The following is a 71,375-nucleotide window of genomic DNA, read 5'->3' on the forward strand; positions in this document are numbered from 1 at the left end:
TAAATACATTTCCAGTGCAACGGGGTCAGGGTTAAAGTGGGCTGCCTTCAATGCATTGTAACCGGAGCGCATTTTATATGCCCACTCTAACCTCGACAGTTTTACTTCCAGCGGTGCACAACAAACATCAATAAAATGTATTGGAAAAATATATTGTCCCCAGCCCTCCCCGCAGGTACACACCTTCAGATATCTACGCACTGGTCTCTCAATGAAACTAAGTTCCTGCAAATCTTCTATTTGACCGAACAAATTCTCCTGGTTGAAATCCATCATCTTTAACCTTTCCTTTTTATTATTAAACAGATCAAACAGCCAGAGTCCGAAGGCGGGAGGGATTGAGACGGGATCCGGTAGGGGTGCGGGGGGTTAGGGAGAGGGGAGAGGGGAAGGAAGGTCAGCGGTCCTCTGACAATCCCAGCATCATCTCCCGCTGTCTTGCCCGGCCCGGCCCGGCCCGACCACCGCCGCTACGTCTCTTCGAGAAGGGGAGGCAGTTGGAGATGCGCCGCGGCTCTCCCTCCCTCTCTCCGCCAACCGATAAACCCAAGCGGTGGAAACTCCTGGGCTGGACACGGGCTGAGCCTCTTCCTAATGGTCCTGTCACAGCGGAGCCTTCACTGTTTTATTATTAAATCCACCTCCCCCTCTCCGGTTAGGGTCCAGTCGAGAGGTGCGACCGCCTCCCTCTCCGACACACGACAACACTTCTCGTCTTCTTCTCCCCCCTCTTCCTCGCCGAAGCCTGAAGACGCAGCCTGGGCTCGGGAGTGCGAGCGGCCACCGGGCGTGCGCGGCACGGGGGCGGAGGGGGGAGGAGCCGCCGCCGTGCGGGGAGCCGTCCGTCACCCAGCACCAAAGCCGTCGCCTAGGAAACCGGCCGCTACGGCAAGCGGCGGCTGACAAACCGCCCACGCGCCTGCGCGGAATGCATTTGTCTCCTCTCCCAGCGGCCTCCCTCCCTTAGGCCTCCCTCCCTTGGGTCTGTCTCCTCTCCCAGCGGCCTCCCTCCCTTGGGTCTGTCTCCTCTCCCAGCGGCCTCCCTTAGGTCCGTCTCCTCTCCCAGCGGCCTCCCTTAGGTCCGTCTCCTCTCCCAGCGGCCTCCCTTAGGTCCGTCTCCTCTCCCAGCGGCCTCCCTTAGGTCCGTCTCCTCTCCCAGCGGCCTCCCTTAGGTCCGTCTCCTCTCCCAGCGGCCTCCCTTAGGTCCGTCTCCTCTCCCAGCGGCCTCCCTTAGGTCCGTCTCCTCTCCCAGCGACCTCCCTTAGGTCTGTCTCCTCTCCCAGCAGCCTCCCTATCTTAGGTCTGTCTCCTCTCCCAGCGGCCTCCCTTAGGTCTGTCTCCTCTCCCAGCAGCCTCCCTCCCTTAGGTCTGTCTCCTCTCCCAGCAGCCTCCCTCCCTTAGGTCTGTCTCCTCTCCCAGCAGCCTCCCTCCCTTAGGTCTGTCTCCTCTCCCAGCAGCCTCCCTCCCTTAGGTCTGTCTCCTCTCCCAGCAGCCTCCCTCCCTTAGCTCTGTCTCCTCTCCCAGCAGCCTCCCTCCCTTAGGTCTGTCTCCCCTCCCAGCAGCCTCCCTTAGGTCTGTCTCCTCTCCCAGCAGCCTCCCTCCCTTAGCTCTGTCTCCTCTCCCAGCAGCCTCCCTTTCTTAGGGAGCGCCTATGTCGCTTATTTTTTGTCAAAATCTCCTTTCGCTTCCGTTCCGGTGTAATTTTGATTTTCTTTTTTTGTCTCGCCCCTGTGGTGCTCTGAAACAAAAATCGCATTTGAAATCACAATTACTTGCGTCAGTGCGGTGCGTGGGATGGGATCTTATCGCGTGGGCGAGGCGAGGGGCTGCGATTCAGCGATGATATTGCCTGTGGACAGTGATCTTCCAGCATTAATAATGCAGCCTTCTGTTTACAATCAGGAGTCTCCGGCGGAAGGTACCCGATTGTAAACCAATGGCTGCATTATTCATGCTGTAAGATCACTATGGTAAATTTGCTACAGCCAAAGAGGGCGCTTCAGTTCTATAAGATTTGAATATTTTGGGGCGTTTATGAAAAAATATTTATTTATTTTTCTCCCCATAGCTCCTCCCCTCCCCGTCCCTCTGGTGAACTCTTTGCTGGGGTAAAGAGCCATGGACACTGCATGGCCTCTGGTAAACCACCCACGTGCTGATAGAAACATAGAAGATAGGAGCAGGAGTAGGCCATTCAGCCCCTCGAGCCTGCTCCGCCATTCAATGAGATCATGGCTAGGTGTCAGCCATGGCTCAGTGGTAGCACTCGTGTCTCTGAATCAGAAGGTCGTGAGTCAAGACTTGAGCACAAAATCTAGGCTGTTGCTCCAGTGCTGTACTGAGGGAGTGCTGCATTGTTGGTGCAGTCTTTCGGATGAGATGTTAAACCGAGGCCCAGTCTGCCCTCTCAGGTAGATTGTAACAGGTGTTCTCCCCATGTACCAGCCAATATTGATCTCTCAACCATCATCCCTAAAACAGATTATCTGGTCATTATCATATTGCTGTTTATGGGACCTTGTGCGCAAATTGGCTGCCACGTTTTCTACAATACAACAGTGACTACACTTAAAGTATTTAATTGGCTATAAAGTGCTTTACGGCGGCCTGAGATTGTGAAAGGCACTATATATCTTTCTTTCATTCTTCACCTGGAAGATTTCACAGGGAGAGTTGACAAGTTATTTAACTATGAAAGGGTGCATCATAGTTCAGTCCAATCCCGTTCTCATTTTATATTGACACAACTGCATTTTAAAACAGGTGTCCAAGGTGGGATCTCTTGTTGATTTCTCCTCTCCCAGCCCAGTGGTACTGAGACCAATTGTAGCAACTCGACTCGCATCGTTCCCACTCCCCAAGATGAGCTAACTGATCACAGACCAGGCATTGATCCTCGAGCCTTTCTGAGTCTGTTTGGCTCAGTACCACTCCAGGCAATGTATTTACCAATGAAAGTATCCGGTCTGAACAGGCATGGTTAATGGGGGCAAAACCTGGCGGTATACACAAAAGCAATACCTGCGATATCATGGAAAGAGTCAAATGACAATCAAAAAGGCCACAAGAACAAAGATTTGTACCACTTCCAAGGAAATCGAGTGTGGCAAAATAGAATGGTTGTCTTGGTAGGCTGATATATATTTTAATTTATATATTTTAATATATTTGAATATAGCTATGGTTTAAAATGTAGACTACTCCTTCACTAGGTACAAAAGGATGGACTGGAGACATTAGGTCTGCAGAAACCATACAGGACTGTAGATTATTAATTAGAAAGTACAGGATTCCTTTTTATGGGGCAGCATGATTGAAGTATTAATATAGTTTCAACAGACTAATATGTGCTAATGCAGTTGGTTGAAATGCAAGAAAGTTTATATAACTGCTACAAGCCATTATTCCATTGCTTATTAAGGTATGAAAACCTTTGAACACTTTGTTTCCTGGCTTTCTTCAAAGCAGATCAGAGGGATAAACGTCCCAGTCCTGGCTGCAAATTTTTAGTACTGGCTCAGAAGCATTGGACTCTGTAAATGTGGGCAATGGTAGATTAACCCCCTTGAGAACTGTTTCCAGTTCTCTTTAGAAACATAGAAAAATAGGAGCAGGAGGAGGCCATTCGGCCCTTCCAGCCTGCTCCGCCATTCAATAGGATCATGGCTGATCCTCCTCAATACCATATTCCCGCTCTCTCCCCATACCCCTTGATGCCTTTTGTGTCTAGAAATCTATCTATCTCCTTTAGTGTACTTAGAGTGGTTTTATTCCTACTTTTTTTGCTTCTGAGTCATTTTTTAATTGTTAGTAAATTTGGTTAGTACTTTACAAATTGATCTAATGTTATATTTTCTGGGGTCTGGCACAGGGACAGATGTTGATCCAATTGTGGCTTGCAAGTATAGAATCCATTTTCAGTTGGGATCAAAAATATGTAACAGATGTTGGATCACAAACTAACATGATATATCAGGAATAGATTCCCAATGAAAAAAACTGGACCCTGTAAAGTTGTACTAAAGTCACTTTTATTTTTGTATTTAAAGATATTTGAACCCTTAAATTATTCTTGGTTTTAAAGGCAGAATTACAGTAGGCTCCAAACAATATTGTAAAACCAGTGGAACTCCTATGCTGTTGTCCACAGTCCAGACAAATCAAATTTTCTTCAGAGTGCATTCTTAGGCAGTCCCTCGGAACCGAGGATGACTTGCTTCCACATTAAAAATGAGTTTGCAGGTGACTGATGAGTCCAATGCGGGACCTACCTGGGGCAGATGGTGGGTGGGTGGGGTGCTTGGGTTGATGTGCGCTCCTTGTGCTGCCTGCGCTTGGCTTCCGCTTGCTCCCGGCGAAGAGACTCAAGGTGTTCGGCGCCTTCCCGGATGCTTCTCCTCCACTTTGTGCGGTCTTGGGCCAGAGTGCATTAGTGATACGGTGATGTGCAGCTTCTCGAGCTTGTGAAGTTCCGTCTATCTTTTCAGTATACTCTTTTTGAGCAACCCGTAACAAAAAATACTGTAACTAATAAAACATTAAATGAAACTTAACAAATTAAATTGAAATTTGGTTGGCCGGGTGAAGTTGCGACTTATGGTAGAAGTATGTAGCTGCAGGCGGAACTTTGTGACAGGTCGCTTTAGAATGGGAAGATCCTATCCAGAAGCCACCTGGAGGCAGAACAGGATGATGATGCCCAAATAAAGAGTGTGCCATGCCATGTATGTAGCAAATGTAATTTGACAGAGAGCCGGGCGTACCAAATAAGGTGTTAAAATCAGAAATTTCTTAGGAGGAATCTTCTACAAAATCGATCGTCACCTTTGGCGTTTGTTTCCCCGCTCGGTAATTTCTAAACCGATCACTGCTGCTAACTTTAGCAGCTCCCCTCCCTCCAAATAAAAGGGGGAGCTTATGAACAACAGGCTTGTATTTATATAGCGCATTTAACGTAGTAAAACATCCCAAGGCGCTTCACAAGACAAAATAAACCACGACCCACTGTCCTTTGTCTAACGCCGTGTTTTGCCTGTCAGCTGCCGGGAGGGAGGCGGGTGTTGGAGCTGCGGGTCCAGCCTGCTGACCTGGGCGGGCCTGCAGATTCCTCCCTTGGGGGGGGGGGAGTCTGTTCCTGCCGTTCACTTTGTCAATAAAGTTTTTTTTTCTTCCCCTCTCTCTCCTCCAATAGGCGAGACAAATGCGGCACCTCGCAGTATCGCGGGCTGCGATTAGTCCTTCTCAGCGGCGGTTGGGCTGCAGGAGAGCGCGTGGTGAGCCGGGCGCGCTGGGACAGGTGAGCGAGGTGGAACGGGTCAGCGTGGGCCGCACCCGGGACCGCCGCTCCGGCCCGAGCCGGGAAGGGGTGAGGCGGGGGTCCGAGCCGTGCAGCCCCGGGAACAGTCTTGGGTTGAAATATTTGCGGGGCCCGGCCCTTCTAAGAACAGTGCCTTTTTTTTTTGCACCGACTGAAAGCGCTCAGCAGGCCAGCCAAGCCGGGTACCGTTGCATCGTACGAGAGCAAAATACTGCGGCTGCTGGAAATCCGAAATAACAACAGAAAACGCTGGAAAAACTCAGCAGGCCAGGCAACATCCGTGGAGAGAGAAACAGAGTTAACGTTTCAGGTCTGGGACCTTTCCTCAGACGAAGGGTTTCGACCTGAAACGTTAACTCTGTTTCTCTCTTCACGGATGTTGCCTGGCCTGCTGAGTTTTTCCAGCTTATACTGTTGCACATAGTAGTTATGTTACTGGACTAGTAATCCAGAGGCCTGGACGTGAATTCAAATCCCACCACAGCAGCTTGGGAATTTAATTTTAGTTAATAAATCCGGAATTAAAAAGCCAATGTCAGCAATGGTGACCAAGAAACTACCGGATTGTCGTAAAAACCTATCTGGTTCACTAATGCCCTTTAGGGAAGGAAATCTGCCGTCCTTACCTGGTCCGGCCTACATGTGACTCCAGAGCCACAGCAATGTGGTTGACTCTGAACTGCCCCTCTGAAATGGCCTAACAAGCCATTCGGTTGTATTCAAGAAGGCAACTCACCACTACCTTCTCTAGGGCTATTAGGGATGGGCAATAAATGCTGGCCTTGCCGGCGACGTCCACATCCCATGAATGAATTTTTAAAAAGCCACCTGCTGAGGGTCTCCTATCTAAGTTGTGCTCAGCTTGCATTTCTATAGCCTCTTTAACAGGAGCTTAATCAGACAAAAATTTGTTTTAACACTGAGTCAAAGAAAGAGACATTGGGACAGGTGAGCTTGGTCAAAGAGGTAAGTTTTAAGGAGCATCTGTGAGGCGGAGAGGTTGAGGGAATGAATTGCAGTGGTTGGGGCCTAGGCAGCTGAAGGCATTGCCGCCAGTGGTGGGGCGAAGGAAGTGGGGGATGTACAAAAGGCCGGAGTTGGGGGAAATGCAGAGATCTCGGAGGGTTGTAGGGCTGAAGGAGGTTACAGAGATGGGGATAAATTACTGAGATAATCTAACTCTGCATAAACCAGAGATCAGACCTACCTAACCTCTGAGTCAGACACATGCTGGATTGTGCATTTACACAGTGAGTCACTGGGGAGGTCACAGTAGAAATTGTTCTATATAAAAATATATAACTAGTGGGTCTCCTGTGTCACGACTCACATTAAATCAGAAGATTTGTTGTTTAATAAGGGCAGGAACATTGTTTTGTAAAATAGATTGTGGGTGTTTGTCCCTTTAAAGCTGGACAGTATAATTGCTCTGCATTCTTGAAGTTAATGCTGGGATCAGTTAAAGGTCAAACTACAGATCAGAAATTAAATGCTGGAAAACATTCAGCAGGTCAGGTAGCATATGTGGAGAGAGAAACAGTTGAACCCTGAACCCTGACTTGGTTTGACAGGTAAATTAAGAAGTTCGGGGATACTGTATTGTAGAACCCAAATATTCTTGGTGAGGGAGCTGAAACACGCAGGCTCAGATTTTCCAGGGCCTATGACCGTGCATGCAAAGTGTATGTGGTCATAAGTGCCCTGCAAGTTCCGGGTTTGAAAACTTGCGATCTGTCAAGTTTCAGCTTGACAGATCATTCTTATGCACAAGAAATGGACGTTCGCTGGTGCAGGGTTGGGCCCAGCAAATGCCCACGAAACTCTTACGCCTGGTAAAAGCAGGCATAAGGCTGCCTTTTACCAGCGTAAGGGTTTAAATAGATATAAAAATACATTTAAAAAAATCATTTAAACATTCAGAAACCTTTAAAAAAAATTAGTTTAGGTTATTTTTAAATGTTTAATTTAATTGTATTTTAATTTTTTAATATGTAATTTATTTTTATTTAAGTGCAGTGAAAGTGTTTTTAATGTGATTCCTATTATGCTTATGGAGATTCCGTACGTAAATGGAATCCCAATAAGCATAATGGGAATCCCCCTCTGATTGGTTGGGCCGGCCCACGTGATCTCAGGGATGCTTGTGCACCACATGCACCCCGGGATGCACGGGCCTTTACGCAGGCGTACGCTTGCAGGCTCAGGACCGCAAGAGTCCAAAGATACGAAGGCACCAGGTAGGTGCGTACTTTTCTTGCAGATCGGAAGCCTCCGACCGCAATTTCCAGCCTGCAGTATTTTAAGATAATTTTGCATCTGTATGAAAGAGAGCTGCATTCAGGAGGTAAAAAGTGTAAATTAGTGTAATTGTAAGAATCATGGACCCAGAAATTCGGGTCGGGGGCTTCCCGCGGGTGTAAGCCCCCGATCTGCACTTACCTTGCGTGCCGGCCGTTGAGCTGTGGGCCCCCGTGGAATTCCGATCCAGGGCCTGGTCCAGCCGCCGGCGCGCAGTGCTTGCGTATCCCAGGGGCGCAGTTAGTTCAATGCGTCCCCTGGGACCACGTGGGCCATGGGCAGCCAATCGGAGCAGGGAATGCTCCATTCATAAGTTTGACAGGAAGTGCTGTCAAGACTTATAAATACTAGTGCCCCAAAATAGCACTAAATCTTCAAGTACATTTTTTAAAAATCACATTTTTTAAATAAACTATAAACACGGCACCAGACCTCAGGCGCTAGGCAGGGGGAGGGACCGGAGAGAGGGACAGAGGGGAGTGGGGGAGGGGAGGGGGTGGGCGAGGGTAGGTGTGGGGGTGGGGGAGGGAGGGATAGGACATGACAGGGAGAGGGGGGACACACAGGGGCAGGGAGACCAAGCGCCCCAAAATTGCCCTCGCAACGCGGGGCTCCCCAGCTAGTAAACTATAAATTACATGAAATAACTATTTTAAACAATAATTTAAATTTTTGAAAAAATAATTTTATATTCTAACAGGGCTAAAAATAAACTTACCTTGCTTTAAAGTATTTAAAAATAGTAAACCTGTGGAAAAAATGTTTTAATTTTAATTAATTCACCACTTACCTTGTAGAAAGCAGGCCTTACGCCTGCTTTTTATATTTCTAAATTCTGCAGGCTTACCCTCCCGGAGAAACCTGTTTTTAAAAAAAAAACACCTAAGTTTGATACGCACGCACAGCCTCCCCCACTGAACCTCTTCGTTCAGAGGAACGGAAGTGCCGGTTTCTCGCGCATGCGCAGTGCATGCAGGAAACTGGCACTTCCATCGGGCCTACGGGTGAGTACCCCGTGCGTACTCACCCGTGGAGACACGAATTTCTGGGCCATTGTTTAAAAAGTTTGATGTTGCCTACATTTACACCTAGTTTGGAGCTGTTCAATTGTTTTTACTTTGTTTTAACTTGATTGTTCATGATCTGCTACATTGAGAAAGTGGAAGTCAGGTCCAACAGAACTAGGGTTGAGAGCTAATCAAATCCGATGACTGACCCAATCAGGTGTGGTAGAATAAATCTGCCCAAGTTAAAATAACATAGGTTGTATGACCGTGCATGCCAGATTATTTAATATATTAGTTAACGATAATTTTAAAAGATTTCAAACTAGTCTAATGTCAGGATTTGCAATGTCATGATTACTGTCTTTGTTCTTTATATTTTAACAAAAGTTATTTTATACTTTTGATGGTCCAAATGGCCTCCTCCTCTGCTGTACTATTCTATGATTCTATCTCAACCTGTTTGGCTGTTGAAAACGCAGCACCAAGGCCCAGAATTTGCAGTTGGGATGATGGCGAACTGGTAGCGTTCAGCATCATTCCACCTTTGAAACTGACCGCAACTTTGGGATTTGGCACAAACGCATGTGGAAATCCTGACATTGCGGCATGGCCAGAGGGGGCAGTATCGGAGCTTCAGGATTGCTTCGAACGCACTGATTGGGGCATGTTTGCCCACAATGACATCGAGGAATACGCATCCACAGTGCTATTCTACATCAACAGCTGCGTCGAGGTCGTCACGACCCACAAAAATATCAGGTCATACCCCAACCAGAAACCCTGGATGAACGGAGAGGTCCGCTCACTGTTGAAAGCACGCGACGCAGCATTTAAATCTGGCGACGCGGCGGCTTACAGAGCAGCGAGGACCAACCTAAAAAAGGGTATCAGGACTGCCAAATGGAAACAGACACTGCGGATAGAGGATCACTTCCGCAACAACTCGGACCCCCGGCGCATGTGGCAAGGCATCCAGTCCATCACTGACTACAAGGGCAAAAACACCAGTCCCCCGGTCAGCGACGCCTCCCTTCCGGAGGAGCTTAACAACTTCTACGCTCGCTTCAACAGGGACAACAAGGAGCCGGCTACCAAAGCCTTGCCACCCCCGGAAGACCAGGTGCTCACTCTGTCGACCTCCGACGTAAGGGGCGCTCTACGCAGAGTGAACACACAAAAGGCTGCTGGACCGGATAGCATCCCTGGACGGGTACTCAAGGAATGTGCTGATCAGCTGGCTGATGTCTTCACCGCCATTTTCAACCTGTCATTGGCTCAGGCAGTAGTCCCTACATGCTTCAAGACCGCCACCATCATTCCTGTGCCTAAACAAGCGGCTGTGACGTGTCTGAACGACTATCGACCTGTCGCACTCACACCCATCATAATGAAGTGTTTCGAGAGACTGGTCTTAGCCCACATCAAAGCCAGTGTTCCTGCCTCCCTTGACCAACACCAGTTTGCCTATCGGGCAAACAGATCAACGGAGGATGCAATCACAACTGCTCTACACTCGGCACTGAATCACCTAGATGGTAAGGAGACCTACATCAGAATGTTGTTTATAGACTACAGCTCAGCATTCAACACTATCGTCCCCAACAAGCTGGCCACCAAACTCCAAACTCTTGGCCTGAACACTTCCCTCTGCAACTGGACCCTGGACTTCCTAACAAACAGACCCCAGTCTGTCAAATTAGGTAACCACACCTTCCCCCCCCTTGACCCTGAACACGGGGGCCCCACAAGGATGTGTGCTGAGCCCCCTCCTCTACTCCCTCTTCACCCACGACTGTGTGGTTGTTAATGGTTCCAACACCATCATCAAGTTTGCAGATGACACCACAGTAGTAGGCCAGATCACCAACAACGATGAGTCAGCCTACAGGGAGGAGGTCCAGCATCTCGTGAAGTGGTGCGCCGACAACAACCTGGCCCTTAACACCAAGAAAACAAAGGAAATAATCGTGGACTTCAGGAAGTCCAAAGGCGGAAGTCATACCCCCATCCACATCAATGGGGCGGAGGTGGAAAGGGTGGCCAGCTTTAAGTTCCTCGGAGTCCACATCACGGAAGACCTCTCCTGGTCCCTCAACACCTCCTCTCTGGTGAAGAAGGCCCAGCAGCGCCTATATTTCTTGAGGAGGCTGAAGGGATGTAATCTGTCACCCCCGATCCTCTCTAACTTCTACCGCTGCACTATAGAGAGCATCCTGACAAACTGTATCACGGTATGGTACGGCAGCTGTAGCTCCCATGACCGGAAAGCCCTGCAGCAGGTAGTCAAAACTGCCCAACGCATTACCGGCACCCGGCTACCGACCATAGAACATATATATCCGAAACGCTGCCTACGGAGGGCACGGTCCATCATCAAAAACCCTACCCACCCCAGCCACAGTCTGTTCGCCCTCCTACCATCTGGAAGACGCTACAGATGCATTCGCACCCGTACGACCAGATTTAGGAACAGCTTCTTTCCCAGGGCTGTCATCCTACTGAACTCCACAAATAAACACTAAAGCCTGCACATCTGCCGATGCACTTTATTATGGTCATATTTATGCTAATATATATGTACAAATGTATGTTGAAATGTTTAAGTGTCCTAATCCAAATTGTACACTCTCGGGAGCCGCAAGCCTACATTTCGTTGTACTGCACTTGTGCACTAACAATGACAATAAAAGTTGATTTGATTTGATTTGAAAACAGGCTGCGTTGTGTCCTCCCCCACAGAGCCGGTAATCAGGGAAATTGACAAAAACTTCAGCTCTTCCGCAGTAAGTACACTGTTAAATTCCCCACTAAAAGTTAGACCCAAAGAGATTTGGTGTAACTGGGGTTTTGAGAGCGTTATTACTGCTAAACAAATGTTAAGGGCTTGGAAAACAAATTTTAATTTTGTGCAGTGTGAAATTTGTCCATTTTATTTAAAAAAATGAATTCGGGCCAGAATTTACGGTCTCCGTGACGGCGAATGCTGAGCATACGCCGTTGAAAGCCTTCTGAAAGGCCCCACCAGTTCCAAGTTTCTGCATGCACTGCGCATGCGGAAACCTGGAACTTGCGATCTGTCAAGGTACGTCTTGACAGATCATACGAACTGACTAGAAAATCACTTCCGCTGGCGCAGAACTGGGCTATTTGCCCAACTACTGCCCACGAGACTCTTACGGCTGGTAAAAGCAGGCATAGGGCCTGTTTTCACCGGCATAATGGTTATTATAAATCTTAAATTAAAAAATAAAAAATGTTACACAAGCACTTAAAATTTGTTTATGCAAATTTTGCCCCGGATTAAAATGTTTAAAATTAATTTTCAAAAATTAAATTTTTATTGTACTTGCTTAAATTTTATGAAGGGACTTTTAATTAAATTTGAAAATCAGAACATTTATATTTACAGTTGTTTGCATTGTTTAATTTGGGGATTCCAGTAGGGTTTATAGGGAATTCCATTTGAAAATGGAATCCTCCTTTCTCTTTGGAGGATCTGGCCCACGTGATCCCAGGGACGCTTCCAAACCGCCTCGTTCCTGGGATCCGTAGGCCTTTACACAGGCGTACGCCTGGAGGCCCGGGACCTGAACTCTTCATAGTTTTGGAGCCAGGAGGTAAGTTCATAGATCTTTCGCGGGTCAGAGGCGTACTCCGCAGGTACGCCTCCGACCGCAAATTCAGGGCAAAAGATTTTAAGAAACTTTTTTTTTTCAAAAGAATTTTTTAATTTATTTTTAAAGTTTGCCCATTTTTATTTCAGGTTTGCCTTTTTCCCATGTGAGAGCCCCAATCTTTGTTTAGCTCTAACGTTTTTAAAAATTAAGCATTTTAAGAGCTTGCTCACATCCTTGTTCGCTGTCTGAGAATTCTGCGTTTTGATTGGCTGCTTGGACAGCCTGTTGACGTCACTGCAGTTCAAACAAGGGGATCCCACTAACCTCCGTTGATTTGAATTGAAGGTCGGAAAACCCGAAGTTCTCGACACGGGGATCGTGAGATCCTAGTGCGAAGCGTACTTTGGGGCCAACAGCTGACCGCAAATTCCAGGCCAGCATTTGCAGTGTAACACGTTTATGAACTGACATTTCATTAACTTGGTTTTCATAATGTTGCTTGTGGGGTTTCTTTTTAGGGTCAAAATGAAAGAAAGAAAAAGAAAGAAGTTTTTTGCACCTTCGAAAGCCCAACAGAAGAGGATTAAAGTAACTGGACAATGGAAGCCAATGGCAATCGACCCAACTCTTTTCGGTGAGGAAGATTTGGGGGGGCTGATTTGTTTTGAAGAGCTTACAGATTATCAGTTGGTTAGTGCTAAATCGACCGAGAAGAAAGCAACAAAAAGAATGTCTGATATTTCGGAGGCGTCCGATTCTTCTCCAAAGAAACAGAAAATTAGTGAAGATGATTTACCAAAATTGACACAAGCAACGAAGAAAAAAAGAAAAAAGAAAGAGGTCAAAATTCAACATGTCGAGGCTGAAGATGTTATTAATTTCTCTGAGGATATGAATGAACTTGAATCTTTAGATAAAAATGAGACGGCAGAGGCAGAAACAAACATTACTGTGGTTCCAAAGAAAAAGAAGAAGAAAAAGTCCATGACGTCTCAGTCCTCCAGGCTAGCCATGAAAGTGAAAAACTGGACAACGCATCCTTCAGGTTCATCTGAGCAGACAGCTGATGTTTCTGCCTGGAAAGACTTGTTTGTCCCAGAGACGGTGCTCCGTGCCCTGAGTTCTCTTGGTTATGCTGCTCCTACTCCCATCCAAGTCTTGGTACTGCCACCTGCTATTAGAGACAAACTAGACATTCTTGGTGCTGCAGAAACAGGTTGGTGCTATAATATGTCGCAATATGTTGTCCAAGGGCTTATAATGGTCACTAGTAAACCACAGCTGTATCGGTGTCTGCAGGTTACTTGTATAACTGATGTACCAAAAGGTAGTTGTTTGGATATATCTTCATTTGTAACTTCCAGATCAATATGAGTTAGATGACCAGTTTGTTACCTTTTGAGGGACAAGAAAGAACTTGCTTTTAGATAGTGTCTTTCATGTCCTCAGGATGTCCCAATGGGCTTCACAGCCGATGGAGTACTTTTGAAGTGCAGTTATGTAGGGAACCGTGGCAGCCACTTTGCCCTCAGTAAGGTCTCACAAACAGTATAAGAGGTAAATGATCAGATAATCTGTTTTGGTCGTGTTGGTTTATGGATAAATATTGGCAGGACCCTGGATGAACCACCATGCTTTTGTCAAATAGTGCCATGGGATCATTTACATCCACCTGAACAGGCAGACAGGGCCTTAGTTTAATGTCTCATCCGAAAGTCGGCACCCTGAACAGTGCAGCACGCCCTCGGTGTTGCTGGATGTGTTAGCTTAGATCATGTGCTCTGCTCCTGCTGTGAAGTTTGAACTCTCAACCTACTGACTCATGTGAAAATGCCACCACTGAGTGAGTCAAACTGATATCCAACTGCATAATATAAAAGTAGCCTACCCTCCTCAAAACGTCGCTCATCCCACTCCCTCACTTTGAGCATTCAATTACTGCAAGCTATTGGCAAAACTTGTTTAGGGAATTTTATTTTTGAAGGCTTATCAGTCTTCCCATGAGGAAAGTTGGCAACTGCTTAGAAAAACCTTAAGAACTGTAATTTAGTAAAGTGAAAGGTGGTGGACATGAAGCACTTCCAGGTCAGTAATAATAACATGATTATATTTTAGCGTGAAGCCCTACTTGACATAGTAGAATTTTGCTGTGACTCTTAACAAATCTATACCTGAGCTGGGTGTTCTTCATTAAGTGCTGAGTTAGGGCCAGTTTCTTTCTCTTTGGAACCACGCCCACGAATAACCAACTGCGGGTGGTAAAGGTTTTACTTAAGTAAGTTTGGGAAAACAGTGGAGACTTCCTCCCATCTATCTGGGCTGGATTCAAACCCAGGTCTGAGATACGAAAAACCAGTGTCTATCTGACTGCACCACCTAGTCTGCTGTGATTTGAATCTTCTGCAGTAAACATATTTAGATTGTTCTGTAAGAGTCAATTTTGAAAGTGTACATAAATTATATGTCGGTTGTGTGACCCGAGTAATGCCCTGTAGTTAACAAATTAAGTGACCAATTCTAATGTAATTGAAGCTGTGTTGATCATGAGCTACAAGATTAGTAGTAGTGACCAGCCAGTCTTTCAGCTGTAACCCGCTTGCCCCAGTAAAAATCTATTTTAAATTTTGTTTACATATTTATTACTATGGTCTTGAGTTCAGCTATGCGCTGAATCTCATTGTGTGACCTTTCCCCAGTTCATTCAGACAACCAGTATAGTCATGTACACAGCCTTGCTCAATAGGTAGTTTTCTGCTTTTTCTTGTGTTCTATATCTGTTTCATCATTTTAAATGAGGTATCTCCCAGAGTAGATATAGTGATATTAAAATCGATTCACAAGTTCTGATAACACGAGTCTTGACAGATTCTTGCTGTGTCGCATTGAATTCAACTAAACTTGTAAAATATATACACCACTATCGTACAGTAAAGAAACAATTTTCTGCTATGCTCACCAATATAAAAATTCTGGGACACTTAGATTATAAATGTAAAATACAGATATTGTTTGCTATGAATTCTCACATTTTTGACATGTTTTAAGCTGAATTAGATGATTCTTCTCTGATCTACTTTATCTTTTTAACTTGTAGGCAGTGGTAAAACACTAGCATTTGCTATTCCCATGATCCACCTTATATTAGAGTGGAGACAAGCTAAAGATGCTAAATTGAAGAGAAGTGAGGAAGTACAGCAAGGCACCCAGGATATTGATGATGGTCAAGAAGCAGTCAGTGATGTACTGGACAAAGCCAGTGAACACCTGGAGGAACATGAGGAAGCAAATAACAATGAAGAGAATCCTGCATCTCTCAACCTAGGCTGTGTAAAAGTGATCAACAATGTAAATTTTGATTTTGAGATTGGTGCAACTTCTAATGTTGAAAATCCATTATTGGGCCTGGTCCTGACTCCAACAAGAGAATTGGCTGTCCAGGTAAAGCATCATATTGATGCTGTCGCCAAATTCACTGGTAAGTTTGTAGTAACTATGCAAGGCTTTACAATATGGCGCGGCATAGTAATGTTTTTCAGGATTTGGCTCTGAACTTGTTAGCCGAATAAAGTCACTATAGAAATTTCAAGTTTTACAGAATTAAGTTGCAGAAAATAGTACCTCTGGTTGTCTTATGTCGTACGTTTTTCTCTCCCCGTGGTGGTTATTTGTATTTAGAGCAAATACAAAGCAGGAATCCAGTTGAGTGCCAGCAGTACTTTTTGTTGAAGACCACAATTCTAACTGATGTTTTGCTGGTGGGTTACTCTGAAATACTACAACATGGAGTGAAGTAATATCACTGCAGTGCCCCAGATAGTTCATAAAGATAGTGGCGACCAGACACTTTATCACAGGAAGAACAAAAATCTATAGGAGCAATAGTTCTATTTTAACCGGCCCTTTCACTTACTGTATGGAAACTAGGGTAACTAGGTTTCATAATAGCATTACCTTGCCACCTTTTGCTGGCATGCAAGGAGGAGGAACGACGCTAAATCCCACCGCAACATCGCACAGCCGGGTGGGCTTTAGGATATCGGTTTACAACTAAATAAAATGCTTTTTGCAGGTTTTTTTCCTTCTGCGTGTTTTCACATGCATGAAAAGGTAGTGGAGATCTCAGAATTTTGTCTTTTGGGAGAGTTAATAAAAATTTAATTTAAAAATCACTTTTAGGGGGAAATGATGGTAATGAATTTGGAGAAATTATGAAATATATACACGGGAGTTGACAATTTTACATGCCCATGAATATGTATTTTGCAGTACTTTTATACTGCACTGCCTTTGCTAAATATGGAACAGAAATACTACACAGTAATGATTGCATGGGAAGTATTGTTCGGAGTTAGTCACCCAGTTAGTTCCTAATCTCAGCCATGCCATTGAGGAACTACAGATCTGAGATTGGGCTCTTCTCTACTTGCTTAGGAGGGTTGATCGAGAGAGAAGAGAATTGGAAGGTGAGTTGACCTAGGCCATTCTTTCACTTTGTGTAGAGGTGGATCAACAGGCATTGGCAAATAATGTGAACAGCAGATGACCTGTACGCTGCCTTGTTTAGTGACTGATAGTGAGATTGGAAGAGTTGAAAATCAACTGCAGTTATTATTGCATTGGAGTGAAATCGATCTGGATACCACCTATTTTTCTTTGCGATCTCAATCTTGTGATGGATTCCAGGATGCTGATGGTGAATGACCAGCCAACCTGTCTCATAGATGCAACCTGGAGGCTACATTTGTGTGGGGGCTGGAAATCTTCCCACTCTAAATAACTTTGCAAGGCAATGCCCCAATGGAACGGATCATCCTAGTTGGAAAAACAGTAGGAAACTTAGCAGTGCATTGTGCTGGCAAGCTGTGAGGTTATAACTTGTTAACAGTATCCCATGCACACTTTTGGGATCCCTTAGCTTGTCTCTTATCAACCTGCACCTAAGTTCTGTGCCCTTAAGTAAGTGGGGTAAGAGTGAACACACTATATTAGCCAAGCAGGAAATGTACTTGATTCATAATTCTGTGGATGCTGGAAATAGGAAATATAAACTCAAAATGCTGGAAAGACTCAGCCGGTCAGAAAATGTACTTGTGTGGATTTCTCGGTAGTTTTGTTTGGAGACCCTTAAGCATAGTGACTGGTTTCCATGCATGCCAGACACCCTACTGAATAAACAAAAATGCTAGTGCTGGGTAATGGAACCCTTTTCCACTATTACTACCCAGCATCAGGCATTCCCAGGTTAGATATATTCTGCCTTAACATCAGAACAGGTTCCCAAACGGGTGCGTGACAAGGACGAGCTGGCGTAAACTATCCAGTACGAGCGCCACCATTGCAACCTCGCGTAGACAGACGAGGTGGGTATGGGGCGATCGCAGCACAGCAGGGGATGTTTGCATTCCCGCCAATTTGTAGAAGCAGTCATTCGGCCTGCTTCGTTGAATGAAACACTGGGGGCGGGGGGAAACAAAAAAAAAAGGTTTGGTAATGCCTGCATTGGGAGATTCATCTGTGCCAGTATGAATTTTTCCACTTCCCACAACAGACGACCTTATGCTTTTTGGAGGAAAATTGCTAATTTGTGCCAAGTTGGGTAGATTTCTGTTGGCGGTCATGTTTGGAATGCAGCAACGAAAGGCCTTTTGTCCCACCTGAGCCAGATTTGGACTCCAGTCCCAGTATGCTTAACCCACAATGCCACACAAAGTCCTTCCTTAAAATGAATTACATTTTTGTTACATAAATACTGGATTAATACCTCCCCCCTAAATCCATACTTTTACAGGGATCAGAACTGCAACAATAGTTGGAGGAATGGCTACTCAAAAGCAGGAAAGGGTTTTGAATCGCAGGCCAGAAATTGTGATTGCAACGCCAGGGAGACTGTGGGAACTGATAAAGGAGAGACATCCACATCTCTGTCATTTGAAACAGCTCAGGTGAGCCAGAATCAGTTTGAATGTGTTGCAGTAGTGTTGAGGGGAAATAATAAATGGTCATCAAATAACTTAACATGTTACATCTGATTTATATAATGGTTGAAAGAAAGAATTTGCACTTGTATTGTGCGTTTCACAAGTTTAGGCTGTCCTGAAGCATTTTGTGGCCAATTAAGTACTTTTCTATTGTAGTCACTGTTGTAATGTAGGTAAACACCGGAACCAATTTTCAAGGTCCGACAAATAGCAGTGAGATAAATGACCAGATACTCTGTTTTGTGATGTTGGATGAGTGAATGTTGGCCAGGACCCTGGGAGAACTCCCCAGCTCCTCTTTGAATAGTGCCGTGGGATCTTGTGTCCCCTTGAGAAGAAGACAGGACCTCAGTATAAGACCTTAAAGATGGCATCTCCAACAGTGTAGTACTCCCTCGGTGCTATGTTAAAATGTCAGCCTAGATTATGTGCTGAAGCCCTGGAGTGGGGCTTGAGCCACAATCATCTGACTCAAAGGTGAGCGTGCTACTGCTGACACAAAGTTCGAAGTTCTGATGCAAAAAAATAGACATCAAAGGGAAACCAAAAGTGGTTGATTTATCCAGAAAAAGAGGATACAGTTGAGACACTCACTGGAACCAAAATCCAGCGTGAAGCAGAAGCTTTCTTTATTTGCCCTGGGAAGGTGGTAGTGACTATTCTGCAGTTATTCTTTGTAGCGGTCTGATACAAGAGTGGCTTGCTAGTCCACTTCAGAGGGCATTTAAGAGTCAACCACGTTGGTGTGGGACTGGAAGCACATAGAGACCGGGCAAAAATGGCAAGTTTCCTGCCCTAAAGGATATTAGTGAACCAGTTGGGTTTTTACAACAATCCAACCGCTTCATGCTCACTTTTTTTTTAATTTCCAGATTCTCTTTAACTGAATTCAAATTCTCACATTGACACACTGGCGACTCACATTCTCTTAGTCCAGTAACATAGCCACTACACCACCATACTCAACCCTGGAATTCAATTCATTTGAGTAGAGTTTAGTGAATTATGATCCCTACACTTTGACTGTAATATGTATCCTAGTTTGACTGAGTATCTATTTCTGATCAAATTAAAGTAAGCATGGTTATTGCAAGCCTCAGCTATTTTTAGCAACTAGTTACCTGAAAAAAAATGTTTTAGATCCCTGGGCGCATGATGGATCTGAAGTAAAAATTAAACCCTGAGCTTTAAAGTGGATCTATTGTAAAACTTATCACAGTAACTGATAAAGATCTGATGTAAAAAATCAAGAATGCAGTACACTGTTGACCTGCAAATTCGGAATAATTTAAATGATTGTCCAATTGACCTAGGTGCCTGGTGATTGATGAAGCAGATCGCATGGTTGAAAAAGGACATTTTGCAGAGCTGTCTCAGCTACTGGAGCTGCTACATGATAAAGAATACCATCCAAAAAGAAGAATCTTTATATTTTCTGCCACTTTAACTATGGTTCATCAGGCTCCTACAAGAGTATTGGGAAAGAAGCATGTCAAAAAAATGAATATTGAAACAAAGTTAGAAGCTCTGATGCAAAAAGTAGGCATCAAAGGAAAACCAAAAGTAATCGATTTATCCAGGAAAGAGGGTACAGTTGAGACCCTCACTGAAACCAGGATCCAGTGTGAGACAGAAGAAAAAGACATATACCTGTATTACTTCCTGCTTCAGTATCCAGGCCGAACAATGGTCTTTGCAAATAGTATAAATTGCATCAAACGTCTGAACGCACTGCTCACTATCCTGGAATGCAATCCACTGCCGCTCCATGCAAACATGCATCAGAAACAGAGGTTAAAGAATTTAGAAAGGTTTGCTGAGAGAGAGAGGTAAGTTTCTAAAACTGTTGGGGAAAGTATATTGTAAATATATGAACCTCCTGAGCTCTTTTTAAACTTCGCTGGAGTTGTTTTAGAAGTTTGGTGTGTGGATGCTCTTCAACATTAAAATGTTAGCTGCTTGGAGGGAAGTTCTGTACATACATGTAGACTTGCTTGTGCAAGGTATTCTCCTGGGCAATGGGATTGCATTTGGAGCCAGACAGTATGAATTAGGTAGTGCCTGGCTGGAATTGTACTGGATAGTGCCCATGGAACAGTACTCGTCTTTGAGTAAATGCAGTCAAGGCAGCAAAGGGAAATAAAGTGGCCATAAATAGCTTATGACAAAACCTACATTGTTTTTTTTCCAATAATAAGCTTCATACTCTCCTTTTAGGATTTCAACGGGACAAGTTTTATTACAGGGGAGTTGAGTTCAATAAATGTAAATGTTATTTCTGTGAATACCAAAAAAGGGTGGGTAGGAACAACCATCTAGATGTGGCTCAGTGAAAGGGCGCCAAGTTCTTACGAATTTTGTTTTGGAAACTTTGTTGATTACATTCATTCTGAACTTTTTCCTTAGCTTGTCTTTCTTACTATATTTCAGCTGTGTTTTACTAACCACTGATGTTGCAGCTCGAGGTCTGGATATTCCAAACGTACAGCATGTGATTCACTATCAGGTATGGCTGAAATAGTAAAGACTGAACTCGACAGGTTTTCCCTTAAGAATCTTCTAGGGTAGTGAATTTTTTTTTAATAGACAGTGAATTAAACCTATTTGAACTGCAACAAGCTTAGCTCCATCTAAAGTTTTCTGTTGTATCCTCTTCTCTTCTTAGGCAGTCCCTCGGAACCGAGGATGACTTGCTTCCACATTAAAAATGAGTTCTCGGGTGACTGATGAGTCCAGTGCGGGACCTACAGTCTCTGTCACAGGTGGGGCAAACGGTGGTTGAAGGGGGTGGGGTGCTTGGGTTGACTTGCGCTGCTTGCACTTGGCTTCCGCTTGCTCCCGGCGAAGAGACTTGAGGTGTTCGGCGCCTTCCCGGATGCTTCTCCTCCACTTTGTGCGGTCTTGGGCTGGGGATGTTGCACTTTTTCAAGGAGGCTTTGAGGGTGTCCTTGAAGCGTTTCCTCTGCCCACGTGGGGCTCTCTTGCCGTGCCGGAGCTCCAAGTAGAGCGCTTGTTTTGGGAGTCTCGTATCAGGCATGCGGATAATGTGACCCGTCCATCGGAGCTGATCAAGCATGGTCAAAGCTTCGATGCTGGGGATGTTGGCCTGAGCAAGAACACTGACGTTGGTGCACCTATCCTGCCAATGGATTTGCAGGATCTTTCAGAGGCAGTGTTGGTGGTACCTCTCCAGTGCTTTGAGGTGCCTGCTGTACACGGTCCATGTCTCTGAGGCATACAGCAGGGCGGGTATCACTGCTGCTCTGTAGACCATGAGCTTAGTGCCGGGTTTGAGGTCCTGGTCTTCAAACACTCTCTTCCTCAGGCGACCGAAGGCTGCACTGGCACACTGAAGGCGGTGATGGACTGCGTCGTCAACGTCTGCCCTTGTTGACAGCAGGCTCCCGAGGTATGGAAAGTGGTCCACGTTGTCCAAGGCATTGTCGTGGATTTTGATAATCAGGGGGCAGTACTGTGTGGCGGGGGCAGGATGGTAGAGGACCTTTGTCTTACGGATGTTTAGTGTAAGGCCTACGCTCTCGTACGCTTCGGTGAAGGTGTTGACTATGGTTTGGAGTTCTACCTCCGAGTGAGCGTAGACGCAAGCATCGTCTGCATACTGTAATTCGATGACAGGATGGGACGACCTTGGATCTGGACTGGAGGCAACGGAGGTTGAACAGTTTCCCGTTTGTTCTGTAAATTAGTTCCACTCCAGTGGGGAGCTTACTGAGGGTGAGATGGAGCATTGCAGCAAGGAAGATCGAGAAGAGCGCTGGTGCGATGACAGCCTTGCTTGACCCCGGTTCGTACGTGAATTGGGTCTGTGGTGGAACCATTGATCAGGATCACGGCTTGCATGTCGTAGTGAAGCAGGCGGAGGATAGTGACAAACTTTTGAGGGCAGCCGAATTTGAGGAGGACACTCCATAATCTCTCACGGTTGACTGTGTCGAAGGCCTTTGTGAGATCAAAGGCGGCCATGTACAGCGGTTGGTGCTGTTCCCTGCATTTCTCTTGTAATTGGCGTGCGATGAAGATCATGTCCATTGTGCCCCTTAGTGGACGGAATCCGCATTGCGACTCTGGGAGGAGCTCTTCGGCCACTGGGAGAAGGTGATTGAGGAGGATTCTTTTGATGACTTTCCCTGTGGCAGATAGCAGGGAAACTCCTCTAATTACCGCAATCGGACTTGTCACCTTTCTTGAAGATGGTCACAATTACGGCGTCAGAGATCCCCTGGCATGCTCGTCTCCTTCCAGATAAGAGAAATGAGTTCATGAATTCGCGCCAGTAGTGCTTCTCCACTATGCTTTTGTGCCTCGGCGGGGATTCCATCTGCTCCTGAGGCCTTGTTCTTCAGTTGTCAGATGGCCTTTTCAACTTCATGCCGGGCTGGGGTTGTGCTGAGATGGTGGCGGGTAGCATGCTGTGGGATGGAGTTGAGGACACTTGTGTTGAAGACAGATCTTCGAAGTGCTCCTTCCAGCAGGCGATGAATACCTCTCTGTTCTTGGCCCGCAGTGGGGAAGGGCCTTGGGTGCTTGGGCCGTAGATGGTCTTGACTGCGCTAAAGAATCCACGCACGGTTGTGGTTGTCGGCTAGCTGCTGGATCTCCTGCGCTTTCTCCACCCACCATCTGTTCTTTAGGTCGCGAGTTTTTTGTTGGACCTCTTCAGGCTTCTGTAGAGCTGCTTTCTTGCTCTCTCGTTCTGTTGCTGTTTCCAGATCAGGAATGCCTTGCGCTTGCGGCTTATTCGCTCTTGGATCTCCTGGTCATTCTCGTCGAACCAGTCTTTGTGTTTCCTGGTCGAGTGTCTCTTCACAGGTGCTGATTATGGAGGCCTTGAGTGCAGACCAGACGCTGTGGGCACTCTGTCTCTACATCACTGGGCGTCATCGGGTTGTTTGTGAGGCGCAGGCTGAATAGGGCTTTCTTAGCGGGGTCTGAGTGCTCCAGCGTTAATTTTCCTGCGGCATTGCTTCTGTTGCCGCCGCTGTTTTGGGGCTACATTGATGGACATATTTACTGTTAAAACATCAAGGGATAAAAATGTAGAACACAAGTACCACAACACCTCGGTACATCAGGGAACAGACTTGTGATTCTAATCCAAAATCACTTTTATAATTTAACATTAATATGGATTTTCGTACAGGTTCCCCGCACCACTGAGATCTATGTCCACCGGAGTGGCAGAACAGCTCGAGCCACAAAGGCAGGTCTCACGTTGATGTTAGTTGGGCCAGACGACATGATTCACTTTAAGAAGATCTGCAAAGCATTAGGCAAAGATGAAAATGTTCCTCTGTTTCCAGTGCAAGCAAAATGTATGTCTGTAATAAAGGTAAATGTCAGAAATCACAATCTTTTTCAGTTTCCCATTATCAGGTTTGCACCCATAAGTCAGTACTGTACATAAAAAATTAACCATGGTGTTGGAAAGAAGAGCGGGCTGAGCATTACTTTTTTTAAGTAATGAAGTAAATGTCCAAAATAAGTGTACTGCCCTTTAATATTTCTTTTAAGGGGGTATGGGGAAAGAGGAATGAGCTGGCAAATAGATGTGCCAAAGTGGCTTGAGTGATAATCAGCCCTTTTGTTATTTTTTCGTCGCCAGCAAGGCCAGCATTTATTGCCCATTCCTAATTGCCCTCGAAGGTGGTGGTGAGCCGCCACCTTGAACCGCTGTTCTTTGTAGCGGTTTGGTACAATTGAGTGACTAGGCCATTTCAGAGCCAACCACATTGCTGTGGGTCTGGAGTCGCATATAGGCCAGACCGGGTAAGGATGGCAGATTTCCATTCCTGAAGGACATTAGTGAACCAGATGGTAGTTGCCATCAAGGCTCACAGAATAATATTTCAGCAATGAAGCAAAGCTTTCAGAAGAGGAAGGAATGGAGAGGAAAACACATGTTAAACGGGTGGAATCGTGCCTTGATATTCTGGCCCCGCACTGACCAGCTTCCCACCAATTTGATTAATTACCAAAAATGTTTTAAAATAAAATCGTGTCCAGCTGCATCAGACTTTTGTTTTATGGGATGTGGGCGTCGCTGGCAAGGCCAGCATTTATTGCCCATCCCTAATTGCCCTTTAAGCTCGTGGTGAGCCACCTTCTTGAACCGCTGCAGCCGCTTAATGTCATGCATGCCCCTTTTTCAGGGTTATAACAGATTGAACCTCTACTATGAAGAGTTAATGTACAAAACATCAAATAGCACAAACACTACCCTATAATTTCTGAGACAAAGTGAAGAGTTGTAATTTTGGGGGTGGCTACTGTAAAAGAATTGAGTCAGCTACTGCGGGGGCTGAAGTAACCACAGCAGCTGTAGTGCTTCAGCCCCCTGATGTTGACTAGCTCAGCAACTCCTACCCAAGTCCTCAAATAGCACTCTCTCTTCAACCAAATGCAAAAATCAAAAAATGGTAATTCCAATTTTTAAAAAAGGTCCCTGTAACTTTGGGATAAATATTGTAAAGTTAATTCTATCGAATTAATAATCCAACTGTAGTTTTGTTTCAAAGTAGCTGGTTTATTCTTTACGCTTGTTAAATATTCTCCACGGTATCCAAGGCAGTGGTGCAGTATGATGATTCCTACTCTAATCCGTTTTATCCATAGTACAGTATTGCAAAGATTCTCTACCATAACGATGAATCTGCAGCTCTAATTGCTTTGCACTGATATACTGCATACTGTAACTATTACCCAGTGCATTTTGTAAGCAATGCCAGACCATGTACTGCTTCAACACAACTAGTGTAGAGTGAAGTTTATAGATTAAAATGTAACCAATTTGCATAGCACCTTTAACATTGTAAAACATTCCAAGGTGCTTCACAGGAATGTCAAACAAAATTTGACACCGAGCCACATGAGTTATAATGAAATAAAATAGCTTTTCAGAAGTTAAGGAAGCAACTGGTCTTGCGATTTTTGGAATCTTACAATATAAATACAAAATAAATAACAATGTTATTTGGTGAAAATCAGTTTAAGCTGTGGGATGCGAGATTTGAAAAGCTTTACAAATGATTTAACCGCTCTAAGGCATTTAATCCTGCTTACAAAACTAAAATCACAATTACTAGAGGCTGCCATTTTAAAATGTTTTTAATATTCACACTTCTTTACCTAATACTTACTATACACTTTCATTAAAAATCAGCATTAATTTAGTGAACAATTGTGAAAACAAGACACAGAATTAAAACCTCTGCTTTACAATTCACAGACCCGTGTTAACGTAGCTAGGAGCATAGAAAAGATGGAATACCAGCACAATAAAGCACAGCAGCACAACAGCTGGTTTCAGCAAGCTGCTGAAGCTCTTGAGGTGGATTTGGAGGATGGTGTTCTAATGGGTAAGTATGTGTAACCAATTTAATATATTGGCTCCGATCTGCTGTAATAATAACGGCGAGGCTATCTGTGCTCGGCGTTGAGGGTAAATCTGACAGCAACTTCTGGTATCCACATATGTACAGTTAACCATGGAAATCCAGAAGTTGCTGTCAGATGCCCCTCCCCTCCACAGGATGCGCTGTTGCAATCCTTGCCAATCGACTCCGCATTGAAATCACTAATGATGTGAACTTGCTATACTTACCCACTAGTTCCACACTAGACAGCTGAAAAGTTAGGGCTAGTGCATTCAGGAGTAAGAGTTTTTAACAGAATAAGTGATAATTACAACTAATCAACTGCTCTAGCCCTGAAAAATTAATTTTACAAGTGTGAAGTCTCATTCCCTAAGAAAATTAATGTTACAGATTTTTTTAATTACATTTTTACTTTTTCTGTCTCTTGCCTCTCCCTTAATCCCATCTGTATTTCACCATTTACAAGGCACAAGTCAGGAGTGTGATGGAAGGACAAGGGCAGCAGGCACAAGGGAATACCATCACCTCCAAGTTCCCCTCTGACTCACGCCATCCTGACTTGGAAATATATCGCTATTCCTTTATCGTTGCCAAGTCAAAATCCTAGAACACCTTCCCTAACAGCACTGTGGGAGTACCTTCACCCAATGGACTGCAGCGGTTCAAGAAGGTGGCCCACCACCACCTTCATGGGCAATTGGGGATGGCCAATAAATTCTTGCCAGTGGCACCCACATTCCAGGAAGGAATTAAAAAAAAATCTACCTGATTTAAATCAAGTTCATATTTCCTGGTTTGGGTTCTGTGTGTCTGAGGATTCTTCAATCTATTGGTTGAAGAGCCTCACTGTTTCTTTCCCTGTCCAGACAACACAGATCCCCTGTAGAGGGCACTGTGCTGGAACAGACACCTGATGACTGGAAGTCTCCGCTCTAAAGCCGGTCAAATCTTTGTGGGCAGTTGTCAACGAGGTGAACAGCAAGCGCTGTTCCTTCGCTGCTGACCGCACTATCCAGGCCCCTGTATTTGGCAAAAGTTTAATCCTCTAAATATAGTTGCAGGTATAAGTGCTAGGGATGCATTATCCTCTTGCCACCAGCAGTTTAGCATGATTTCTAGATCACTAGATTAACATTCAATGACATTGCCTAAAAATGTTGATTCTAACAGTTCCAATCATTTTGCAGCCCCCCCACAAACTCAGTATTTTGTCTCCCTAATTTAAAAAGTCTACCAATTATTCCGACAATGAAGACTGAACTGAAATCTATACTAAGATCTATGAATATGTTTGTTTAACAAAACTACAATATGTACTTGCTTTTAGGTGGAGGGTATAATGACAGTGATGAAAAGCAGAGACAAACTATGTTGAAAGGAATGAAGAAACAACTGAAATATTTGCTTTCACAACCAGTGTTCAAGAACTACCTGAAGACCAAGTACCCAACACAATTTGGTAGGCTAACATTGCCTGCCCTACCATTGGCCAGCCAAGAAACTGCTTTAAGCACAGTCAAAAAGCAAAAAAATACAAGCAAGCGTAAGTTATATGAACAAATACCTTGAGTGAAGCGCTGTTTTGTTTAAAAAGTAACTGCTGCAACTAGCTAATACCAGTATATAATTCAGTGACGCTTGTACAGTGGTTATACCATTTATTGCATTTAATAAAAATCCAGAACTTGCACAGTACTGTTGTCTTCAATATGAAGATTAAAAGAACAACCTAAACACCAATCATATCCTCAAAGTATAAGAGGATACTGTTCTTCTAAAATATTTCAAATAAAGAGCAAGTTCTGCTAAGCAAGGATGTGCAAGACAACTAAGAATTTTGGTTACTAAACAAAATTGAGGCCAACTGGCCTGTGTTACTATAGGAACAAGTAATCGATGAGAAGATGCAGCATTTCATCCTACAGAAAATACCATCATCTGGGTCACTACACACTTACTGAAATCCAGGAGCAAGTTGAAATGTTACGTGATACTTTTCTTGTGCCTTCAATTTTTAAAGTGCCTATCTGGGGAGAATTTGGTCATACTGTAACCATTTAGTATTAATATAGGCCTCTAAAGCAAGACTGGGAGGAGGGTACAATACATACTTGTGGTAGGTGTTTAGGTTATATATACAATGAATTAATTATGCACTACAATCCTACCTATTGAGCATTTGATACTTGAATTATCTTATGCTTACATAAGGAATTAATTTGCATCTCAAATTAGATACATTACACTTAATTACTTTTTAAACCAAAATCCAAATTAAACTAGTATGTACTGGAGGGAAGGGCGGGGAGAGTTTTAAAAGCTGGATTAGCTATGCAAATCCCCCAGCAGGAGGAGCCAGAGTCCGGCATAAAGTACTGAATCATCCAACTTGAACAGCTACGAGGCTGCCATCATTGGGTGTACCTGCAATAAAGCCATTACGGAATATACTTGTAATGATAAATCAGAAAGTAGCAGTAACTGCAACATTAATATTCTGGACCATCAATGGAGATCCAAGTCTCAGCTGGGATTTATAAGGAGGCAAAAGTTTAGATGTGTGAGGGAGGAGTCTGATTAGGTATAGGTCTGCAAGCAATAAAACAGATGGCATCCAGAAGAAGTTTTTAAAAGGGGCAGGGGGAAGAGTTGGATTAAAGGAATATAGCTTTTTAAACTAAACTTAAAAGCATTATACAAGGCTAAAACAGAAATGTATTCTTTGCTGAAAAGCTACATTGAATGGTACAGACCTTTGTACACAGTATGTTACAACCACCATGCTTTACAAAAATGGCGCGCACACACACAAACAATACTAAATTCACTCCATTTTCATTTGGGGATATACATTCATTTTGGATTGTGCAGAAAGATGGTTTAAAGATTGTGCTCAAATTTATCGAGAGTTTCTCTACACCTCCCTCCCTCCCTCACCGCTGGGCCAAACACTAAAACTGTTTGCAAGGCAGATTCAAGACTATTTGGTTTTGTTTGCTTTGTAAAGTATGTCATAATGGCCTGGTTTGTAAAGTAGGTAAACCAAAGGTTTTGATCCTTCAGGAAAGATGTGATGATTAACTTCAGTATCCGTTTTGTCCATATATTCCACTTGGATTGGTATACTCAGTGCTTGGGTCAGCGCAGTGATATGAATGTGATCACTCTCCACAGCCATTGGTTCCACTTCCTATGGGAGGGAAACTTAGCATTATTACTTTTAAGTACAGTATATAAAAGGACTTCTGTTAAAACAAGGCTTCAGGAAGCAATAAATTACCTCATCTCAAACACACCCAGCAATACCCATTTATCAGCAAACATCCAACATTAGTGCACCTTTTTGTGGTCAGAGACATATTAGGATGTGTCATCTGAATAAGTATTTTGAGCCAGAAATCTCAGCATGACCATTTTTACACTGGGATCTCTGCTTAGGAAGGAAATTAGCCAGTAGTCATCAGGGAGGGAAGAGAACAATTATTTAGATTAGAAGTTAGTACTGAGCAGAATGTCAGGAGGAAGAAAATATAACAGTACTAGGCCTTTCTAAAACAGTTATTCCTCACGACCCCTCCCCCAAATTATGAATCAATTGGAACATTTTGCTATGCTAAATGTACTATATAAAATGTGAGTTGAGTATCCAACATGTTTTAGTGAAATATCGTCCCCTCCGAACATAAATTTATAAAAAAAAGACTTGCATATAGTACGTCAGGCAGCCTCTGGAGAGAGAGAGAGAGAAACAGAGTTAACGTTTCAGGTAGATGACCTGAAACGTTAACTCGGTTTCTCCCCACAGATGCTGCCTGACCCGAGTAATTCCAGCATTTTCTGGTTTTATTTCAGATTTCCAGCATCTGCAGTATTTTGCTCTTGCATATAGCACCTTTGTCTCAAACAAGCCAATGAATTTTACATCAATTACTCAAGTATAGTTATTGTTGCATATAGCAAGTTCTCAAACAATAATGAATGACAAGCTAATCTGTCTTTGGAAGTGTTTAAGGAAGAACTGTTGGCTTCAGGCGAACTCACTATTCAAATATTGCTAAAGGATCTTTAACAGGCACCGAAACATACAGAAAGAATGATGAGAAAAGCACATAAAGCCCATCCTACTGATTAAAGTGTGCAACTCGTGCATCGCAAACCTCTCGAACCATAAATGGCAACTCCTGGGCAAAAAACACAGACTTCTGGCCAATTTCAAGAACAACTCTGGGGAAAATCCTCCCCACTCCCTAAAGCAATTAAGCAAGTTCCAGGAGACCAGAGTTATCCTTGACATCACTAGGCATATGTGAAACTCACCGTCCTCTCTGCCAATACGTTTCAATTTGCTTATGAACGTAGGACTATACAGAGCTGGAAACAACCACCTCCCTCAATTAAGTCAGTCCTAAAGGTCAGATTTCTTACCCCCACTTTACCTCCATACCCTTCAATAGCTTTATCAAAAGTTAATCCATCACTTTCAAATTTTAAACATTCTCCCCTTTCCACTGCCTCCCTGAGTAGGCCACTGTGTAAAGAAGTTCTAAGTTAACTGCATTTACCTTTTCTCTGCTAAGTTTGATTCCAAATCACTAAGCTGGTGTTAAAAGTGATCATTCTGGGATTCAGTTTGTCTAATCTTTGAAAAATTTTAAATACCTAAATAAGATCCTCTCTGCACTGCACACTTGTCCAGTATAAAAGACACCAATAGTCTTTCACCATAAGAGGTGCTCAATCCCATTTATCAACTCTTGCCTTCTTTGCATTTGTTCCAAGGACAGCATAACCCCTGGCACTGCAGTGCCCAAAACTGTATACAATTCTAAGGTAAAGGATACCAGTTCTTTGTGCAAATTAATCATTTCCTGGAACATGCGTTCTATCCCACAAGCTTATACATCCTGAAATCTTAGTTATTTCACCACTGCTGTACATTTAAGGGTGTGTTCCTACAAAAAACACAGTTCCCTATAATTTCCTGTAAACTCTACCTTTCATACTGCCAGTTTTCCATTCCCCAGCTTCATGACTACATTAAATAATATCTTACTTATAAGCCTAATCCCCACCCAAGCTGTCTAGATACCATTGCAACTGGTCTACTTGTTCCTGACTCTCAATTTGCTATCATTGGCAGATTTGGAGTTTTGTTACTGTTAATTCTTCCATAGATTGATCGCAGCCCCAGAATCAATTCCTGTGGTACCCCAATAATCACTTCTTCCTATGTAAAGAGAAAACAAACTTGTATGTTTGTAGTACCTTATCAAATCTGCATGACATCTCCAAGCACATTGCACCCAATGGATTACTTTTGAAGTGACTCCCTTATTATGTAGGCAAGAACAGCAATCAATTTGCATACAGCAAGACCACACAAACAGGAAATGAAATAAATAACCATGTAATCTGGCTTTGGGAGTGTTGGTTGAGGAAGGTTAGCCAAAGCACCAGAATTCTTGCTCCTTTTCAAATAATGTCATAATCTTTAATGTCCATCTGAACAGGCAAGCTGGGCCTGTGTTTGACGTCTCATCTGAAAGATGGGACTTCAAACAATGCAGCGCTCCTCCAGTACTGCAGACGTGTCAGCCTTGATTATGTGCTGAAGTCCTAGGCAATAGTACTTTTCATCTGAGCCTGCTGCTTCCTTAACTACCTTTTGAATCCCTGACTTAACGGTTAACCACTTCACAGTCTTTTTTAATTTCCTATGTGGTATTTTAATCAAAGCTTTTCTGAGGTCTAGGTATATTAAATCAGTTCTATTGCCAATTAATTCAGTTAAATCTATAATTTTCTTTTGAGGATATATCAAGCACAATCCATCACTTTGAAAGCCATATTGACAACTTTAGATCTATCATTTTACCTATTAAGTACCAACCATGTATGAGGAAGGCAACAACTAAATAAGTACACCAGACCTCAGCCTAATATCTCATCCAACGGATGGCACCTCTGACATTGTAGCACTTCCTCAGTACTACACTGGTGTGTCAACATACATTGAGTTCAAGGCTTTCTACTTACAATACTGTTCATAATTAGTCATATTGCTTTATCAATATTTACCAAAAAACATGTTTCTGTCCTGAAGTTTTAAAGGAAACTCCATGTTCAATGAATGAAACCAATCAATATAACCAATTCTGGAACTGACCTGAGTGCAGAAGTCTTTAACACTTACACCTCCCTCGAGGAAAAACTCAAAGAACTCCGACCGTTTCTGCAAGTATGCGGATGTTAGCAGTCGAAGATATTGCACTAAATGATCCGAAGCAGCACGATCATTGAAAACAGCAAGAAGTTTTGAGACCGAACCATCCGTTTCCACCAGGTCAATCACATCCATAAACTAGAACCAGAGAACCTAACAGTAACATCTGTATCAATGCAAATTTTTCTTAAAAGGAAACTACAGAAGTTCTTTAGCAAATTTAGAACAGAAAACGGAGATGGCTCATTTTGATCATTATTCAAGTGTTCCTGGAATAAAAATAAGACCATGCACTCAAAAACAAAGGAAAAAATATCCACATTGTTTTAAATACTAGTGAGCCAATGAGATCCATTATTGCTAGCTATTATGTACTGAAGGAAAGGCTTGCAATCCTGTGCAGTATATTAGATTCTAGTTATGGATTTGGAGACAAATGCATCCCTTCTAAATTTTGACTTGATCATTATTTTTGAGCAGTTGAGTCAAAAGACATTAGTAATGAAACCTTCAAATGTGTCACTTTCCTTAGCTCTTCATTAATTAAATACTTACTGTGGTGAAAGAATTTTCAAATGTACTTTCGGCAAATCCAGCAGAAGAAAGTTCATCTCTACTCCGCATTAAATTCTTTCTAAGTCTAAAATAAAAATAATTCATCATAGGAGAAAAATGGTTATTAACTTTTAAGGTTAATTATATGAACACTGTGGAGAAGATTTTCACTGTTGACTATTCATGGAGAAATCATAACTGCTTTTTATACATGTTTACTGTTAACTAAGTACAGTGGAAATCTCCATATAGTAGCTAGAAAATTCAACAAGATTCAGTTGAAATCTCTGAATTTCAGCAAAATCTAAATCTTAACTACAATTCTACACAGTGAGTTACTCATTTCATACCAGCCATCTGGTTGGTTTGACTGACTGGAACAGGACTGAATCTCTACTTAAAAAGGAAATATTTGCAGGGCTCTGGGGAAAAGAGCAGGGGAGTGGGACTAATTGGATAGCTCTTTCAGAGAGCCAGCACAGGCACAATGGGTAGAATTGGCCTCCTTCTGTGCTGTATAGTCGATTCTTCAGAGGGGAGGAAGGGGAATAAAATTCCCTAGCCATAGTCTTGGAACACTTCCTAGGAGAGCATTTGATCCCTCTTCCACTTCCTCCTCCACTGTAACAGCACAATAACACGCATGTAGTAAGAGTCAATGACTAATGTACTGTACCTTTAAGTTCACAAATCTGAATTCATTTGCATCGCTACCTTGCAACTCCATCCTACTTAGCCATTATTCTGCAATATAACAAGCAACAGCAACCTCAAAACAAACTTACTTTTGTATTCCCTTGTTACTTCCAAGTAGTGATTCCAAGTAAGCAAAGCTCAATGCTCGATAAAAGCAGTTCCCATCACCAAGTGTTCTTCTGAAGAAGGCATACTTCCTACTGATATCCTTAAAAATAAACAGATGGAGCTACACATACAGACCGACATGAAAAAAGTAATTTTCAACTTAAATGCTTGAAGTCTGCTGAAAACAAATACCCATTCAAACCAGCATTATAGTGAATAGTAGTGCTCTAGGAATCTGGAGGTACAGTATCCGGTTATGAATTATATGACACATGCAGGTAAATTAGATATATGAGCAACTGATTTTTTTGGAAATTTCATAACTGAGCCAAAAAAAGACACTGGAGATTTAATGCTGAAATATGAGCGTGACAAATGATATATTTTGTCGAAGTTTTGATTTAATGGCTGGCTCCTTAAAACTCAAGTCTTTGCCCTTAGGGAATTTATCAACCAGCTGGAGCCAGAGTTTTGCACTAGGCCTGTCCTGATACAACACTGTTGGTTGTGATCTTGCTGGTCTAATACATAATTTTCAAATGTATTCATACATTTCACAATTTGTTCAGTTTGTAGTTCCTTTTATTAAATTAGAGTGGCAAGTTTTTAAAGTAAAGTCCCAATAACTCTGAGGAGATGAGAGAAAAAGCAGTTGGCTGTTAAGATAATTGGATGACAACCTAAAAAGCTCACATAAGCAACCAAACGAATGTTTGGAAAAAACTGAAAGACCAGGAAAAACTACTTAAGAGCCACTTATCAAACATTTGATTTGTTCTTGGATCATTTTCTCTGCTCGAGTTAACTAAACGATGGTCTACTGTAAATATCTAACTATATCAGATTTATTTGATTATTTAATAAAATTGTTCCCTATTTTGAACAAGGTCTCATTTAATGCACTACTGTTTTCGAAGCCCAAGGTGGCATATTATGGAAAAGTAAATTATTAAATAGGGTTTGCTCTTTGTTTACCCAGGCACATTACCGAAAGGGTTAACTGAATCTTAAGGCAATGATAGACACTGCACTAAGAGTGATCTAAGATACAAGAGCCAGAATGGAGGGCAAAATGGTTTAAGAAAACATAAAATGCAACAGCCCTTACCTAAAAATAAAACAAAATACTGCAGATGCTGAAGCAAAAACAGAAAATGTTGGCAACACTCAGCTGGTCAGGCAGTATCTGTAAAGAAAGGGAAAATAATATTTCAGGTATAAGCCAGAACTGTAAGATATTACAGATGAGCAGCTTATAAAAGGTTATCTGTAATATGTTCCAGTTCTGACCAAGGGTTATACCTGAAAGGTTAACATTTTTTCTTTCTTTATAGATGCTGCCTGACCTGCTGCATGCTGTTAGAATTAAGGTCTCTTGTTGCTCGACTTTCTCTTACATTGAGCCAGTTAAGCACGTAGGTATGATTAGGAGCACAGGCGACACTCAAGTCTATGACTGTAGACATGTCTACATGGTTAAAGAGGCAAGTTTGTCTACATTATGTCGTGAAGCATATGTGGTTTTTACATTAATCCAACAAGAGTGCCTAGATTGCATATTTTTGACTGGGTATCCAGATCAACCAGCAAGCCAGTGGTATAAGTTATTTAAAATAAAATGTCCACCACAGTACTGACAAACAGAAATTTATGCACCCATCGTATGTACAGTATAACCAGCTTCTTAGTAATCAGTCTGATCATAAAGAATGTATGATGAGCCTGTGGGACACAATCTGTATCTCATGAATGGCTTAAACTGATCATTCATGAGCAACTTCATTACCTGATTGGTGTCTTAATGCCCCAAAGAGCATATAGGTCAAATTATAGAGTTAGTCTATACATGTTGTTGGGTAGTTAAAACAATAAAGTCAGAAGTCCATTTTAAATGCAAATTGTGTGTAGATTGGGGCAGTGCTAGGTGCATCATTGAAAAAATGTCTACCATCTAATCCACATCTGCTAGCAACTGGCCAAATAGAAAGGCTTGGGGTCCAGGCTGCTTGCCTACCAGCTTGGCAGAGGCGCAAGTCTAGACAAGCCGGACAGACTGAGAAACATGAATAATTTAAGAGGTTAAAGTGTACAACAACCACTACCCCATGTATACTGCAGTAGAAACGAGATGGTGCCATCGAACAGCAGTTAGTTTTCTATGTTATCCTATGTTCCCATAACAGTTTATAGGGCAGATTAAGGTGGAAACTAGTACCTGGAATGGGCAGGTTGTCTTATGAGGAAAGGTTGGACAGGCTAGGCTTGTATCCACGAGTTTAGAAGAGTAAGAGGTGACTTGATTGAAACATATAAGATCCTGAGGGGTCGTGACAGGGTGGATGGGGAGAGGATGTTTCCTCATGTGGGAGAATCTAGAACTAGGGGTCACTGCTTAAAAATAAGGGGTCACCCATTTAAGACAGAGATGAGGAGAAATGTTTTCTCAGAGGGTCGTGGGTCTTTGGAACTCTCTTCCTCAGAGGGCGGTGGAAGCAAAGTCTTTGAATATTTTTAGGGCAAAGGTAGATAGATTCTTGATAAGCAAGGGGGTGAAAGGTTATCAGGGGTAGGCAGGAATGTGGAGTAATCAGATCAGCCATGATCTTATTGAATGGCGGAGCAGGCTCAAGGGGCCAAGTGGCCTACTCCTGCTCCTAATTCGTATGTAAAAAAAAGTCACTTGATTTATTCACTAAACTTAAGTAACCTTGAAAAGTTTAATTTTTGCAAAAATGACAGCATTAGCATTAATTCCACCCACCACCAAAAAGGTACTGTATGCAAATACTAAATCGAACTCAAGTCGTAGTTTTACACAGCGCCGATGTATGCATTTCACAGAAAATTTCAATTGTTACGCAGCTTCCGTAACTCAGTTTGCATTACATCTATATTACTGACACGCATTATAATGACTGCCTGATATTTCATTCTTGAAGTACAAGTGAATGCCAGGTTCCTTACGTTTAGCAAATACATTAAGTGACTTTTCCACCTTAATCTGCCATATAAAACTGTTCTGGGAACATAGGATAACATAGAAAGCTAACTCAATAGCAAAATACTGCAGATGCTGGAAATCCGAAACAACAGAAAATGCTGGAAATACTCAGCAGGCCAGGCAGCATCCGTGGAGAGAGAAACAGAGTTAACATTTCACGTCGGCGGTTCTGACGAAGGCTCTTCGACCTGAAACGTTAACTCTGTTTCTCTCTCCATGGATGCTGCCTGGCCTGCTGAGTTTTTCCAGCGTTTTCTGTTGTTATAGAAAGCTAACTGCTGTTCGATGGCATCTTCTCGTTTGTATACAGAAAAGTACGAAGTGATACATTTTGGTAGGAAGAACGAGGAGAGGCAATATAAACTAAAGGGTACAATTCTAAAGGCAGTGCATGAACACAGAACTGGGGTATATGTGCACAAATCATTGAAGGTGGCAGGGCAGGTTGAGAAAATGGTTAAAAAAGCATATGGGATCCTGGGCTTCATAAATAGCGGCATAGAGTACAAAAGCAAAGACATTATGAACTACCTTCATAAAACACCAGTTCGGTCTCAACTGGAGGATGTGTGTCCAATTCTGAGCACCGCACTTTAGGAAGGATGTGAAGGCCATAGAGAGGGTGCAGAGAAGATTTACAAGAATTGTTCCAGGGGACGAGGGACTTCAGTTATGTGGATAGACTGGAGAAGCTGGGGTTGTTCTCCTTAGAGCAGAGAAGGCTGAGAAGAGATTTGATAGAGGTGTTCAAAATCATGAGGGGTCTAGACAGAGTAGATAGAAACTGTTCCCATTGCCAGAAGGGTCAAGAACCAGAGGACACAGATTTAAGGTGATTGGCAGAAGAACCACAAGGCGACACGAGGAAAGACGTTTTTATGCAGCGAGTGGTTAGGATCTGGAATGTGCTGCCTGAAAGGGTGGTGGAGGCAGATTCAATCGTGGCTTTCAAAAGGGAGTTGGATAAGTACCTGAAGGAAAAAAACTTGCAGGGCTACTGAGAAAGGGCAGGGGAGTGGGACTAGCTGAAGTGCTCTTGCAGAGAGCCGCCACGGGCTCGACGGGCCAAATGACCTTCTGTGCTGTAACTATTCTATGATTATGAAATAGAAGCTTCTTTTAGGAGCCTTCTCAAAGCTGTAATTAAACAATATCATACCTGTACTTTTTGTTGGTAAATTCTATCTTCAGGATGTTCTTCTCCAAGTGCTAGTATTTCACTTTTATCAGAGACTATACAAACAGATCCAAACTATTTAACAAAAAGGGAAAAGAACACTTAATAGAGCAATCAGTGCTCAAAAAGAAAAAAAAACTTAGAACATCCACAGATGCAAACCCACAAATGCAAAGCTATACATTGACATTTGAACAAAAAGCCAACAGTATTTTGCTATTATACTAATATTCTACTTGCTTGCAATGTCAGTTTTTTGAAAGTTACAATGTCATGCCTACCTAGTATTCCATGCATATATGGCAGACAATCACAAAGCTTAGATTCCCTAATTTAATCATAACAAGTTGGGACCCAATCTGAGACACTGTTTCTGACAACGTACATTGTAGGAGAGTTGAGTTTACAAATGGGAAGTGGTAGATTCCACCTTTCCTCTTGCAGCAAATGTAAAGGCGGCAGCAACTGATACCAGACAAGAGGACAGGATTTCAGAGAAATATTAAAGGCTTTACAGGACATTGCATTTTAACAATACAAGGGGGTAAGCTGAATAAAAAGGAAGGCCATCTTTGTGAACAAGTGGTCAGGAAACAATGGAGAACTGATGATCATTTCCATACCATCACACACAATGACAAAATTATGCATTCCAAAACAATGTAAACATCATGGTGACAAATCAGAATTTTTTTCCTTCCGTGTAACTATTCAGTATGTTGTGCGTATATGCTATCACTTCGGAAAACTTCAGTTCAAGGATTTTGTGGCTGGGTCACAGATAGGCAAATTATCAGAGGCTACTTTACTGACTAGTGCAAGCATCACCCAAAGGTCACATTTGAACATAGTAGACTCATATAGCACATATGAGATTAGAAGTAGTCAACTTCAGGAGGATGGGATGGCACTCTAGGTTAGCACTGACCTTTCACTTCTGGAGCTTGGATTCAAATCCAACCCTAATTGGCAACCTCACTGAGAGGCCGCAAGGATACCTGGTGTGAAAAATGGAAAATTCACATTGGTGCAGTAGGTGGTGATCTGCTGTGATTGGAGTTATGGGACATTGTTGGGACAGCAGAGAAAGAGCTTTGATCCACAGCACGGTGGCATAGTGGTTAGCACTGTTGCCTCACAGCGCCAGGGACCCGGGTTCGAATCCGGCCTCAGGTGACTGTCTGTGTGGAGTTTGCACATTCTCCCCGTGTTTGCGTGGGTTTCCTCCGGGTGCTCCGGTTTCCTCCCACAGTCCAAAGATGTGCAGGTTAGGTTGATTGGCTATGATAAATTGACCCTTAGTGTTAGGGGGATAGGGTGGGATATGTGTTGGTGTAGGGGTTACAGGGATCGGGTGGGATATGTGTCGGTGCAGGCTCGATGGGCCGAAATGGCCTCTATCTGCACTGTCGGGTTTCTGTGATTCTGTGATCTAACTCAAGAAATGATAGTGACACCGAATCCCTTAAATTAGGAAATGTTCTATATCACAAAATTAACATATGGAACTTGATGAACAGAAAAAGTATGCAATCATACCGAAACAAAAAAAAATGCAACATTAATCTTGACTACCAAAGCAATGCATGAATGAATGTTACCTGCCCACAGGGACAACACTTTTTCCCCTGACTCAGCAAAGAATATCCCTCCTTAAATTCACACCACAGCAACTTTTGCAGAACTCCAACACACAATTTAAAGACAGCCTATTTAGACAGATGCATCTTACAGCAGACATACAAGGTCCATTTTAACTTTGTGAATAGACTTGGTTACGCCTTCTGCATATTACTGGTGTCACATCGTCAATGATTAACCTACTAAATCCATTGGTGAATGATGGCAGCTACAATCTTGCACCCACAACCCGTCAATCTTGCTGCTCTACTCCCTTCCCCCCACAATATGTCACCGCTGTTACTTCTCATATTGCTACTCTTGACTTACTGCACCATCCATTGCGCCCCCTCTCGAGGAGCGGCCGGCCGGCTCGGGCTCTGCAGTGACATGCGGTGCGTGCCCCGAGACTGACACATTGCCCGCAAGCCTCACGAGACGCACATCTTCGGCGCCCCTCTCGCCCCTGCAGGAAGTGACGTACCGGACCATTGACACTCAGGAGCCAGGTTGGTTTAACGCTCCCACCAATCAGAGCGGCGGGGGAGAGAGGGGGGCGTGGCTTTGGCTGCGCTGTCTCGCGAGCACGTGCTGACAGGTCCGGGTCGCGCTGTTGCTGCTGCTGCCCGGCTCACACTAGGCATGGTGCAGCTCACACTAGGCATCAACTTAAGAGGCAATCTTACTTTAGTTGGGGGGAAAAAGACTGAGATGCACCATGAATCCACTTAAACATGTGGAACTGCCTTTATTTTTAAGAGTGGGGCGCATCAGGTTACAATTTTAAATGACAACTAACTGAGTGAATGTCACTCCTAATAAATGAGTCTTGAAAATGTCGAGTGATCTATGAATTCAAATTTGTTTCATTGGGCACTTTTTATTTTCGAAACTTGGAAGACAGCTTTCATCCCAAACACCCCACCTATACCGGTTTATTATGTTTCACAGCATTACAGCACAATGCAATTTCATTAACTATAAATAGATTTGTTTGCAGCGAGTAACAAATATGAAAACATATGCCTTTCATTTGTTTTTACTAGCTGTTGAAACCCCCATTGTGTCATTAGTAGATTTTTTTAAAGGAAGTATTCTTGTAAACTGCACTCATGTAATGTGTACGCTGTTTATTTGAAAATGTTTTTATTAAAACTTTTAATAATCATTATTACTACCCATGTCACCATGCATAATCACTGCAAAAATTATTGACATAGGGAATAGAGGTTTACATGAAGTAGAATCATAGAATGGTTACTGTAAAGTCCGCGCCTCAATGATACACGGACTTCGGGAGAACAGTTTAACAGGTACTTTACTGAACAAGGGGCAGCTTGAAACTGAAACTACAGAAGCCTGCTAGGGCCTTTTATACAGGGGTGGTCACTGCCGGTACTGCAGTCTAAGACCAGTTATTCCCTTAAAGGTACATACACAACAATTCCTCCCCTTTTAGATAAACAGTACATAACATTCATTTAACAACTAAATAATAACTAATTACAATTACAATTTTCTCAGTAATATATACATCAACTGAAATAGTCATTTATAAGTTCAGTCTTTGAGGAGGCTTCCTGATCCGGACTGGATAGCGCCTTTCTCGAGTATCCTGTTCTGGCGGTGGAGTCAATTCTGGCTCATTGTCATTGGTTGGTTTGTCAGCTTCCAATACCCCTGCTTCTGAGGTAGACGCAATCTGTACTTCGGGCTCATTACCAGGTGCACATGCTTGTGGTACAGGTTTGGCTTGTTCCTGGGACTCTAGAATCTGGTCAGCATGGCATCTCACGATGCTCTCTCCAACGTCCACTGTGTACATTAGTGGTCCCTGCTGTGTGCATATTGTGCCTGGCTGCCATTTTTCTGTTCGGTAGTCGTGGGCCAAGACTGGTTGCCCTATCTTGAAGCTCCTGGTTGGCTTCTCATTTGTGTGCTGGAACTGCTTATCCTCAACATCTCGTCTTATGTTTGGTTTGAGCAAATCCAAGCGACATCTTAGTCTCCGGTTGAAAAACAGTACGGCTAGAGTTTGGTTGGTTACTGCATGTGTCGCATTCCGGTAAGCAAACAGGAAGTTATCCACCTTGTGTTGCAGTGGTATGTCGTCATTATACATTGCCTTTATGGCCTTTTTAAAGGTCTGAACAAACCTCTCAGCCAATCCATTTGTGGCTGGATGATATGGGGCAGATGTGTAATGTTTCACCCCATTATTCTTCAGGAACCTCCGGAAATCCTCAGACACAAACTGTGGGCCATTGTCGGAACAGATCTGTTCTGGCAACCCATTCCTGGTGAAGATGGTCCTTAGGACTGCAATAGTTTTCTCCGTGGTGGTGGAGGACATTTTAATGACCTCTGGCCATTTTGAATGGCCAGAGGTCATTAAAATGTCCTCCACCACCACCAGCGTCCACAGCGATTAGAAACATTGAGTCCATAAATGGAACAGCAAAATCAATGTGCACCCATTGCCATGGAGATGAGGGCCACTCCCATGGATGTAGCGGGGCCTGTGGAGGAGCGTTTTGGACCTTCTGGCATCCTGTGCATCTCTTGGTCATATCCTCGATTTCTTTATCGATTCCCGGCCACCACACAAACGCCCTGGCTAGGCTCTTAATTTTTACCCCTCCCAGATGACCCTCGTGAAGCTCATTGAGTACTCTATCTCTCAACTTGGGTGGAATTACCACTCGCGATCCACACATCAAGGTTCCCCGGCACACTGACAGCTGTTCCCTCCTTGGCGAGAATGCTGGCAACAGTGAGTCGCCATATGCTGGCCATCCCTTCACCGTCAAATCATAGACCCGAGAGAGTGTCGGGTCATTTCGGGTTTCCTTCTCAATACTTGCGTTTGTAACAGGCAAACATTCGACTATGGTCGCATGGAATATCTCCACAGGGTCCACTGCAGGTGCTTCTTCCGCCGTAGGCAACGGTAGGTGCGGCAGCCCATCAGCATTTCCATGTTGTTTCGTACCTTTGTACTCTATGTCATTCTGATGTGCCCCTAGAAAAAGTGACCATCTTTGCAGTCGTTGCGCCGTCATCACCGGAACGCCCTTCTTTGGGTTAAAAATTGAGACCAGGGGTTGATGATCAGTCAGTAGGGTGAATTTCTGCCCGTGCAGATAGTGATTGAACTTCTTCACCCCCCACACCAGGCTGAGGGCCTCCCTGTCAATCTGGGCGTAGTTACGCTCGGCTGAGGTTAGCGAGTGCGATGCAAAGGCTATTGGCCTCTCTGAACCGTCACGGAATTTGTGTGACAGCACCGCTCCAATGCCGTAAGGTGACGCATCACATGCCAACCGAATCGGTAGTGTTGGGTTGTAGTGGGCCAATACTTCTTTTGAAGTGATTTGGCATTTACATTCCTGAAAGGCACGCTTACACTCATCACTCCATTTCCATGTTACACCAGTTTGAAGGAGGGCGTTCAGTGGGTGCAGAATTGTAGATAAATTCGGCAAGAACTTATGGTAGTAGTTCACCAACCCGAGGAACGACCTCAGTTGTGACACATTTTCTGGTGCTGGAGCCTTGACTACAGCCTCAATCTTGTCCGGCGACTTATGCAACCCTTCCACAATACGAGATTTGTCTCCTGAAGAACTCGCATTTGGGACGGTTGGCTCGTAGCCCATATTCCTGCAATCTCGTGAGCACCTGTTCCAGGTTGGCAAGGTGTTCATTGTCATTTTCGCCCGTAACCAGGATGTCATCCAAATAACACTGGGTCCCCGGGATCCCTTGCAGGACTTGTTCCATTGCCCTCTGCCACATAGCCGGGGCCGATGCTACCCCAAATACCAGTCGATTGTACTGGTAAAGGCCTTTGCGAGTGTTTATCGTGAGGTATTTCCTAGATGCTTCTTCCACCTCCATTTGTAGATACGCTTGAGCCAAGTCAATCTTTGTAAAACGTTTCCCTCCAGATAGTGAGGCGAAAATATCTTCTATCCGCGGAAGCGGATACTGTACTGTGTGCAGGACTGGGTTCACAGTCACCTTGAAGTCCCCACAGATGCGAACCTTCCTTGGCTCCCCAGGCGTGCTGCTCAATGCTTTCTTCATTACAGGAATGATGGGTGTGGCCCACTCGCTCCAGTCCACCTTAGACAGCACCCCCGAATGCTCCAGACTCTCCAGTTCAGCTTCCACAGCTGGGCATATCGCGTATGGCACCGGTCTGGCCTTGAAAAATTTTGGGGTTGCGTTATCCTCAATCTTTATGGTTGCCTTTACTCCTTTTAGAGTCCCAAGTCCTTGTTGGAACACCTCTTCCGCGTCAGATAGAATTTGTGACAGACGTCCAGGTGCGACGTCATCATCTTTTTTGTCGGTCACAGTTAGTGCCAGAATGGAATGCCAATCCAATTGTAGTCTTCGGATCCATTCACGTCCCAATAATGGTGGTCCTCCATCTCGTAGTATATACATGTATAGTTTCTGTGTTTCCTTTCCGTTATATTCAACTGGCACCCTTATTTTTCCTCTGGGGTAGACCTTTTGCCCCGTGTATGTCTTCAATACAATGGATGTGTCCTTTAAGGGTATGTGTGAGAATAGCCGCTCGTAGTCTCGTCAATTCATGACAGTTAGGGCTGATCCTGTGTCCAATTCCATCTTCACTGGGGACCCTGCTATCATGAGGGTGACCCAAATGGTTCGGTGATCTTCTTTTGCGATCACGTTGTGTAATTTTAAACAACTTAGTCGCCTGCTCCCGGAGTCCTTATCACTCTCCTGATCTTTGGAACTACTATCTGTCAGTTTCTTTACTTTCCTGTACTGTTCCTTAGTAGTTCTTGTTGTGTTGGTCTTCTTTCCCGACCTGCAGACTCTTGCTATATGTCCCATTTTCCCGCATTGCCTGCATATATTGTCTTTAAACCAGCAGTCCTTCTGCTCATGGGTTGTTCTGCCGCAGCGATAGCACTTTTCGGCTCCATACGCCATTTCGTTAGCGCTGTATTCTTGTGGTTTCTGTTGTATTTCCGCAGCTCCCCGTGCTGCTGCTTCATAGGATACTGCCACGCTGAAAGCCTGTTCTAGCGTCAGGTCCTTTTTTGAAAGTAGTCGTTTCTGGGTTCCTTCACTCTGGAGCCCGCAGACAAACTTATCCCGTAAGGTGTCTGCCAGTCCTGCTTCGAACTGGCAGTGCTTCGATAACTTGCGTAGTTCCGTAAGATAGTCAGCATTGCTCTCATCTTTGTGCTGGTTTCTTTTATGGAACTTGAATCTTTCTGCTATCAGCAGTGGTGTAGGGCTTAGGTGTTCCTGTAAGATATGAACAATCTCCTCAAAAGTTTTCTCCATTGGTTTAGCTGGGGTAATTAAATTCCGCAATAGGCCGTACGTATTCACACCCATCAGATTTAATAATACCGACGCCCTCTTTCCATCGGCCACCTCATTTGCCTTGCAGTACACTTCGATTCTTTCTACATACGTGGTCCAGTCTTCTACCTCGTTGTCGAAAGCAGTGATACTGCCACTTTTCGGCATCTTGGGCGATTTAAAATGGCGCCTCCCGCGCTTTTGCTTCTTCCCCAATGGAATAAAATGGCACCTCCTGCGCTTTTGCTTCTTCCCCAACGGGATAAAATGGCGCCTCCCGCGCTTTTGCTTCTTCCCCTTACTGCCACGCTGCTCCTAGCGTTCTACGGGGTAATGGCGGCAACCCGCAGCTTCAGCGCGTCTCGCTTTCCTTCCCCCCCCGTTTGGTTTCTCTCCGCTGTCCTGTTCTCGAGCACCGACCGCGCCCTGTGCGCTCCACCCTCTCTCTCTTGTTTTCTTTTCCCGGCGACGCTGCGCGGCCCAATTTGTAGAGCCGCTCGATCGAGCTTGAGCCCGCCGCAGTCTGGAAAGGTCAGCGTGCTACCTGCTACCAGCACGATTCGCTGGAACCACAGTCTCTCCCGCAATTCTCCAAACACCGATGGATTCTTTGGGCGGTTGCCCTCGGTCGACGCCCGTTGCTCAGGCTACGACCTTCCAGGACCTTCCTTTCAGGCAAGATCCCTGTGAGATGATGCCACACTGCAGGTGAGTTCAAACTTACTCGTCGCCACTGTAAAGTCCGCGCCTCAATGATACACGGACTTTGGGAGAACAGTTTAACAGGTACTTTACTGAACAAGAGGCAGCTTGAAACTGAAACTACAGAAGCCTGCTAGGGCCTTTTATACAGGGGTGGTCACTGCCGGTACTGCAGTCTAAGACCAGTTATTCCCTTAAAGGTACATACACAACAGTTACAGCACAGAAGGAAGCCATTCGGCCCGTCGAGCCCATGTCGGCTCTCTGCAAGAGCACTTCAGCTAGTCCCACTCACCCACCCTTTCCCCGTAGCCCTGCAATTTTTTTTCCTTCAATTACTTATCCAATTCCCTTTTGAAAGCCACGATTGAGTCTGCCTCCACCACCCTTTCAGGCAGTGCATTCCAGATCCTAACCACTCGCTGCGTAAAAACGTTTTTCCTCATGTCGCCTTTACTTCTTCTGCCAATCACCTTAAATCTGTGACCTTTGGTTCTCAACCCTTCTGCCAATGGGAACAGTTTCTCTCTATCTACTCTGTCTATACCCTCATGATTTTGAATACCTCTATCAAATCTCCTCTCAACCTTCTCTGCTCTAAGGAGATCAACCTCAGCTTCTCTAGTCTATCCAAGCAACTAAAGTCCCTCATCCCTTTGACCATTCTTGTAAATCTTTTCTGCACCCTTTCTAAGGCCTTCACATCCTTCCTAAAGTGCAGTGCCCAGAATTGGACACAATACTCCTGTTGAGGACAAACCAGTGTTTTATAAAGGTTCATCATAACTTCCTTGTTTTTTGTACTCTATGCCTCTATTTATGAAGCCCAGGATCCCGTATGCTTTTTTAACTGCTTTCTCAACCTGCTCTGCCACCTTCAACGATTTGAGCACATATACCCCCAGGTCTCTCTGTTCCTGCACCCCCTTTAGTTTATATTGCCTCTCCTCATTCTTCCTACCAAAATGTATCACTTTGCAATTTTCTGCGTTAAATTTCATCTGCCACGTGTCTGCCCATTCCACCAGCCTGTCTGTATCCTCTTGAAGTCTATCAGTATCCTTCTCACTGTTCACTGTTGTCATTTGCAAATTTTGAAATTGTGCCTTGTACACCCAAGTCCAAGTCATTAATATATATCAAGAAAAGCAGTGGTCCTAGTACTGACGCCTTGGGGAACACCACTGTGTATCTTCCTCCAGTCCGAAAAACAACCGTTCACTACTACTCTCTGTTTCCTGTCACTTTCGTATCCATGCTGCCACTGTCCCTTTTATTCCATGGGCTATTTGTCTCAAGTCTATGGTAACTCACTTGCCTGCAACACTCACAAGTTGACTTGACTGATGCCACTCAGTTTATGTAATATATTTAGCACCAGTCCTTTGCATGTACCCTTTAGTTGTTAACATTTTCTTAAAGGGAATTCCACATTTGCAGAAAGTTTTTGATTTCAAGCAGAAGAAGATGCATTCCTCCTCCTATTTTACAGATTTCAAATTATGGAAAAATCCTCTAAAATGGAATTGTTCTGGCATAATAAGAGTGTTAACAAGTAGCTCTAATTTGGGAGATTTAAGGTTGAACTTTTGGAACATTTGCTCGATCCAAAATTAACATGGTTTGTTACTCGGGAAGAGTGGGATATGTCGATGATATTTATTGTATGAACTTTTATGAAACACTTACTCCATTTTATACTTCTATTAATAAAAGTTTTACATATTGAGCAGGACACGTATGATCACACCACCTTTTGCATTTTTTTAACATAATTTGTTCACAAAGAAAGATATAAATAGCTCACTGAAAACATATGACACAGTTGCCATGGCAAGTAGAGGAACATAAATGGAGTATGGTGCAGAATAGGAACCAGGTCAGAAAGAAATGAAAATGTAGAGGAAATCAAATAGTAACAACAACAACGTGCAACTATCTGTATTAAGACACATGCGATAAAGAGATAAGGGAATGTACAAATCAAAATAACAATAGATAGACAAATGAAAGAGAAAAAGAACAGACGCAGGCAGAGGCAGAGAGTATGCTGAAAAAGAATCCCCTCAGTTTCTCTCTGAGATGAATCTGACTAGTCCCTTCAATCTCTCCTTGAAACCATTTGCCATTACACAGCAAATAAAGGAAGGCATTGATTGGCATGGATTCAACTGGTAGAAATCGGTTTCGAGACAGTGACAGAAGGGATTGAACAACGGCAGAGCAGAATTGTGTCAGGGTTGTGAAACCTCCAGTGAGTGGGGAAAGGGAAGATATGGTTCAGTTGCTTAGAGGGTGAGCAGTTTCACATACAACAAAAAGACAACAACACAGGCTCCAGTTAATAGAAATAAACTCTGAGACTGTACCAGAATGGCTGCCCCCATTCCAGCCCTCCCATTCGGTGGAAGCTTCTCATCGGGTGAATGCTTACTTGGTGTTGTGTTGCAAAGAAAACCATGCTCACCAATGCAGAGCCAGCAGTACATCAACCAAATGTGGTCTGACACCAAAGAGATTGCTAATGATATGCAAGCGTAGAACCCTGTGCTGTTGTGACTGAGGAAAAGAAAAATGTTGGAATAAATGACTGTTGTGGGGCTTCCTAATACACAGGGCCTCTGCAATTGCACAGGAAATGTAAGCCTACAGCCAGGCCTGCACTTGGATTGTTTTGCTTCCTTTTATGAAGAAGTGTAATTTGTGGAGACTATTTGTTGGCTTTGTGCCACTCCTGTAATATACAATAGTCCTTTGAAATGTGATAGCAGACTGGTGTTACCGCACTGCTCCAGGGATCACTATCATCATATGAAAATTTCTACACGGCAAACTCTTCAAATATTCTACACAGTAGTATGGGCCATAGAGATAATTTAAATGTTTGTTGGTTGAAATCATGCTATACAATGTTAGTAATGTGTTGGATTAACCCCTTCATTAAAGTAACTGTCAGAGGAATTTCATATGAATGTGTTAGTAAATTTGTTACTAGTTTTGCATAGTGAGACTTCATGCCATATATTTTTTATAATATATAATACTTAATTCCAAAAATATTTGGAGTTATTAGGTCAAAAGATAGTAAGAGGTTGTAAAGTGTATTCGACAGCCAGGAATTCTATCCACTCATGGTTAACAAAGCTATCTTATCTAGGAAGGCTCTGTCTTTGATCTCATGCTTCTGATTGTGTACAGTGGCCTATTAAGAAGAGATCAGTGCATTATAGTTGTAAACTAAACCTAATGTTGGGTTAAAATGTAACTAACTGATAAGGTTTATATATGAAGTGCCTACAATTCACTGTAACATGATGATAAGAAAATAATTGGCCCAGAAATTCGGGTCGGGGGCTTCCCGCGGGTGTAAGCCCCCGACCTGCACTTACCTAGCGCGCCGGCCGTTGTGCTGTGGGCCCACGTGGGATTCCGATCCGGGGCCTGCTCCAGCTGCTGGCACGCAGTGCTTGCGTATCCCAGGGGCGCAGTTAGTTCGATGCATCCCCTGGGATCACGTGGGCCATGGGGAGCAAATCGGAGCAGGGAATGCTCCATTCATAAGTCTGACAGGAAGTGCTGTCAAGACTTATAAATACTACGGCCTCAAAATAGCACTAAATCTGCAAATAAAATTTTTTTTAAATCACATTTTTTAAATAAACTATAAAATACATGAAATAACTATTTTAAACAATAATTTAAATTTTTGAAAAAAATAATTTTATTTTCTAACGGGGCTAAAATTATACTTACCTTGCTTTAAAGCATTTAAAAATAATAAACATGTGGAAAAAATGTTTTAATTTTAATTAATTCACCACTTACCTTGTGAAAAGCAGGCCTTACGCCTGCTTTTTATATTTCTAAATTCTGCAGACTTACCCTCCCGGGAAAACCTGTAAAAAAAACGTAAGTTCGATGCGCACGCGCTGCCTCTCCCGCGCACGCGTACGACCTCTGAACCCCTTCTTTCAGGGGAACGGAAGTGCCGGTTTCCCGCGCATGCGCAATGCATGCAGGAAACTGGCGCTTCCATTGGGCCTACGGGTGAGTACCCCGTGCGTACTCACCCGTGGAGACCCGAGTTTCTGGGCCACTATCTTAGTTATATAGCATCCCTGTTAACTAAAACACAACTTTAGAAGGAAAGAAGAAGAAAAAGACATAATAACAACAGAAAACACTGGAAAAACTCAGCAGGCCAGGGCAGCATCCGTGGAAAGAGAAACGGAGTTAACGTTTCAGGTCAAAGACCCTTCGTCATCGACCTGAAACGTTAACTCTGTTTCTCTCTCCACGGATGCTGCCTGGCCTGCTGAGTTTTTCCAGTGTTTTCTGTTGTTATTTCGGATTTCCAGCATCTGCAGTATTTTGCTATCATAAAAAAATACATTGTTCTGAAAGGCAAATAATGCCTCACAATGGCTAATGTCTCTCAGGTTAGAGCAAGAGGCCTGAAGCATATTTATATTTTCCAGCCTTGATGAACGTATCCATTCCTTAACATAAATGTTTTATATCTTACTGTTCTGCAGGGCTACACTGGCAAACATGTAAGGGTAGATTTTAAGTATTGAACGTTCGACTGTCGGAACACTCCAGCCGGCTACTCGATAATGATGGCAGGAAGCCCAATCCATTTCATGGGCCGGGCCTCATTCACATATGTGCGGAGGGCGGTGGGTGCCAAGGGGCATCCTAATGCAGCTCACTGGCTAATGGCTGATGCAATATCGGGCAGTCTAGAGGCTCACCTGGCCAGGGAAAAGGTAGGTCGGGGGGAAGGGTTGCGATCACAGAGGAGGGGCGGGCGGGGGGAGCCCAGGGTGCCTGTGACCCACATTATTCTTATGGAAGCCAGAGGTGCACTCATGCCGCTCTTGGCCCCGCAAAAGTAATTTTAGACTTACCTGGATGGGCCTCTTCTGCTGTTCCTCCAGGTATTACTGAGCAGAGCATCCACAATGGATGGTCTGCCCAGTAGGCAGTTGAAATGCCACTGAGGTCCTATGTACATCATAGGAATATGCTTAAAATAGATTAATGAAGCTCTTGATTGATTCAGATGGACGCCTTGGCCACCCAGCAAAAGGCCCTGGGAAATAAGCCCTGGAAGAACAGGAACAGAGCGATAAATCTACCGCCTTCCATTCTAACTCCACTGCTGTCCGGTTTCCATTGTCCAGAGGGAGTTAAAATTGAACCCATATTTTTCTGCCAAACTGTTCAGAAATATGTTGGCAAATGATTACAAAAGGCAAAAGCTTGTAAACTATAACATAATAAAGAAAGTTGCTTTAATTTTGCATACCTATTGAATGTATTTTACTATAAGAAACATGCATATAATCAAAGGTTCGTGAATGGGGTGAATAACTTTGGTCTGAATTGAACAAATTACCCCAGGTATGACCTATTTGGGTTTATTTATCGTGAACACAAGAATAATGCACTTGACATTGTGGTCACAGTGAACTTTGGAGAACCAACTACCACCAGCTCAATCAAATGTTTTATAGTATTATCAAGAATTTTACCTATTGTTCCATTATGCACGCCATACCTATCATTCCAGAGATAACTTGCCACATTCCACAGGTAACTCACGGACAACCTTTCAATTGCCAGTGGCTACTTTGCTTCATGAAGCTGCATTGTTCAACCTGGCAAAGTGTTCTCACCTAGCTTTGACTTCATTAAGTTTTTTTGAAAGGCAGTAGAAACCTCTAATAATTTTGTCATTTTTCAATTTGTTCAAAGAGTTAATCAATGAAATTATTGATATGTCAGGTGGCTTAACATGTTAAGGTGGCTAAGTAATGGTAAGTTGAGTCCATTGTTTTAACTCAAGTGCATTCTCATTTTCTCTCCTTAATCTTCCTTGGAGATTACACGAAAATTGGTGGAGTGGTAAATAGCGAGGAGGGAAGCCTCAGGCTACAGGACGATATAGACAGGTTGGTCAGATGGGCAGAACAGTGGCAAATGGAATTTAACCCTGAAAGGTGTGAGGTGATGCATTTTGGGAGGACTAACAAGGCAAGGGAATATACAATGAATGGTAGGACCCTAGGAAGGACAGAGGATCAGAGGGACCTTGGTGTGCATGTACATAGATCCCTGAAGGCAGCAGGACAGGTGGTTAAGAAGGCATATGGGATACTTGCCTTCATTAGCCAAGGCATAGAATATAAGAGCAGGGAAGTTATGATGGAGCTGTACAAAATGCTAGTTAGGCCACAGCTGGAATACTGTGTGCAGTTCTGGTCGCCACACAATATGAAGGATGTGATTGCATTGGAGAGGGTGCAGAGGAGATTCACCAGGATGTTACCTGGGCTGGAGCGTTTCAGCTATGAAGAGAGACTGGACAGGCTGGGGTTGTTTTCTTTAGAGCAAAGAAGACTGAGGGGGGACCTGATTGAGGTGTACAAAATTATGAGGGGCATAGATAGGGTAGATAGAAAGGAACTTGTCTCCTTAGTAGAGGGGTCAATAATCAGGGGGCATAGTTTCAAGGTAAGGAGCAGGAGGTTTAGAGGGGATTTGAGGAAAAACATTTTCACCCAGAGGGTGGTTGGAATCTGGAACTCACTGCCTGAAAGGGTGGTAGAGGCAGGAACCCTCACAACATTCAAGAAGCATTTAGATGAGCATTTGAAATGTCATAGCATACAAGGCTACAGACCAAGTGCTGGAAAATGGGATTAGAATAGACAGGGCTTGAATGCCGGCGCAGACATGATAGGCCGAAGGGCCTCTTTCTGTGCTGTATAACCTCTATGACTCTCTGGGCAGGATTTTCATTGGGCCGTGGAGGCGGGATTGGAGGCGTGTGGGGGGTTAAAATCCTGAAATCGGGGGGCACGAACCCATCCCGCCCCCAACCCACCTCCATGCCAGTTTCAAAGGAGGCGGGTACCCGCCCTGCACTGGGACCCGCCTCCCCAAGGCAGGAAGGAGATTAGTGCCAATTAACTGCCTGTTAACAGGTAGTTAACAGGCAGTTTTTAGCCTAATCCCTATTTTTAATGTTGAAGTGTGGGATTCCCGACGGCTCCAAACCACGCAAGTTAGAGGAGGCGGACCATCGGGCTGAAGGGCTTGGAGGGGTCGAGATGTCCAGTGTTCAGGTGAGTGATGGGTGCATGAGTGCAAAGGTAAGTGTGTTTGGTGTGTGTAAAATGTTTAAAGAAGTTTTACATACCTTTACTTACCTTTACAATCTTCCTTCCTTCAGGTCTCGGGAGTCCCTCATCTCACCGGCACAGAAAGCAGAATGGCTGTGAGCTGTCAAAAATTGCAGCATTCAGCTTTCTGTTTCGGGGAGATCTCTAAATCATCCTGAGAGGAAGGAATTAACTTAGAATACAGATTGTCAGTGTTTGACAGCTTCAAACAGCTGTGAAATGCTGATATTTCATCTGTCAAAAGGTCTTGACAGATGAAATTTCAATCTGTGACGTCACCTGTTGCCAGGTGGCCCTTAATTGGCCTGCTGAGCCTGCTGGGTGGGCTCAACAAGGTCAATCAAGTTAAAATTGCGTGGGTTGGCTAGAACTCGATGGAGGCGGGACTACAACCCCAAAAGTTGTAGTCCCGCCTCCTACCCGACTCCTCAATGAAAATCCAGCCTTATGATTCTATGACTCTATGACTAAGTCAGTCTTGTCTTACGGGCCTGCCAGAGAAAATGCAAATGAGAAATCTCTATTCGATGAGAATTGAGGTTATGGTACAGGTGCTCAGCTTGGCTCACTAGATCTTACATAATTTTGTATATAGGAATTGATCATTTTCTCCCAGGAAATACATAACATGGCTACTGAGCTGGGCACTTGCGTGACACATATCTCTCACATTCCATATCCCAAACTCTTTGCTTGTAGGTGAAGGTCATGCATACCAGACAGCAGCACATGCAGACTGGAGCTGGGGAACTACCGCATCTAAGACACCTGACTCCCAAAGAGGTGAGTGCCCTGGAGGTTCTGTGCCTAAACACAGTAGAGGGAGTGAGAGAAGGAAGCTTGAAGGTCTCTTCCATGGCCAGTGTCATCCTTCATTTTTGATTCTTTATTCACTCACTCACTCGCTAAATCGCTCACTTGCTCACTCATTCAATCCCTTGCGCACTGGAATACACAGCAGCACTGTAATATCATACACTAGCATGCAGGTTCTCTCTTAAGAAGTGATTTACCTCCAGCATTCAGAGCATAAGTGAGGAGGAGCAAGTGCAGATGGAATTGGAAGAACTATGTCCTACCTGCCAGAGGGTCAGCTCAAGGGCTCCTTCAACTACAGACTCAGGGAGTCTAAACTTGTAGGGCCTGCCTACCAACACAATATGGTGATTCAACATCAGCAGTTCATGCAGTCATTTGAGAGTATGCCAAGGAGCCTGCACCATTTTGGGGCACCTTTGGAGGAATACACAACTCACAGCTGTGCAGTACTGCATGACTATCTAACCGAGGTGCAGACCTCCAGGGCTCTCTGCAGTGAAGTCCCCCTTGGACAAGGTCCTAGGCTCAGCTATAGCTTCCATAACAAATGCTCTGACTAGGGCTCTAAAGACCATAGGGTCCAATCTATAGCAGTCTGGAGTCACCTTATTGGGAATCAGATTCAGACAGTCATAATTCATGGTTTCAACAACGTAGTTGTTACCCACAGTCTGTTCCCACACAGATCTCTGACTATACTGAGGGAATCCCCAGCAGTAGAGCAAAGGCAGGAGTTGCCACTGGATTGTGGTAATGTATTTCAGGACAAACCCACAACCGTAATAGCCAGGTGCCCTGCTCAAATAACTGTAGATGTGTTAAGATAGCATACAGACTCAGACAGGAAATGCATCAATAACATGACGCCTGTAGTTCCCTGGCCATCTATTGACCCAGTGCCAGTTCACTTCCATTCCTCGAGACAGACACTGGCACCCAGCAACCATCAACCTCACTTCACTTCCCACTGGTGAAACATTTAGAATGAGCCCACAGTTAAGAAGTAGAAGACACCTTTACAAAGGAGAAACACTGAAGTAAAATACTGAACACACCTGCATCACACACTGTAAAGGTTAATAAAATTTGGGTTTACTAGTACTGTAATATGTTGTGACAGCTCATTTGGGATGAAATACAATAAGGTAGTTGTGGAGAAATGCTGTTGCGTGCATACATCTTGATGTAAGGCTGTGGGCCACTGTAACAATGGTTATTTTAGCCAGGGTATTTGGCACTTGCGCAGACAGCCCTTGTGCATTGAGTACGATAGCAAAATACTGCAGATGCTGGAAATCCGAAATAACAACAGAAAATGCTGGAAAAACTCAGCAGGCCAGGCAACATCCGTGGAGAGAAATTAGAGTCGACGTTTCGGGTGAACCCTTTTTCAAAACTGGAAAGGAAATGAAATAGATCGAAGGCAGGGCTGCGATAGAACAAAAAAAGTAAAGAGACATTAAGAGGTATTCAAAACCAGACGAGATGGTAATAGGACAAGTGGAGACAAAAGATGGCTCAGATTAGGTGTGAAGTGTACTGGCAGAAAGAGAGACAGCTGCCATGTGGGAGAGAGAAAGGAGAGTGGGGAGGGAGGGGGGAGGGAAAACCCAAAACAAAGGGGTGGGAAAAAAATATAAGTAAAAATGTAATGGGGCCAAGGTTATGATCTGAAATTGTTGAACTCGATATTGAGTCCGGAAGGCTGCAAAGTGCCTAATCAGAAGATGAGGTGCTGTTCCTCGAGTTTACGTTGAGCTTCCGTGGAACAATGCAAGAGGCCAAGGACGGTGAGGTCTGAGTGGGAGTGGAGCGGTGAATTAAAATGACAGGCGACCGGAAGCTCGGGGTCCCCCTTACGGACTGAACGGAGGTGTTCCACAAAGCGGTCACCCAATCTGCGTTTGGTCTCCCCAATGTAGAGGAGATCGCATCGTGAGCAGCGAATACAGTATACTAGATTGCAAGAAGTACAAGTAAATCGCTGTTTCACCTGGAAGGGGTGTTTGGGGCCCTGGACAGTGGGAAGGGGGGAGGTATAGGGGCAGGTGTTACATCTCCTGCGCTTGCACGGGAAGGTGCCAGGCAAAGGGGAAGGGCTGTTGGGGGTGATAGAGGAGTGGACTAGGGTGTCTCGGAGGGAGCGGTCCCTACAGAATGCTGAAAGGGGAGGGGAGGAGAAGATGCGTTTGGTGGTGGGATCACTTTGGAGGTAGCGGAAATGGTGGAGGATGATCCGTTGAATGTGGAGGCTGGTGGGGTGAAAGGTGAGTGTATTGAGTGTTACACACACTTAAGTAAGGTGTCATCTATTAGAGCCTGCTCTTGCTGAGTGAATGGTTGGTTGTGCAGACACCTTATCTGGATCCTGGTTGGGGCCCTCTCCTGCCATTGGTTGAGGTTCTCTCTCCTCTTCTAACTGCTCCATGCCAATGCCCCTTTGCAGGGCAGTGTTGTGTAGGCCACAACAGGCTATATTAATCTTGGATACTTTCACTGGGTTGCACAGTAAAGCTTCCCTGCTTGGTCAATGCATCAAAACCTTTGCTTTAACATTCCAATGGTTTGTTCCACCAAGACCCAGGTAGTTGTGTGGGCCTCATTGTATCATTCTCTAGGTCGTATCTATGGGTGTCCCAAAGGGAATATGAGCCAGGGCTCCAGTAGATATCCTTGGGCCCCTAGCAACTATCAGACCTTGCAAATGAGACAACTATTATACTCTGCAAAATGTGACAGAGAGAATGGCAGTGGAAACAATATACATAGCTGTCATAAACAGGGATAGATTTTATATACTTTTTGAGTAATAAGCCCAATTTATTACATTAAATGGGACTAAAAAGAAAATGAATCAAGCCCTGGACTTAATCAGGCCCTCCTCAACAATTGCTTCCCTTTTGCAGTGGTGCTCCTAAAAGAAAATTATTGCTAATTTTAATTCAACCCATCAAATAAGCTAACTCCTAACACACACCTACCTTTTCTCCAGTCTATCGAGCTGTCCTACAGATGGTTTCCTTACTAATGTGTGATTCTCTAAACATCTCTTCTTCTAAGCTTCTGGATGATCAGCTCAGACTTCGCTAAACAAGATTTCCCAGACAATTACATCAGCGAAGTTAAATTGACAAGGAGTTGTGATGATCATCTAAACCAGTCAACAAATAAAATGATCTAAAAGGCAACATTTTGTGAAAGTTTTCTTCAATCATCATAATCAGCCAAAGGGAAAATTTGCTTCTGGCCTAGCCTTATCGACTTAATTAACATTCTATAAAATTGGTTCTTAAATTCAGTGAAATAGTCATGAATATGATTTTTACTTTTTCTGCTTACTGAATCCTTTTTATCTTCAACACTGTACTCACAATTGAATCTTCCAAACCAGTTCAGTCAGATATGAGTAATCTGTTAACACACTTCCATCTATCTTCTCTTTCATAGCACCATAGTGGCTGACCGCTTGGACATCATAGTCCGTCTGCAATAAAATGATTCACATCTCTTACAATGTGAACGGAGAATTCTCCTGTTTGCCTCATAAGATTTCATAATCGAGAAATTTGGTGTCTTAGCGTCTCCCGTTATCGCATCCAGGTGGTGATAACGGGGCGCTGAGGTCTTACCGCCCAGGCGCGACGAAATTACCGCCATCTCCCTCTCCAACAAATTTTCTGTTTTGGAAAACGCAGGGGGAGATGGTTTCTCAGGGGAATGCAGCAAGGGCCAAGTCCGTGGCACTACGAGTGGCTCAGCTGCACAGGAGGGGAGGGAAAAGAGTGGGAGAGCAATAGTGATAGGGGATTCTATCGTAAGGGGAACAGATAGACATTCCTGTGGCCGCAGGCGTGACTCCAGGATGGTATGTTGCCCCCCTGGTGCCAGGGTCAAGGATGTCACTGAACGGCTGCAGGGCATTCTGAAGGGGGAGGGTGAACAGTCAGAGGTCGTGGGTCACATTGGTACCAACGACATGGGTAGAAAGAGGGATGAGGTCCTGCAACAAGAATTTAGGGAGCTAGGTAGCAGATTAAAAAGCAGGACCTCGAAGGTTGTAATCGCTGGATTACTCCCGGTGCCACGTGTTAGTGAGTATAGGAATAGGAGGATAGAGCAGATGAATGCATGGCTAAAGAGTTGGTGCAGGAGGGAGGGCTTTAGTTTCCTGGATCACTGGGTCTGCTTCTGGGGAAGGTGAGACCTGTACAAGTCAGACGGGTTGCACCTGAACCGGAATGGGACCAACATCCTTGCGGGGAGGTTTGCTAGTACTGTTGGAGGGGGTTTAAACTAACTTGGTAGGGGGATGGGATACGGAGTGGAGCTATAGTAGGGGGTGACGCACAGCCAAATATAGAGGAAAAACAAGTCAGCCTGGAAGGCAGAGCAAATATGTAATGGCACAAGGGAGTATGGCAAGGCTGGGTGGCATTTATTTTAATGCAAGGAGTCTTGCGAGTAAGGCAGATGAATTGAAGGTGTTGATGAACATATGGGAGTATGATATTGTTGCTATCACAGAGACATGGTTGAGAGAGGGGCAGGACTGGCAGCTCAATATTCCGGGGTATAGGTGTGGTGCATGTAACCTGTTCCACCTTAAGAGAACTTAAGCCTGTTCCACCTTAAGAGATGTACTACTTTCTCTGGCTGCTGTATACGTAATACCAGTGGTGACCACACCGGTATATAAGCACTGTGTAGTAATATTGTATTCAATATAATCCCGACCTCCAACCAGTAAAGACCTGTTGAATTTACTCTCTTAGTCTGTGTAGTAATTATCACTATAACATACAGACTTAACAGTGGCGACGAGTCCGATTCTTACCCTGCGGCAGTTATTTCCACGGCGGCTTCATCCACAGACAGGACGTCGAAGAGAGGTTTCCACCCTCATCACCCTACTGGAAGACACGTCGAGCGGCAGGCATCGAGAAACCGGAGTGCAGAAGACATCCTGACCTCGAAGCCTCCATCAGCGACTGTCAGCTTTCTTCTTCTACCTCAGTGGTGGGTAAGCCGGGCAGCGACGCGACAGAAAGTCAACCGCGTTGGCTGTACAGACGGGGCTGGGAAGACGGAGGAATAAGGGCGGTGAGATCGATCGCGACAGGAGATAAGGGCCGGGCCGCTTTCGAGCGAGAGGCGCAGCGCGGGGACATTGATCGCGACCGGAGATAAGGGCCGCATTCGGGCTAAAAGGCGCAGCGTCTGGGGAAACTGAAGGCGCGAGAGCCGCAGTGAAGCGGAGACAGCGTCGGGGGACGGTTGAAGACCGCCAAGCGCGGGAAAACCGCCATTTTGTGGGCGGGGACGACGACAAAGAGTGGGAAGCCGCCATCTTGGATAACATAAAAATACAATAAATTGCAACGATGCCTAAACATGGGAACATTAATACCTTTGATAGTGACATCGAAGATTGGGCCATGTATGTAGAACGCATACAAAATTATTGTAAGGCAAATAAAATTCCTGATGCAGATAAAGCACTAACATTATTAAATTTAATGGGTGCGAAGACATACGGGCAATTGAAACACCTGTTATCACCGGATGAACCGGCGGATAAGACTTTCGATGAGATTGTTACTGTCCTGAAAAATCATCTAAACCCCACGCCGCTGATGCTAGCGGAACGATTTAAATTTTACGACAGAAGGCAGCTGCAGAATGAAAGCAATGCTGAATATTTGATGGAATTACGTAAGCTAGCAAAATATTGTCAGTTTGGAATGGGACTGACAGAGGCACTATGAGATAAATTTGTGTGTGGTTTATTTAAACAGGATACACAAAAGCGACTGCTCGAGGAGAATGAGCTGACGCTTGAGAAGGCGGTCACTATGGCAGCAGCACATGAAGCCACAGCGAGAGGCACGGCAGTAATGCAGCTACGGTCACCGGAACTCGGTACAAACAAATTGGGTTTGAGTTCTGTCAAATGTTATCGTTGTGGAAAGACAACGCACGATCAGAACCAGTGTTGGTTTAAAAACCAAGAATGCAGAACGTGTGGCAGGCTTGGCCACATAGCTAAAGTATGCCGGTCAGGGAAGAAGACCAGCAACAAAAAGTCACCGCAAGGAAAATACGCAAAAGTACACAAGGTGACAAAGAACAGTTTGACCGAACAGAAGTCAGATTCAGACGCTAGCAGTAATGAACTGGATAGCTTAAGAGTACACAACGTTGGTAAGGATGCAGATCTCCAGACAATTTGGGTCACTCTTCATAGAAACATAGAAACATAGAGATAGGAACAGGAGTAGGCCATTCGGCCCTTCGAGCCTGCTCCGCCATTCAATGATATCATGGCTGATCTTCGTCTGAGATCTTAGCTGATCTTACCAGTTCAGTACCCCGTCCCCGCCTTTTCTCCGTAACCCTTAATCCCCTTAGCCTTCAGAAATATATCCAATTCTCTCTTGAAAATATTTATTGAATTAGCCTTCACAGCCCTCTGTGGCAGGGAATTCCACAGGCTCACCACTCTTTGAGTGAAGAAATTCTTCCTCATCTCTGTTTTAAATGATTTGCCCGCTATTTTTAGACTGTGGCCCCTGGTTCTGTGCTCCCCTGCCATTGGAAACATTCTCTCTGAATTCAGCCTGTCCAGGCCTGCCATAATTTTATATGTTTCGATGAGATCCCCTCTCAATCTTCTAAACTCCAGTGAGTACAAGCCCAAACTATTCAATCTCTCCTCGTAGGTCATTCCCGCCATTCCAGGTATCAGCCTGGTGAATCGCCGCTGCACTCTTTCCATGGCAAGAACATCCTTCCGCAGATGGGGCGACCAAAACTGTACACAATACTCCAGATGCGGTCTCACCAGCACCTTGTACAGCTGTAGTAAGGTATCCCTATTCCTATACTCGAACCCCCTTGATATGAAGGCCAACATACCATTTGCCTTCTTAATCGCCTGTTGCACCTGCATGCTCTCCTTCAGTGACTGGTGCACAAGAACACCCAGGTCCCTCTGCACTTCCCCATCTCCCAATCTATTGCCATTTAGATAATAATCTACCCTCCTGTTTTTACCCCCAAAGTGGATAACCTCGCATTTATCCACATTATAGTGCATCTGCCACGTATCCGCCCATTCCCCCAACCTGTCCAAATCGCACTGTAGCCTCCTGACATCCTCATCAGAGCCCACCCCTCCTCCTAGTTTAGTGTCGTCAGCGAATTTGGAAATATTGCATCCAATTCCCTGATCCAGATCATTTATATATATTGTGAACAGCTGGGGTCCCAGGACAGATCCTTGCGGCACCCCGCTGGTCACTGCCTGCCACTCCGAAAACGAGCCGTTTATTCCAACTCTCTGTTTTCTATCCGCCAGCCAGTTCTCTATCCACGTTAATACTTTGCCCCCAATCCCATGAGCCTTAATTTTGCATGATAATCTTTTGTGTGGAACCTTATCGAAGGCTTTCTGGAAGTCAAGGTACACCACATCCACTGGCTCTCCCCCATCTATTTTACCAGTTACTTCCTCAAAAAATTCCAGCAGATTAGTCAAACACGATTTACCCTTTGTAAATCCATGTTGACTCTGTCCGATCCTTTCCCCATTTGTCAAGTGCTCCGCTATTTTATCCTTAATAATGGACTCTAGCATTTTGCCCACAACCGATGTAAGGCTTACTGGTCTATAATTCCCTGCTTTCTCTCTACCCCCCTTTTTAAATATTGGGGTAACATTAGCTACCCTCCAATCCACGGGTACTGTTCCCGAGTCAATGGAGTTCCGGAAGATGATCCTTAGAGCATCTGCTATCTCCAGGGCCACCTCCTTAAGTACCCTAGGATGTAGTTTATCAGGCCCCGGGGATTTGTCGGCCTTCAGTCCCCTCAACTTATCCAACACCATATCCCTAGAGATACTAATTTCTGTCAGCTCCTCCCTCTCATTAGTCCCTATGTTTGCCGATATTCCTGGGAGGTTATTTGTGTCCTCCTTTGTGAATACAGAACCAAAGTATGAGTTTAATTGGTCTGCCATTTCCTTATTCTCCATTATATATTCTCCCGAATCGGACTGCAAGGGACCGACTTGGGATTTTACCAGTCTTTTCCTCCTGATATACCGATAAAAGCTTTTGCAGTCTGTCTTTATGTTTGCTGCAAGTTTACTTTCGTATTCTATTTTCCCCTTCCTGATTAATCCCTTTGTCCTCTTTTGCTGTATCCTGTACTGCCCCCAATCTTCCGGTCTGGTGCTTTTTTTTGCCAGTTGATATGCCCTTTTTTTTGATTTTATGCTGTCCCTAATTTCCCTCGTTATCCACGGTTGAGCCACCTTTTTAGGTTTATTTTTATGCCAAACCGGTATAAACATGTTCTGGAATTCTTCCATTCTATCTTTGAATGCTTGCCATTGTCTATCCACTGTCAATCCCCCCAGAAACACCACCCAATCAATCTTACCCAATTCCCATCTCATACCCTCGTAATTCCCTTTATTTAAGTTCTGGACCTTAGTCTCTGATTCAATTTCCTCACTCTCCATCTCGACTGAGAGCTCGATCATATTATGATCGCTCTGACCCAAGGGGCCTCGTACAAGAAGATTGTTGATAAGTCCCTTCTCATTGCACAATACCCAGTCTAAAATGGCCTGATCTCGAGTCGGCTCCTCGACATATTGGTCCAGATAACCGTCCCGAAAACATTCCAGGAATTCCTCCTCCTCAGAATTTTTACTAATTTGGGTAGTCCAATCAATATGTAAATTAAAGTCACCCATGATGACAGCTGTGCTCTTATCGCACGCTTCTCTAATTTCCCTTTTTATGCCTTCCCTCACCTCCATATTACTATTTGGAGGCCTATATATCACACCCACTAACGTTTTCCTCCCCTTGCTATTTCTCATTTCTACCCATACAGATTCCGTTTCATCCGAGTTGATATCCTTCCTTTCCATTGCATTAATCCCCTCCTTTACCAGCAATGCTACCCCACCTCCCCTACCTTTTTGCCGATCCTTCCTAAATATTGTATATCCCTGGATGTTAAGTTCCCAGCCTTGCCCACCCTGCAGCCACGTTTCTGTAATCCCAATCAAATCATACTTGTTTACCTCTATTTCCACAACTAATTCATCCACCTTGTTCCTAATGCTTCTAGCATTAAGATACAAAGCCTTCAGGCTTGCTTTTTTCACACTCTCATTATGAATTAGTTTGGCCCTTTGTGTTTCTCTCCTTTGCTTATTGCAGGAGTCCAAGTAAAAATGGAATTGGACACTGGATCGGCATTGACGGTCATGAATAAGAAAGATTACAGAAGGTTATTCCAACATATTCCCCTACAGGATACGGAGATTATATTGAAAACATACACGGGGCAAAGAGTGTACCCCATCGGAAAAATAGAGGTAGAAGTGGTCCACAAGGGCAAAGAAAGCCAAGTAATGGACTTATATGTGCTACCTGAAGGAGGTCCACCACTACTAGGACGGGAGTGGATTAGGAAAATGAATATGGACTGGCACTCCTTGAAGGCACTAATGGTAGATTCCGGGGAAACAGATGTCAAGCCTAAACGATTGTCCAGAATATTGGAGGATGCTAAAGAGGTGTTCCAGCAGGGACTGGGAACACTGAGAGGAATTACGGCAAACATCAAGATTGATGAACATGCATAACCAAAATTTTTTAAAGCCAGACCGGTACCCTATGCAATACGACCTACTGTTGAAGCGGAACTGGAAGCACTAGAACGTTCAGGTGTACTGTCTAAGGTAGATTGGAGTGAGTGGGCTATGCCCATTTTTCCGTTATGAAACGTCCTGCGAGCAACAAGCCAGGAGACCCAGGGAAGGTTCGCATCTGTGGAGATTTCAAAATCACCGTTAATCCGGTGCTTCACACGGTGCAGTATCCGCTTCCACGGATTGAGGATATTTTCGCTTCATTGTCTGGCGGGAAACGCTTCACCAAGATAGACCTGGCGCAGGCGTACTTGCAGATGGAGGTTGAGGAAGAGTCACGCCAATACCTCACGATCAACACGCATCGAGGGTTGTACCGGTACAATAGGCTGGTTTTTGGAGTGGCATCGGCTCCAGCAATTTGGCAGAGGGCCATGGAGCAGGTATTACAGGGAATTCCAGGCACACAATGTTACCTGGACGATATTCTGATCACAGGTGATGGTGATGAACAACATCTCGCAAACTTGGAACTGGTGCTCAACAGACTGAAAGAGTATGGACTTAGAGTAAATCGGCAGAAATGTGAGTTCTTCCAGAAGCGGATCGCGTACTGTGGCCATGTCATTGACCGGGAGGGGCTTCATAAGTCTCCTGACAAGATTGAGGCAGTTGTAAAGGCTCCCGCTCCGGAGAATGTCTCTCAGTTGAGGTCGTTTCTAGGATTAATTAACTATTACCATAAAAATTTCTGCCAAATCTATCCACGGTACTGCACCCATTAAACGCTCTTTTACAGAAAGGGGTACCATGGGAATGGGGCGAAAACTTTAAGAAGGCATTTCGCAAAAGCAAAGAATTGATCACCTCAGAGGAAGTGTTGGCTCACTTCAACCCGACACTGCCTATTCGGTTGGCTTGTGATGCTTCCCCATATGGTATTGGGGCAGTACTCTCACACAAGTTGCCAAATGGCACGGAAAGGCCAGTCGCGTTTGCATCCAGATCATTGACCTCCGCTGAGCGCAACTATGCGCAGATCGATAGGGAGGCTCTTAGCCTTGTATGGGGAGTGAAGAAGTTTAATCATTACCTGCAGGGCCAAAAATTCACACTTCTGACAGACCATCAACCGTTGGTATCCATTTTTAACCCTAAGAAGGGTGTTTCGGTGATGACAGCGCAGCGTCTCCAGAGATGGTCTCTTTTCCTAGGAGCACATCAATATCAAATAGAATTCAAAGGTACGAAACAGCATGGCAATGCTGATGGGCTGTCGCGCCTGCCACTACCTGAAGAAGAAGACACGACGAAAGTTGACCCTGTTGAGTTATTTCATTCGACCATCATCGAGTGTTTACCAGTCACCAATGCAAGTATTGAAAGAGAAACCAGGAACGACCCGACACTGTCCAGAGTCTACGAGGTGACAGTGAAAGGATGGCCAACACGGGGTGATCCTCTGTTACCGGCATTTTCGGCAAGGCGAGACCAGCTGTCCGTCTGCCATGGTACCTTGATGTACGGGACAAGAGTGATTATTCCTCCCAAGTTAAGGGAAAGAGTTTTAAACGAACTGCATGAAGGTCATCTGGGGGGAGTTAAAATGAAAAGTCTTGCTAGGGCTTATGTATGGTGGCCGGGTATTGACCAACAGATTGAGGAGTTAACGAAAAGCTGCGCTGGGTGCCAAAAAGTGCAAAATGCACCTCCGATAGCACCGCTACACCCATGGGAATGGCCTTCAGCCCCATGGCAACGCGTACACATTGACTTTGCTGGTCCATTCATGGACTCCATGTTCCTAATCGCGGTGGACGCACATTCCAAATGGCCAGAAGTCATCAAGATGAATACCACTACTTCAGAAAAGACAATTGCGGTGTTAAGAACAATATTCGCAAGGAACGGATTGCCAGAACAGATCTGTTCGGACAACGGACCACAGTTTGTATCGGAAGAATTCCGACAATTCTTAAAGAAGAATGGAGTAAAACATTATACCTCTGCCCCATATCATCCGGCGACAAACGGGTTGGCTGAAAGATTTGTCCAGACATTCAAAAAGGCAATTAAGGCCATGAACGATGATCAGATTCCGCTGCAACACAAGGTCGACAAGTTCCTGATGTCATATCGAAACGCCGATCATGCAGTGACTAACCAAAGTCCTGCCATGATGTTTTATAACAGGAGGTTGCGGTCCAAGTTGGACTTGTTAAAACCAAATGTGCGGAGGGAAGTGGAAAACAAACAGTTTCGGCATATTAACAACAAGACCACTCGAACTTTCGACGTAGGACAACCAGTGTTGGCAAGGGGCTATGGAAACGAAAAATGGCAGTCCGGAACCATTCGGGCCAGACAAGGACCTCTGATGTACACAGTAGATATTGGTCATAATGTGATAAGGCATCATGCGGGTCAACTGGTAGAGTCGAGAGCAAGGGTCGAACCCATGGTTGTGACAGAGACAACTGTGGAAGACGTTAATGAACCTGAAGCATCTACCTCGGCAGGGAATGTACTTGATGATGATGACACCCAATACATTGGAAACCAAATAGAGGAGGCACCTTAACAACAAGAATCAGAGACTACTGAGAGGCGTTATCCAAGCCGCATCAGAAAGCCTCCTGAGAGACTGAACCTTTGAACTGTTATACCTGAAGTTATATATGTATATATGTTATTATGTTATGTTAAATGGGGATATGACTGTTAAGCTAAAAAGGGAGGATTGTGGTGTATGTAACCTGTTCCACCTTAAGAGAACTTAAGCCTGTTCCACCTTAAGAGATGTACTACTTTCTCTGGCTGCTGTATACGTAATACCGGTGGTGACCACACCGGTATATAAGCACTGTGTAGTAATATTGTATTCAATATAGTCCCGACCTCCAACCAGTAAAGACCTGTTGAATTTACTCTCTTAGTCTGTGTAGTAATTATCACTATAACACACAGACTTAACAATAGAATCTTCAGGTGAGACAGAGGGGGGTGTAAAAGAGGAGGGGGTGTCGCAATATTAATCAAGGAGTCAATTACTGCTGTAAGGAGGGATGATATCTTAGCAGGTTCCTCTAATGAGGCCATATGGGTAGAACTTAAAAACAAAAAGGGGGCAAGCACTTTGCTGGGAGTGTACTATAGGCCCCCAAACAGTCAGGGGGAGATAGAGGAACAGATATGTAGGCAAATCTCAGAGAAGTGTAGAAATAATAGGGTAATAATAGTGGGGGATTTCAACTTCCCCAATATTAACTAGGATAGTCAGAGAGTGAAAGGCTTAGAGGGTGCAGAACTCTTAAAGTGCATCCAGGAGAGCTTTTTGAGTCAGCATGTAGAAAGTCCTACAAGAGAGGGAGCGGTACTGGGCCTAATTCGAGGGAATATAGCCGGGCAAGTGGTAGAAGTGTCAGTAGGAGAGCATTTTGGTGACAGTGACCATAATTCAGTGAGATTTAAGGTAGTCATGGAAAAGGACAAATATGGACCGGAAATAAAGGTTCTAAATTGGGGGAAGGCCGATTTTAATATGATAAGGCAGGATCTGGCCAAATTGGACGGGGATCAGCTACTTGTAGGAAATTCCACATCAGAGCAGTGGGAGTCTTTCAGGAAGGAAATAGAGAGTACAATGCCAACATGTTCCCGTAAAGGTCAAGGGTGGGACCAACAAGCCCAGGGAACCCTGGATGTCAAGCGATATACAAGAATGGATTAGGAAAAAAAGGGAGGCTTTTGGCAGATACAAAGGACTAAAAACAGTGGAAGCCCTAGAGGAGTATAGAAAGTGCAGGGGGGTACTTAAAAAAGAAATTAGGAGAGCGAAGAGGGGAATGATAAAACACTGGCGGGCAAAATAAAGGAAAATCTCAAGGTGTTTTATACGTATATTAAGGGCAAGAGGATAACCAAGGAAAGAGTAGGGCCCATTAGGGACTAAAGTGGCAATCTGTGTGTAGAGCTGGAAGATGTAGGTGAGGTTTTAAATGAATATTTTGCATCTGTGTTCATTATGGAGAAGGGTGATGTAGGCATAGAAATCAGGCAGGGGGATTGTGATATACTTGAACAAATTAGTATTGAGAGGGAGGAGGTACTAGCGGTTTTAGTGGGATTAAAAGTGGATAAATACCCAGGCCCTGACGGGGCGTATCCCAGGCTGCTGTGTGAGGCAAGGGAGATTGCAGGGGCTCTGACACAAATTTTCAGAACCTCTCTGGCCACAGGGGAGGTGCCAGGGGACTGGAGAACAGCTAACGTAATACCATTGTTCAAGAAGGGTAGTAGGGATACACCAGGGAAATACAAGCCCGTGAGCCTAACATCAGTGGTAGGGAAATTATTGGAAAAAATTCTGAGGGACAGAATTAGTCTCCACTTAGAGAGGCAGGGATTAATCAGGAATAGTCAGCATGGCTTTGTCAGGGGGAGATCATGTCTGACCAATTTGATTGAATTTTTCAAGAGGGTGACTAGGTGTGTGGATGAGGGTAGTGCAGTTGATGTAGTCTACATGGACTTCAGCAAGGCTTTTGATAAAGTCCCACATGGGAGACTGGTCAAGAAGGTAAGAGCCCATGGGATCCAGGGCAATTTGGCACATTGGATCCAAAATTGGCTTAGTGGCAGGAGGCAGAGGGTGATGGTCGAAGGTTGTTTTTGTGACTGGAAGCCTGTGTCCAGTGGTGTACCACAGGGATCGGTGCTGGGTCCTTTGCTGTTTGTAGTGTACATTAATGATTTAGATATGAATGTAGCAGGTATGATCAGTAAGTTCGCAGAGGACACGAAAATTGGTGGAGTGGTAAATAGCGAGGGGGGAAGCCTCAGGCTACAGGATGATATAGTTGGTTAGATGGGCAGAACAGTGGCAAATGGAATGTAACCCTGAAAAGTGTGAGGTGATGCATTTTGGGAGGATTAACAAGGCAAGGGAATACACAATGAATGGTAGGATCCTATGAAGGACAGAGGATCAGAGGGACCTTGGTGTGCATTTACATAGATCCCTGAAGGCAGCAGGACAGGTAGATAAGGTGGTTAAAAAGGCATATGGGATACTTGCCTTCATTAGCCGAGGCATAGAATATAAGAGCAGGGAGGTTATGATGGAGCTGTACAAAATGCTAGTTAGGCCACAGCTGGAATACTGTGTGCAGTTCTGGTCACCACACTATAGGAGGGATGTGATTGTATTGGAGAGGGTGCAGAGGAGATTCACCAGGATATTACCTGGGCTATGAAGAGAGACTGGACAGGCTGGGGTTGTTTTCCTTAGAGCAGAAAAGGCTGAGGGGGGACCTGATTGAGGTGTACAAAATTATGAGGGGCATAGATAGGGTAGATAGAAAGGAACTTTTCCCCTTAGTAGAGGGGTCAATAACCAAGGGGCATAGTTTCAAGGTAAGGGGCAGGAAGTTTAGGGGGGATTTGAGGAAAAACTTTTTCACCCAGAGGGTGGTTGGAATCTGGAACTCACTGCCTGAAAGGGTGGTAGAGGCAGGAACCCTCACAACATTCAAGAAGCATTTAGATGAGCACTTGAAACGCCATAGCATACAAGGCTACGGACCAAGTGCTGGAAAATGGGATTAGAATAGACAGGGCTTGATGGCCGGCGTGGACACGATGGGCCGAAGGGCCTCTTTCTGTGCTGTATATGACTCTATAAAATTCACCTGCCGTTTTGTGGCAGTGGTAACCCCTATTGCCACGCCCGCCTGCAGCCGGAGATCGTGACGTCATCCAGCCGGGCATCACCCCGGTAGCGCCCTGGACTCAAAATTCATTTCCGCCCCCTGAAAGGTCGCCGGGTGAAAACAACTCCAGCTTCAGGGGACGTTCATCGGGTGACCGGCCGCTTCGGGGGCGATGCTTAAAGGTGAGATAGCCAAGGTAATTAAAAAATAACTTACCTTTTTTGATCCTTTTTTTCCCGCGTGTTCCTGCCCACGATCGATCAGCCCGGCACTCTGAGTGAGTGCCAGGCTGATCGTGCAGGTTCGCTGCTCCCTTAGTGGTCCCAAGGTGCCCTTTCTATTGCAGAGTCTGCAGAGATGGCCCTGCCCTTTAAGGGAGGGAAGGATCCTTTGAACACGGCAGCGCTGCACGGCCCAGTGTGCAGTGCTGCAGAACTCACCGCCCCGCCTGCTGCTGATTGCGCTCCAAGAGGGAAGTGGAACGCTTGATTTCGCTCTCTCTTGGAGTGAGAAACACTAATTTTTTCAAAGTTAGAAAAACACGCCGACGCTAATTTTCCAAACTTTTAAAAGTCATCCAATATCACCCCCATATGGTCAACGCTTAAGACTCTCCTACTCTCTCTACCATTGTTTTTGGTTTCATTATAAAGACACCGGGGGTGAAACTTGGTTTGGGGCGATAACTTTTAAAGGTTTCGAAAAATTTTCTAACTTTTAAAAAATTTGGTTTTCTAGCTCCAAGAGGGAAGTAGAGAGCTAAATCAAGAGTTCCACTTCTCCCTTGGAGCGCGATCAGCAGCAGGCAGGGCGGTGAGTTCTGCAGCATTGCAGACTGGGCCGTGCAGCGCTGCCGCGTTGGAAGGCTCCTTCCCTCCCTTAAAGGGCAGAGCCATCACTGCAGGCTCTGCAAAAGAAAGGGCACCTTGGGACCACCAAGGGAGCAGCGAACCTGCACGATCAGCCTAGCACTCACTCAGAGTGCCGGGCTGATCGATCGTGGGCAGGAACACGCAGAAGAAAATTTATTTTTTACTTACCTCGGCTATCTCACCTTTAAGCATCGCCCCCGAAGCGGCCGGTCGGCCGATGCACGTCACCTGAAGCTGGCGTTGTTTTCGCCCGGCGATGCTTCAGGGGGCGGAAATGAATTTCGGATCCGGGGTGCTACCGGGGCGATGCACGGCTGGATAACGTCACGATCTCCGGCCGCAGGCGGGTATTATGTCCGTGTATAATTGAGACACGGACTGCAGGAGTTGATTATAACAAGTCTTTACTGAATGGAGACAACCTGGAAACTGAACTACAGAAGCCTGCTAGGGCCTTTTATACAGGGGTGGTCACTGCCGGTACTGCAGTCTGAGACCAGTTATTCCCTTAAAGGTACATACACAACAATTCCTCCCCTTTTAGATAAACAGTACATAACATTCATTTAACAACTAAATAATAACTAATTACAATTACAATTACGGTTGCTAGATACATTGGTTGAAGTTAAGCAATTATAAGTTCAGTCTTTGAGGAGGCTTCCTGATTCTGTCTGGGTAACGCCTCTTTGGGGTATCAGGTTCTTCTGGCAAGGTTGAGTCGGGATCAATGTCGTTGTTTGGTTCGTCTGCTTCCAATATCACCGATTCTGCGGTCGATGCAATTGGTACTTTGGTTTCATCGTCAGGTGTATCAGATCGTGGTGTGGAGTTGATGTTTTCCAGTGACTCTAGAATCTGGTCAGCATGGCGTCTTACAATGCTCTCCCCAACGTCCACGGTATACATTAGAGGTCCTTGCCGTGTACAGATCGTTCCTGGCTGCCATTTCTCTGTGCGGTAGTCCCGGGCCAAAACTGGTTGACCTATCTTAAAACTCCTGGTCGGCCTTTCATTCATATTCTGAAACTGCCTGTTCTCCACATCTCTTCTGACGTTTGGCTTAACCAAATCCAAGCGGCATCGTAGTCTTCGATTGAAGAACATCATGGCTGGAGTTTGGTTGGTAACCGCATGTGTCGCATTCCGGTAGGCAAACAAGAAGTTATCCACCTTGTGTTGTAGGGGTATATCTTCATTACACATTGCCTTGATAGCCTTCTTGAATGTTTGAACAAACCTCTCGGCCAATCCATGAGTGGCTGGATGATATGGGGCGGATGTGTAATGCTTAACACCATTGTTCTTTAAGAACCTCCGGAACTCTTCAGACACAAACTGTGGTCCATTGTCAGAGCAAATCTGTTCAGGCAGCCCATCCCTGGCGGATATGGTTCGTAAGACTGTGATAGTTTTTTCTGTGGTGGTTGAGGACATTTTTATTACCTCTGGCCACTTTGAATGTGCATCCACAGCAATTAAAAACACCGAGTCCATAAAGGGACCAGCAAAATCAATGCGCACCCTTTGCCATGGAGATGAGGGCCACTCCCATGGATGTAGAGGGGCTTGTGGTGGGGCGTTTTGGACCTTCTGGCATCCTGTACAGCTCTTGGTCATCTCTTCGATTTCTCTATCGATTCCCGGCCACCACACAAACGCTCTGGCTAAGTTCTTCATTTTTACCCCTCCCAGATGACCCTCATGAAGCTCATTGAGCACTCTATCCTTCAATTTGGGTGGAATTACTACTCTGGATCCACACATCAAGGTACCTCTGCACACTGACAGCTGTTCTCTTCTCGGCGAGAATGCTGGCAGCAGTGGTTCGCCATGTGCTGGCCATCCCTTCACCGTTAAATCATAGACCCAGGAGAGTGTCGGGTCATTTCGTGTTTCCTTTTCTATGTTTGCATTCGTCACAGGGAGACATTCGACTATAGTCGAGTGGAATAACTCCACTGGATCCACTGCCAGTTCTTCTTCCACCGTCGGCAACGGTAGGCGCGACAATCCATCAGCATTCCCATGCTGTTTAGTTCCTTTGTACTCGATGTCATAT

At 44.4% G+C, this 71,375-nt stretch overlaps 3 protein-coding genes across 12 annotated transcripts in view; 1 reads left to right on the top strand and 2 right to left on the bottom strand.

Moving 5' to 3' along the window:
• Nucleotides 1-934, bottom strand: part of ppp4r4 (protein phosphatase 4, regulatory subunit 4) — a 176,567-nt gene extending 175,633 nt beyond the window's left edge. For 3 of the 6 annotated variants that reach the window (XM_086002769.1, XM_086002767.1, XM_086002765.1), the window contains exon 1: nt 184-932. In XM_086002769.1, the coding sequence (XP_085858895.1) occupies nt 184-276 (93 nt within the window). In that variant the 5' untranslated portion in view covers nt 277-932. Of the gene's footprint in view, nt 1-183 lie in introns of all 6 variants that reach the window. The other 3 variants (XM_086002770.1, XM_086002768.1, XM_086002766.1) reach the window with 2 other exon arrangements.
• A 4,256-nt stretch (nt 935-5,190) lies between these two features.
• On the top strand, nt 5,191-27,301 carry ddx24 (DEAD (Asp-Glu-Ala-Asp) box helicase 24). 4 transcript variants are annotated; one of them, XM_086002771.1, is made up of 10 exons: nt 5,211-5,296; nt 11,338-11,405; nt 12,758-13,455; nt 15,334-15,714; nt 18,028-18,181; nt 19,531-20,046; nt 20,648-20,723; nt 23,379-23,567; nt 25,464-25,593; nt 26,939-27,301. In XM_086002771.1, exons 3-10 carry the CDS (start codon nt 12,765-12,767, stop codon nt 27,178-27,180), a joined length of 2,379 nt encoding a protein of 792 aa, XP_085858897.1. In that variant the 5' UTR covers nt 5,211-5,296; nt 11,338-11,405; nt 12,758-12,764; the 3' UTR covers nt 27,181-27,301. The 4 variants fall into 4 exon arrangements, with proteins under 4 accessions (XP_085858900.1, XP_085858897.1, XP_085858899.1 ...); XM_086002772.1 differs by lacking the exon at nt 5,211-5,296 and adding an exon at nt 5,351-5,365; XM_086002774.1 differs by lacking the exon at nt 11,338-11,405 and having other exon boundaries at nt 5,191-5,296.
• Nucleotides 27,256-39,478, bottom strand: LOC147109141 (ubiquitin thioesterase OTUB2-like). Of its 2 annotated transcripts, none has more exons than XM_086002776.1 (6): nt 39,327-39,478; nt 37,354-37,446; nt 33,175-33,293; nt 32,390-32,474; nt 31,778-31,972; nt 27,256-28,801 (listed from the first exon to the last, which is right to left on the bottom strand). In XM_086002776.1, exons 1-6 carry the CDS (start codon nt 39,408-39,410, stop codon nt 28,592-28,594), a joined length of 786 nt encoding a protein of 261 aa, XP_085858902.1. In that variant the 5' UTR covers nt 39,411-39,478; the 3' UTR covers nt 27,256-28,591. The 2 variants fall into 2 exon arrangements, with proteins under 2 accessions (XP_085858902.1, XP_085858901.1); XM_086002775.1 differs by having other exon boundaries at nt 39,322-39,464.
• Between the last annotated feature and the right edge of the window lie 31,897 nt (nt 39,479-71,375).

The sequence above is a fragment of the Somniosus microcephalus genome, chromosome 12 (assembly GCF_052327205.1).
Source record: "Somniosus microcephalus isolate GS21.2 chromosome 12, FLI_Smic_1.0, whole genome shotgun sequence".
NCBI lineage: Eukaryota > Metazoa > Chordata > Chondrichthyes > Squaliformes > Somniosidae > Somniosus > Somniosus microcephalus.

Coding starts and splice junctions, on each gene's coding strand:
- ddx24 (XM_086002774.1), top strand. CDS start 12,765: ATGAAAGAAAGAAAAAGAAAGAAGTTTTTTGCACCTTCGAAAGCCCAA. Junction 13,456..15,333: donor TCTTGGTGCTGCAGAAACAG/GTTGGTGCTATA, acceptor TTTAACTTGTAG/GCAGTGGTAAAACACTAGCA. Junction 18,182..19,530: donor TGTCATTTGAAACAGCTCAG/GTGAGCCAGAAT, acceptor CAATTGACCTAG/GTGCCTGGTGATTGATGAAG.
- LOC147109141 (XM_086002776.1), bottom strand. CDS start 39,410: ATGTGTCAGTCTCGGGGCACGCACCGCATGTCACTGCAGAGCCCGAGC. Junction 37,447..39,326: donor GAGAGGGGGCGCAATGGATG/GTGCAGTAAGTC, acceptor TTTGTTAAATAG/TTTGGATCTGTTTGTATAGT. Junction 28,802..31,777: donor TTAAAGACTTCTGCACTCAG/GTCAGTTCCAGA, acceptor TCCCTCCCATAG/GAAGTGGAACCAATGGCTGT.